Source organism: Rutidosis leptorrhynchoides, chromosome 8 (assembly GCF_046630445.1).
Source record: "Rutidosis leptorrhynchoides isolate AG116_Rl617_1_P2 chromosome 8, CSIRO_AGI_Rlap_v1, whole genome shotgun sequence".
NCBI classification, from domain to species: domain Eukaryota; kingdom Viridiplantae; phylum Streptophyta; class Magnoliopsida; order Asterales; family Asteraceae; genus Rutidosis; species Rutidosis leptorrhynchoides.
The window spans coordinates 293,653,573-293,725,661 of NC_092340.1; positions in this window are offsets into that span (position 1 = coordinate 293,653,573).

A 72,089-nucleotide genomic window follows, 5' to 3' on the forward strand; every position below is an offset into this window, starting at 1 on the left:
CAAGGAACTGAACTTCTCTTAACCAAAAAGCACACTTAGAGAACTTAGCGTACAACTCTTCTTTCCTCAATAAATCAAGTACTAACTTCAAATGCTTTTCATGCTCTTCATCACTCCTAGAATAAATAAGGATGTCATCGATGAATACAATAACGAATTGTCCAGATAGGGTCTACACACACGGTTCATGAGGTCCATGAACACAGCAGGTGCATTTGTAAATCCGAACGGCATAACAAGAAATTCGTAGTGACCATAACTGGTGCGAAAAGCAGTTTTCGGAAAATCGGAATCTTTAACACGCAGTTGATGATAACCGGAATGAAGATCGATCTTAGAATAAACAGACGAACCTTGAAGCTGATCGAACAGATCATCAATTCTAGGAAGAGGGTAACGGTTTTTAACTGTAAGTTTGTTCAACTCACAATGATCAATACACAATCAGATCGAACCATCTTTCTTCTTAACAATCAAAACACGATCTCCCCACGGGGACGAACTGGGACGAATGAAATATAGTTGCAACAATGCAGGAAGAAATATATAGAGTATTCACATCAGTGGCATGGATATTTAAGGCAATTCTCTCAAAGGAGATAACGAGGATCAAGGACTTCAAAGTAAATTTTCATTACATTTCTGAAAGGAAGACGTACGAAAGGTGTGATCTTTCAACGAGAGTGAACTTTCTCGCACAATGAGCGAGTCAATCTAGGCTTCATCCTTATTCTTAAATTTATATGCGGATGAAAAGAACACGAATCATGGGTTATAAAGAATGGTCGACTCCAGGTGAGATGAATCTCCAAAAATAATTTCGCCTACCTCAAGGTATTGAATCATAGGGCTAATGTTTACGAGGGTGTTGTTGTTAGCCGTGAATGTCGAGAGTAGAAACTCCTCAAACGGTCTAGTGTAATATACATCCATGATACCTACTTTAACAACAGTTGGGGTAGAAACCCAACTAGCGCCTTTTCTACAATAGGGTGACCACCGAGTGTTCCCCAGAAAATTGATTTATCGGTCCGCGTTTCAGCCATATCCAACCATAAGAGAGAAAATTTTACGAGCGCAAAGACTTTCCAACAAATTTAATAAAACCGGCATCCAAAGTGGTGTAAGAGTTTCTATCAATGAACTTAATGGTAGGTTTCATCCTTAAGTTGAGTACGAGAAGAACCGTGATCCAAACACTCTGTAGAGTAATGCAAAAATTTGATAAAATCAATCAAAGGAGTTTTGAAAAAGCTTTAATTGTTTGATGTGACAACATAAACGGAACGAAGTTCTTAGTAAATTTAGAAGTATGTACAACGTGTACCATTTTATATAAAACAAATTGACTTAGTCAAACGGCTCAATAAATGAGCGGTTTTAAAATAGTATTGAAGGTATGATTTAGTATATCCTAGCCAAAATAGGTAAGGATAAATTTATTCATTTGAATCCATACATACATATATGATTTTATCAATTGTATACATGACAAAATATTTCATTACTTCTATTCGCCCATAAATCTCATGAGAACCGCCCAATTAAACAAATGTGTAAAATTCCCGATGATAAACAGAGTATCTGTATTTCATAGGTTACAAGTTGAAGTAAGATCGTGGAAGATCGAGTAAAGGACTTGAATTGTCGTGCGACATTTGACCAACAAATGTTACGAGGTCATGAAAACCAATGAGTTAAATGTTGTTTTGACTATTATCAGGACATAAGTCCTTGGGCCAAAACTGTTCCCGAGCGAAGCTGTTGCTAACAAGCGAGTTATGAAGGATAGAGCATGAGATAGATAACCTGGTTAAAACGAGCTTCTCGTATATCAACAAATAAGATAATGAATATTTTCCCTACCCATGTAATACATCGGAATTTCTGAATGAGTAGTGTAAAAATTTTCTTTGACTCACTTTCTATTCCTCATGTCACAATATTGGGACTTCTTTATGAATTAACGTAATATAATCACGTTGGCCCGACGCCATTATATTTCACTAATTCATAGTTCCATTCCAATAGCACCACATGAGATCAGGACACGCGATCAACCTCGGATTTCCACACAATTTTCCTAAAATGATTTCTTAAACAATGTGCTAAGAATAGCACAAGAGACATAAACATCAAAAGTAACGAATAGGAGTAACGATGACATAAAAATTTCTTCGAAGTACCAAGAATCTCTAAAAGTCAAGAATGACATTTTCCGGTTCAAAACCCAAAGCACATAGGCACAACAACACAAAGTCACGTAATATAACAAGAATGTTATATACCTAAACATAATAGCTGACATTGAAATGCCGAGCATTTAGAAGTCAAGAATGGCATCTCACGTAATATAACTCAAACGGTATATACATAATGTGATGCCCCGTACAAAACCATCGTGTACGAATCATCAACAACAGGATCATTACAAGGTTAAGTACTATATGCGTTTTCAAAAAGAGTTTGCATTCATTAATAAAGTGATGTCTAAACCAACATCGAATGTTTTACAATCCAAAAGTATGCTTCACTAAGTAGAAGCAAATAATAAGTGTATGTGACCACAATGGTCATTACAAGTCATAGTTCAAAAGTACTAAAGTTTGAATGTAAGGTAAAGTAGTTCATGCAATGACAACTCTAAGCAGCGGGTGTCTACAGCACGACTAGTACACAGCAGAAGCTAACCTCAAGCACCTGAGAAAAACATGCTTAAAAATGTCAACACAAAGGTTGGTGAGCTATAGTTTAAGTATAACAGTAAGTAAGTTAGGCCACGAGATTTCAGTGCTACAAAGAGCGTTTCAAAACAGTATGATAAAGTATATGTTAACCGTGGGCACTTGGTAACTAACTTAACGTTTATACCCCCTGAAAGTACACTTGGCAAGTGCGTATGTCTACGAAGTATTAAACACCCGTTAAATGCTAGCGCTACTAGCCCGAGTGGGGATGTCAAACCCTATGGATCCATATCTAAGATTCGCGTTCACCGGTTCAAAAACCGATGACTAAACGTTACCGAGCTAAAGGGAATGTTTCAGCCGTTGTATAACCCACACATATATAAAGTTTAAGTACTCGTGCCTAGTATGTAAAACATAAAATCCGCATGTATTCTCAGTTCCCAAAATAAGTTAAAGTAAAAAGGGAATGCTATAACTCACAATGATAATGTAGTCGTAAAGTCGGTTCGGAAAAGGTGTGAAAGTAATCGGTTTGAAAGTCCTCAACCTAAGTCAAATAGTACTAAGTCAGTAAATCATCTTAATAGGTTTAAAAGTATGTAAATAAGGTCTTAAGGGTCATCATCATTCATCATCAAACAAAAGGCGTAAAGTAAGTTTCGTTTATGAAAGTAGTTTAAAACAAAGGCTGACTTCAGTCAGTCACCACGGCCTCTACCCTTACTGAATTAAGGTGAGACCAGTGGCCATGGCTCCGTATATGAGTCCTTTAAGTGTGGTAAAATTTACATAAGTAAACTCGTCTTCGTTTGACCGTGGCGACGGTCTAAGTGCGAGTAGGTCAGAAATTTCTGCACAACGTTAAAGGACATAGGGACGATCGGAGGGCCATAAATCCTAAACCGTAACTCGGATTAAGACGAGTCCTATATGAAAAGTTATCTACTCGAACAGAGATATTTGAAAATCATAACCACAACATCCCAGGTCTACTGGTCTGTTACAGAACACAGAGAACAGTAGGTAGGAGACAGAAAGCAGTAAAATAATGAGTTCCGGTGAGTTTGATGCTTGATGCTTATCACGGTTCTCATCCTTGATGCGTATAGCTTCAAGTGTACAACTCTTTGATGTGTTTACATCATATTTACCAAGTTTTCACCATCATAACACTTGTGTAAGTCCAAGACATGAAGCACAACTCACTTAAGTGTTGCAAGTGTTTTGATGAACCAAAGTTACATCAAAGTCTTAGATCTAACACATACATGAACTTTAAGACTAATAATAAGTTACAAACTTGAAAATGAACTTATAAATCAAGATCTTAAGATGTAGAACATAGTTCTTAGTTAGATCTTGAAGATCCAAGACCCAAAAGTCTAGATCAAGCATAAGTATATAAAGTTATATTTAAAGAAAACTTATTTATATGTTCTTGAACTTTCAAGTTAACTTTTAGTTCAAGATTAATGAGATCAAGACTAACTTGTAGTACTTGACCATTTAAACTAATTACATGAAATTAAAGTGCAAGAATGAAGAAGTAAACTAAGTACACATGTAATTTGTTCATGGTTGTTCATACTTTAAAGGTTCAAACCAAAGTTTGATCTTTAAGAAAGTAAACTTTAAAGTTTACTTCATGAATCACTAGTATGATATTTAATCAACACATGAACTTGCAATCTTTTAAGAAAGTATATGTAGAACATAACTAGTAAGTTAGTTCTTGTTGTTCTTGTTAGTACAAGATAAAAAGAAGAATTCAAACTAGAAAGCTTGATTCTTGTTAACTAGTAAGTAATCATCAACAAGTATGTAAACAACAAGTAATTAACTACAACAACAACAAGTGATGATGATGATTATGGGTTGTTTGGTCACGGTTTTACAAGAGAAAAAGGGAAGAAGAACACAAGCTTGTTACTTACAAAATGAGAGAAAAAAAAGAGAGGAAAGTGTGAAGTGTTTTGTGAGTTGTAAAATGAAATGAAGATTAATGAAGAGTAATAAGGAAATTCAAAAAAAAAACTCCCCACATGGCCCATAGGCCTACGGCCTCAGCAGAAAAAAGAGGGAGGAAGAGGTTGTTTAATGGTTACTTGCATGTAAAGATGATAAGAGGTGGTTAAAAGAGGTATGTGCATGGGGATAAGTTGCTAACTAGATTCCAAGTAACATAACCAACTAGTTACAAATCTAAGTATTACTTACATGTAATATTGGGCTAGTTAGTCCACTTAAAATGTAGGGTGGGCTTGTAAGTCGAAAGTCATAAGTCCATTTACTTTAAACAAGCCCAAGTTCCATTAATTAACAATTAAATCCAATTAAGGCCCAAATAATTAACTAATAATTTTAGTTAATTAAAATGATTAATAAAATCAATCATGAATGCAAATAATATCTAAAAATATTATTCGTGAAAGTTTCGTGTGTCACAAAGACGTTCCGGGCAATTAAAAGTCATGTACGGGCAATCATGACAACATGTAAATGTAATAACATACATTTGTTTAATCACACGCATTAATAATAATAATTATTAATAAATAAATGTTGGAAAATCCAGGGTCGTTACACATAACCATAATAGATGACATAGAAATGTCGAGAATTTCAGAAGTCAAGAATGACATCCCTCGGTTTCACCAACCGAGGTGTTCTTATAAAAGATGAACTCGCATGAGTCGGAGAATACGTTTAAATCGGAATGGGAGTTCCTCCCGGATTCAGAACATAATAGAGATGTATGTATGATAACAATATACATACCAATACGATACAAATAATCACATATAATAAAATATTATTAGCCGGGCTGTAGACATCAATGCAGCCTAATTCCCTACAACCAAGGCTCTGATACCAACTGAAACGACCGGTTAAAGTACACTTGACGACCATCGTTATCTTGGTCCCACAGCTTGATCATAACTATATATGAATTTAATAAATAACCTTGCATTCTTTATTTAAAAATGATTTCCCATAAAGGAAACCTACCAAGATATGTAAGTTTAGAAAAATCATACATTATTACTTAACCCAAAAGTTGACCAAAACAAAGTCAACTACATCCACTATTAAATGTATCAAAATAGAATACAAGTTAATGTTTAACAAAAGCTACCATCATAAATATGCAGACTCTCTAAGCACAGCGGAAGCAATCAATCATGAACCTGAGAATAAAACATGCGAGTAACTGTCAACAAAAATGTTGAGTGAATTATAGGTTTAATATTGCAAACAATATTTAATGTAAACCATAAAAATTTATGTTTGAAAACATAAAAACTCTTTTCTGGACCACAAAATTATATGCTAAAAAACATATAAAAACATTATTCCATTTTCCGTGAGCCACCTGGTAACCACTTAACCATTTATTTACCCTTGCCAAACACAATAAATAATATAAACCGAACAAGTGTATCTTCAACTAAATACGAAGTACTAAACATTCCAATTATAAATTGCTAGCGCGACTAGCTCGAAATGGGGTTGTCAAACCCGATAGATCTATCCGTAGGATTCGCGTTCACCAGTAGAAACCAGTGATTACAGTTACCAGACTAGGGAATATTTTTGTTCAACTCACAATGAATAATTTAAACCAACCTCCACTTGAGTCCAAAATATAAAATAAATTGCATGTATTCTCATCTCAAAAGATTTAAATAGAAAAAGGGGACTATAACTCACCTTAATAGCAAACAAAGTAACCACACAAATAAGCGAACAGCAAATGAAGTAAAGTGATCAGGAATGATCACAACGCCGACTTATAAATAAAGCAGGTCGATATAAATAACTAACTTAGGTCAAGTCTTAGTATGATAGTTATTGTACATGTTGCAAGTAGACATAGAACAATACTCAACATGCATCGGTTTGATCGGAACAGCGTACAGACACACACTTTCTATTTTTAGGAAGTTTCTATTTTTAGCAGGTTTCCATTTTTGGAAAGTTTCTATTTTAGGAAAGTTTCTATTTTAGGAAAGTTTCTATTTTTGGAAAGTTTCTATTTTTGGAAAGTTTCTAAATTTAGAAAGTTTTCATATTTAGAAAGTTTCTATTTTTAGAAAGTTTTTAGGTTAGGAAAGTTTCCTTAATTAGAAAGTCAACAAAAGTCAACTAAAAGTCAAAGTCAACCGAAAGTCAACTTAAAAGTCAACCTTGGTCAAACATAGTCAACATTAATTTTAAAAGTGTAAGTTGTATTAATAATATAAGTTATAATGTTAATTAAAGTTAAATATGTATAATTATGTCATAACATAAGTTTAATTAAATTAAAATGAATTATTAAAGTTAACATAAGTTTAAATGATATAATTAATATAATATAAGTATTTAATTAATTAATTAAATATTAGTCATAATATAAGTATTATTAATTAATAATAAATTTTAAATCATATCATAAGTATTATTAATTAATAATGAATTATTAATCATACCATAAGTTTCTAATTATAATTATTAAATCATAAGTATTTAATAATTAAATTATAATTAAATAATAACTAAGTCTTATAATAATTAAATGATTAATTAATCCTTATTATAAGTCTTTTAAGTAATAATCTCATAATATAAGTTTAATACTTATCATAAGTATTTTTCATTAATAATAAAGGTATTATTAATCATAAGTTTAATTAAAAGTTTGATAAAATCATAATTAATTAATAAATGATATAATAAACATGTATATCATAAGTCTTAAATTAAAATAATTACTTTTTATAACATAAGTAATTTATTAATAATGAAATTCATTATTTATATCATAAGTCATAATTAATAACCATAAGTTTTAATTAAAAGTTCATCGGGTCATAACTTGAGCCCCGGGAATCGGTTTTCGGCGAGTCTTATATATATCTTCACCTAACCAACCCACCCAACACATTAGTATCTCAAGAACACCCCAAGAACAGCAAACAAGTCGTGACTTACAGCCATAAATCAACTTGTAGCTTTAATCCGTTCAAAAACATGTTTTAGTCATACCGGGTTATCCGTGGCTCGGATTTCGATGACCCGAACATGAAATTTCATCCCATCATCAATCCTAACACACTAGTACACCCTAAAGACTCCAAATATGATCACAAAGTCGGACTGATATGGCCAAAATGGACAGTTTTATTTTCGCGGTGTCGTTTGGCCGCGGCACGTCAGAATCAGCTACCACGAGGGCGAGTAGTGGTTGTTTTATTATTTATATTTAGCTGGGGTTCCAAGCTATAACTCATCTACTTGTTTTCCATTTTAACGAGTAAGTGGTAAATATAACTCAGGTACGTATTTTTGTCTGTTTGCTCAGTAATGTGGGACAAAAGTGCCTATATAGTTGACCCTAATGACAAGAGGTGATAGATAAAGTAGTAATTAGAAAAAATAAAAGTAAAGATAGGTGCGAAGAATAGAATTCTGAAGGGGAATTATTGCAAGAGTTTGACTTCCTAGAATAAACACTAAACCTCAATCAACTGGGTTGTGAACCTAACTGATTTGTCACTAAGAGTTTAGGCTTTGAAGATTCTGGCTAAGACAAGTATCCCTACTCCTAACGTTTAACCTGAAAGGTTTGAACGCCCTTATGGATGAAATCCTAGGTACATGAACAAAGTGGTTTAACCAATAAAGGAAAGTCTCAGCTTTTCTTAATCCTAGTTGGTCTAACTAAAGCAATATCCTACCACTAAATCACTATGCTATGCCTCAACATTAACAGATGTGAAATCTTAGATATTCTAAGGTACTGCTAATTGGGAAGAAGTCTCTCATTTGCGATCACTTATTCAACCCCGGATCATCTTACATTATCTCAAGAACATTGCTTCTGACGCGAATCATGCCTCTGAGTAAGCTAGTGTTCACTGAACTATCTATTGCTAACTCTAATCACAATCTAAATGGGCAGCCCATCTATGATGAATAAACGGTTATTCATACGTAGGTACTATATCCTTTTGATGACGTTAAGCACACATAAGTACTTACCTTGTATCCTAGGGTTGATCAGGTCCTAATACTAGGTTGTAGCCACGTGAATAAGCGGAAAGGTTGATCCATAAATTAAAATTCTAGACCATCAAGGTTTCAGCATAACAATATGACAAGTTTCAGATAAAATATTCAACACATAATGAACAATTGTAACAGATAGATAATCATGCAAGATGAAAGCAACTCAAGATAATAACTTTATTAAATTAAGGAAAGCGTTCACCGTTTACAGATGAGATCTGGACCATTACAAGTGCTGACAACCTCTTGCCCGCTCCTATTACAATCTTCGACGTTCGCCTCCTAGTACTTAATTTCCCGCTCGGAGGTGAGAAGGCCTTGAAAGCTCTAGTGGGAGAAAGTGTATTGTAGTGAGAGAGTGAAGAGAGGTGTGTGTTGGAATGAATGACAAAGACCCATTAAATAGACTTGGAAATTTCCAAAATATGTCTGGCAGGCCGTATGGAAGGGCGTATTTGGCAGGCCGTATGGCTGGCAGGCCAGATGGTGGGCCGTTTATTGGCACGTATTTGGCAAGCCGTATCCATAGTGGCAAGCCGTATGGCCAGCCATATGGCAGGGCGTATGGTGTGCTGGTCAGCCTTGATTCCCTGGATCGTAACTCGATTTCTTGTCTTTCACCGTTTTCGCTCTAGAATCTTCGTTTTAGCTCCGTTTCTCTTGATTCTTTTTGCATCGTCTTTGTAATCACTTTACCTACAAGTTTAACCAAAAAGGTGATTATTTTGCTGACAAAGCTTTGAACTTTATGCTTTTGGGACTCAATATCGGGGGTAAAAACGTGACTTTTTACCCGATATCAAATATCCCACACTTATACTTTGCTTGTCCTCAAGCAAACTTCTGAACTTAAAATAGTGAGGACTTTAATCCATAGTGATCAAGTTGTTTTTGTTCCGCAAGACGGAAGAGCGAAAACTTAGCTTTTATTCTTTTTGCTATTCTCGAATCTTTTTCCGCAAGCATGAGAGGAGGTTACATAACTGAGGCTATCTCACTCGGGTCACTCATTTCACTAAAGTGTTTAGGGTGTCCTAAAGTTCTAAGAAATGAAGTCACTCTTAGCCAGTCATGCTTACATTCTTCGTCATAGGCTTGATCAAGACTCAAATCTCCATCACTTATTTGCGAGAATTTTCAGTTATTGACTCAGCTTGAATTGTGAAGAGATGGGGGGTTTGGAAGTTTTCAGAGTACGAAGGGTTTTGATAGATAGGAGTTTCTATTTTGAAAGATTGATTTCGACGATCCTTTCAGTTTTTTGTCAGGAATTTCTTGGTGAGCATCTTTCTTTTTGACTGCCAGGAGTTCTTTTCTCGAATCTTTACTGGTTCTGCTCCCTTTCTCAGAACCTTTATTCGTAGAGACTTTGCTCTCTCTCTTTTTTTTTTTTTTGAAAGCATCTTTTGCTTTTCTCTTTGAGGTCTCCTTTTGGCGATCTTCTTTGATAATTTGCTTGGATGCTTGCATTTTTCTAGTGCGATTTTGAAGGTTTTCCCTAAAAAGAATGATTTAATCGGGATTTATTTATTTGTGAAGCGGATAGAGTAAATGAGCAAAGGTGAAATGGATTTGTGGAGCGAAAATGAAAACGGATGTGTATAGCGGAGATTGTTTTCGTCTTCACGAATAGCTGAGGTTCTAACTTAGTTATCCTCGTCAAAATGTGTGATTCTGAAATGTAGACCAAGAGCAAGTTCTGATTCCGAGATGTTAACATCGGCTAGCTCAACGGAAATATAGTGAAGCACTAAAAATGAGTGCTTATAAAGCCTTATTTGGGGGTGCCTCACAACAATTATAGCAGGTCGGATTGCGACTTTTGTTATGTAATGCTCTATTGGAAAATTGATTTTGATTTTCGCAAAAAGTTTTCAACCTTGTTTTACTTTTTTTTGTCTATTTTGTAGCAAAAACTTTTTGATCTTTTATAGAATTTTATCATCCTTGGTGTTTTATAATTCGGAAAGTTTTAAATTTTGTCAAAAACTTGAGGATTTTACAAGAACCGTTATGTGCAACATTTGCTATCCCACACTTTAAAATAACATTGTTCTCAATGTTAAGGATACGGAGTATCCCACACTTTAGATTTTAAAAGAGGCGTTTTGTTATTAAAAGTTTATGTTGGTGGGGTGCCAATCCCACACTTAGTTTTTAAAGTGGTATAGTAATTTGCATATATTCTATTTGAAAAGGTGATGAAGAAATAGTACTCCCCTATGGTTTTAAGACGTGCAGTTGGATGGCGCGTTAACTATGGATTCTTCAATTCTTGTGCCGGCGTCATCCTCGTTCAAAGCGTCCTTGCTCCAAGTAGTGTCCATCTCGTACGGTCTCGATCGTCGTTTGCTTTATGATGTTTATTCATGCAATTTATTTATTCTAAAAGCAACCATACATACTAAAATATAAAAGTAGTTATGCCCGAAACCGGGCGTACAGAAATATAAGATAATGTAATGTAGCATCAGTACTAATATTACGAATGTTTCAAAAGTAAACATGGTTACGGCTGAGGTGGTGGATATGGAGGAGAATAGATTACGCTGGTGCGGGGCCTGGCTGGGTTCCTCAATCTGGACTGACCCTCGCTGGTCATCTCCTCGTCAGTGGCAAACTGGTCTGCTAACTCCTCTGTGTTCATGCCCGAGGATATCCTAAATTCTATCTCGTCCGATCTTGCGATTAACCCAGTTTGTGATGACGTGCTCGTATAAACCATCGGCCATGTCTGCCAACCCATACCCTCCTGTAAATCTCTACCTCAACCCCACTGCTGGTTAACGTCTATACTATCGATACCCTGTGCAATTCCTGCAGTCGTCTGTCAGTGCAATGCCTGATCCCATACCGACTCCTGAGCCTCAGTAGACGTGTTACCGTGGTCAGTGCTGAACAATTCTTCAACAAAACCTCCTGCCCCTGTGGTCTGTGGTGGTGGTGGTGGTGGCGTAGATGTGATAACTGTACGCTGCGTGTAGTGATGTGTAGGTGGAGGTGGAGGTCCTGAAAACTGGTGGCTCGGCCCTGCTTCCCTAGGATCACGGTAGGCTATCATTACCGAGTACTCATGTGGGTATGGTGGGATGTGGAATTGCCTCCCCGCATAATGCGCAAAGTGATCTAAATTCTCAAGGATCTCGTGCTGGGAAAACCAACTCTCCTGTCCTGGTATATCCCCCCATGTGGTACTGGTATTGGTATGGTGGATATCGTGGACGATCACCCTCTCCAACTGATGAGTGACGGAGAGTGTCAGTGGGCCGTCCATGTGCTGTGGGATCATCATCATCCATAGGTTCCTGAGAACCTCGTCGTCTACTACCGTCCTGTGTACTAGTATCAGGTCTGAATCCCTGAACTCTCACCCCTGGTACCGTCCGATCTTCAGAACCGGGTATCTCTGGGTTCGCCTGAATGATTAACTGCTCACCCTCAACACGAATGTAATCCCAGCTGCTCAGCAGCTTATACCCTATCTCTTCTGACATGGCCCCAGTCCTATAATTAAACAATTCAACACTCCCCAAAACACGCATGTTCCGAAGCAACCTAGTAACAACACCCCCTAAAACTGGCACAACTGTGTTTGCCGAATTCTTCTCACTGGTGAGAGCTTGAGCTAGTAGATGTGCCACCTGCATATTCTGGTTATTCATCATGGCGTGCATCAGGCGCATGTCTCTGATCGTAACAACACCCCCAAATCTGGCTTTAGGATGGAGGGTTTTGGTGATTAAGTGGTGGAGGATTCGGAATACGGGGTTGGCGAATTTGGATGCCTTTTTACCCGATTTCCATGGCCCATTATCTGTGGTGTGCTCTTGCCAGAAAGCTTGATGATCCATGTGATTCAAGGTGGTAAGTCCATTCCTGAATATTGGCCGGGTGAGCTACGATGATTTATACAACTCCAAGTGTCTTGCAAACCGTGCGAGAGTCAGGTGGTACATGTGGTTTTGGTGTCAAAAATGGATGTACTCTTGATTATTATAATCTTCCGGATCAACATCCGAATCAAAACTCCAGGTGGCCATAAACTCTGCATATGGCTCGTTGTATGTCATTTTGTTTAACTCAAACAACTGTTTCCATGCCCGGTGCGTTCTACCTTCGGCTTGGAAGGTCAAGATTCTTCTGCGCTCATCAGCCCAACCACATTGTTCCAATATCGTCCAGTTGATGTATTTGTTACCCGCTTTATTTCGGTTAATCCAAACTCTCATAAACGGCTCATTATCATTCGGATTTTCTTGCCCGCGAAGATAATGGGGTAACTTGTAATCATTTGGTAATCGATTAGCCATCTGTAAAAATCAAGTAAAATAGGTTATGCTCCAAAGATTTAGACTTAGAATCCAAAAATGCCTATATTTTTCGAAAAAAAATTCGAAATGAGGGCTTTAAAAATGGGATTTTTCAAATTCCTGTTATAGTCAAATATAGCCAAAATTACTGTAGCGACCCGACCAAATCATGTTTGACGGCGCCGTCTACTTAGGTCCCGTTACGTGGTCATAAGTCTTTAAAACAACGTTTGACCAAAAGATGTCGCATTCATTTCAAAAGTAAAGATTGTTCCCCAGTTTACAAGAATTGTTCATCCAAAAGTTACGTCACAAAGTTAAGTACAAACGAAATCCTATACGACACAGTTTTAAATAAAGTCAAAAGACGCTCCATGTATGCACATATACTCGACATCCAATGCAAGTATCAAATAATGAGCGGAAGCATGTATCATGTATCGTTCAAGGACCTAAGAAAAACATAGAAATCTGTCAACGAAAACGTTGGTGAAATCATAGGTTTAAGTAAGTAAGTACAAGTGAACCACAAGATTTGCATCAATGAAATAATAGTAATACATTCCAAAAGTTTGTTTCACGAGCACCCAATTATCAATGCTTAACATTCCTTCCATAGAACCCCATCACTTAGTGCTAGAACATACACAGTTTCTCGAAAATATATTTCATTCGTAAACGGTAGCGAACCGTTTGAATGAGGGTTTGTCAAACCCATATGGATCCATACAACATAAGTTCTCGCTTACACCCGGCAAGTGTAACTAATGATAATCGAATTGAGGATTTTGTTCTAAACTCGTATGTAGAATGTTTGTTTTCCTGTACTTGTGTTCACTTAGTAAAGAAATGTTTATGTTTTCTCATCCCAAATGTAAGTTCAAAAAGAGTAAAAGTGGGACTATGATCTCACCTTGAGTGCACGAGTGGTAAAGTACTTCAACAAGTAAACGTGTGCAAAGAACAATGCTAGTCTTGACCTAAACAAATAGGTTGTATCAATAACGATAGTCACGATTGGTCGAAAATGTTCAATTAGTCCTATGGCTCGTTAAGACTCGATCATAATAGCATGTGAATCAAATTGTCATGTTTCATGCAAGGTACAAGTATAAAAGCATGTTAGAACGATTGCACAAACAATTGGTTAAGTTTGATTAAAAGTCAACTTGGTCGGGTCAAAGTCAACGAAAAAGTCAACATGTTCGGGTCGGGTCCCGAACTATTTTTCTGAGGTTTTTAATCATATATGAGCATGTTAGAACAAGTTTCATGTGAATCGGAGGTCCGTAGTATGCCAAACATTTTTCGTATTTTGGACATGGAGGTCAGAACCTGACTCCCTTATATGTCGCGCCGCGACAGGAAATGCCGCGCCGCGGCAAAGGCCGGGTGCTGGTGCCTGGCCAGTCCTAAATGTTCAAGTCCCAATCCCAAACCTTTTTGTGCATAAAACACAAACCGCTAACACTTAGGACTCGCACCTTATATTGTTGGAAAGCTCTTTTGACGTAGAATGCAACTAAACACAATTCATCAATCAAAAACCTCATTTGTAACAACCGAGTTTTCAAACCAAGTGATCATTCAATGCACACATTAATGCTTCAAACTCACCAATGCACATTTAATGATTTAGGCATTCAATGCATACATATGACATGCCATTTTGTAGGTAATTGAGCATACAATACAACTAACAACTTACTAACAACAAATCATGGCAATCAATGCATCAAATAATCATTTCAAGTTCATTAAACCCTAGCTCAATTCCACCAAAAATCACTAATCAAGTTTATGGAGTTTTCTCAAGCAACCTACACATCAAATTGAAGCTAGTGATACTAGGAACACAATTAAAACATGAACTTTTAACATCTAACAACATATGATCATCCAAAATTCAAGAACAACACACCAAAATTCAAGTTCATGCTAGTTATACTAAAACAACGAGATCGAGCATACAAATTACATACACGACATCACAATGAGCCATAGACACTAACTAACACCATTTCAAGTCAAAAACACGAATTTAGAGAAATCTAGAGTTTTAGAAATGTTACCCAAACGAGATGAAGTTGGTACCAAAATGAAGAGGATGAAGAGAGGATCACGAATATGTAATTTATTTTGTTGTAAGCCTCCTAGATCGAATTTAGATGATGATTGAATGAATTTGGTAAATGGGTGTGTGTTCTTGCTAGAGAGAAAGAGAGAGAGATGGAGATGATAATGAATGGGTGAAAGGGGTTTGACCCTTTGACCTAGTCAAGGGTTTGATCCCTTGTCAAGTTTAGTCCCTCAACTTTCGTTCGGGTGCGTGAATTACCTAAACGAGATAATTTAAAACGCGTATCAACGGGAGATGTTATAAACATATAACGGAGTTTAAATTAGTATAACGTAAAAGTAAATGGAAAAAGGCGGGATGTTACATTACCTACTCCTTAAAAGAAATTTCGTCCCGAAATTTAAGTAGGCGTAGTAGTCGTTGTTTCTTCCTCGGAATCCTGCGTTTCCGGAATAGGGAATAAATGAGGGTATTTCTTTTGCATTTGATCTTGCCTTTCCCAAGTAAACTCGGGTCCTCTTTTGGCGTTCCAAAGGACTTTAACAATCGGGATTCGGCTTTGTTTCAATGTCTTGACGGAGGTGTCCACAATTTCAACCGGTTCCTCCACAAAATGAAGCTTGTCATCAATAGTAAGTTCCTCGAGAGGGATGACGATGTCGGGTTCGGCAAGACACTTTTTCAAGTTAGATACATGGAAGGTAGGATGAACGGAGTTCAATTGAGGCGGAAGATCTAAACGATAAGCAACGTTTCCAATACGCTCCAAGATTTCAAAAGGACCAATATACCGCGGATTTAGCTTCCCGCGTTTCCCAAAACGGATTACACCTTTCCAAGGTGCAACTTTTAACATTACTCGGTCACCGACTTGAAATTCGAGGTCGTTGCGTCTTTTGTCGGTGTAGCACTTTTGACGACTCCGGGCCGTCCGGAGCCTATCTCGGATTTGTACGATCTTCTCGGTAGTTTCGTGAATGAGTTCGGGTCCGGTGATTTGCACGTCGCCTACCTCGGCCCAACAAAGAGGAGAACGACATTTTCGGCCATATAATGCTTCGAATGGTGCGGCGTTAATACTCGCGTGATAACTATTGTTGTAGGAGAATTCGGCGAGGGGCAAGTGCTTATCCCAAGCTTTTCCAAAGTCGACAACGCAAGCTCGTAGCATGTCTTCCAAGGTTTGAATTGTGCGTTCGCTTTGTCCATCGGTTTGTGGATGATATGCGGTGCTCATGTCTAAACACGTTCCCAATGCTTCTTGCAAAGTACGCCAAAATCTAGAAACAAAACGGCCATCTCGGTCGGAGATAATCGATAAGGGTACACCGTGTCGGGCTACGATTTCTTTGATGTAGAGTTGGGCGAGTTTCTCCATGTTGTCGGTTTCTTTCATGGCTAGGAAGTGCGCGGATTTGGTGAGTCGGTCAACAATGACCCAAATAGTATCATAACCGCCAACCGTCTTTGGTAGTTTGGTGATAAAATCCATCGTTATCCTTTCCCACTTCCATTGCGGGATCTCGGGTTGTTGAAGTAGTCCGGACGGTCTTTGGTGTTCGGCTTTGACTTTGGAACATGTCAAACACTTGGAAACATATGTAGCTACGTCCCTTTTGATGTTCGGCCACCAATATAGTTGTTTAAGGTCGTGGTACATCTTATTGGCACCGGGGTGAATCGAATATCTTGACTTATGGGCTTCGTCTAAAATAAGGCTTCGCAAGTCCCCATAACTAGGTACCCAAATTCTTCCGGCGAAATATCGGAGTCCGGTCTCCCTAATTTCGAATCGAGAGACGAGAATGTTCAAGAGCTCGTGTGAAAGGTTTTCATCCTTGAGAGCCTCATCTTGGGCTACCCGAATTTGACTATTGAGGTTGCTGTGAATGGTGATGTTTAAAGCTCGGACACGAAGAGGCACCGCTCTTTCTTTTCGACTCAAGGCATCGGCTACTACGTTTGCCTTCCCGGGATGGTAACGAAGCTCGCAATCGTAATCGTTCAAAGTTTCAATCCACCGTCGTTGTCTCATGTTTAGTTGCTTTTGATCGAAAATGTGTTGGAGACTTTTGTGGTCGGTAAAGATAGTACTCTTGGTTCCATAAAGATAGTGTCTCCACATTTTAAGTGCAAAGACAATGGCTCCGAGTTCGAGATCATGCGTCGTGTAGTTTCGTTCATGAATTTTGAGTTGTCGGGAGGCATAAGCAATGACTTTCGTTCGTTGCATCAATACACACCCAAAACCATGTTTTGAGGCGTCGCAATACACAACAAAATCATCGTTGCCTTCGGGAAGTGACAAGATAGGAGCGGTGGTTAGCTTTGTCTTCAAGATTTGGAACGCGGATTCTTGTTCGGTCGTCCAAATGAATTTCTTTCCCTTGTGAGTTAATGCGGTTAGAGGACGTGCAACCAAAGAGAAGTTTTCGATGAATCTACGATAGTACCCGGCGAGACCCAAGAATTGACGAATGTGAGTAGGAGTAGTAGGAGTCTCCCATTTACTAATGGCTTCGATTTTTGATGGATCGACTTTAATACCTTGATCACTTACAACATGACCAAGAAATTGAACTTCCTTTAACCAAAATTCACACTTGGAGAATTTGGCATAAAGTCGTTCTTGTCTCAAGAGTTCAAGCACAAGTCAGAGATGTTGTTCGTGCTCCTCTTCATTTTTAGAATAGATCAATATGTCATCGATGAACACAATAACGAATTTATCGAGATACGGTTTGCACACGCGGTTCATAAGATCCATGAACACCGCCGGTGCGTTAGTAAGACCAAATGGCATGACAAGGAATTCATAACTACCATAACGAGTCCGGAAAGCGGTTTTGGAGACATCTTCCCCCTTAACCCTTAATTGATGATAACCCGAGCGGAGATCGATTTTTGAATATACACAAGACCCTTGTAGTTGATCAAAGAGGTCATCGATGCGAGGAAGAGGATATCGGTTCTTAACCGTCAATTTATTTAGTTCACTATAATCAATGCACATTCGTAGGGATCCGTCTTTCTTTTTAACAAACAAAATCGGAGCGCCCCAAGGTGAATGGCTAGGTTGGATAAAACCACGGTCAAGTAGTTCTTGGATTTGACTTTGCAATTCTTGCATTTCGGATGGAGCAAGTCTATACGGTGCACGTGCTACGGGTGCGGCTCCCGGAATAAGATCGATTTGGAATTCAACCGGTCGATGAGGTGGAAGACCCGGCAATTCGTCGGGAAATACATCGGAAAAGTCACTAACAATTGGCACATCATCAATATGCTTCTCATCGGACTCGACTTTCTTAACGTGGGCAAGGATCGCAAAACAACCCTTATGGAGTAGTTTTCTAACTTTAATACACGAAATGAGGTTGAGTTTGGTGCAACTCTTATCGCCATAAACAATCAAAGGTTCACCATTCTCGATAGGAATTCGGATTGCGTTAAGATCACAAAGGATGTGAGATTTCGTTTTGACTAACCAATTCATACCGATTATTACATCAAAGCTTCCTAGTTCCATAGGTATCAAGTCAATTTCAAATTCCTTACCCAAAATGTTTAACGTACACCCCCGGTAATATGTGTCGGCACTTAATAGTTTCCCGTTAGCCACTTCGATGGTATAAGTGGTATCTAATGGAAGAGGTGGAGTGCTAAAAGAATGAGTCAAAGTCTTGGATACAAAGCATTTATCGGCACCCGAATCGAATAAGCAAGAGACATAAGAATTGTTGAGAAGAAACGTACCCGTAACTAGTTCAGTGTCATCCCGGGCTTCCTCGGTGTTGATGTTGAAAGCTCGGCTGCGCGTATTGGGCTTATCTTTCCTCTTCGGGCATGCATTTCTATAATGACCCATTTGGCCACATTCGTAACAAGTGCCCGTCTTTGGTGCATTGGGCCACTTCCGAGCGACGGGAGTGGCACTTTTACAATCGTTGGCCTTATGACCAATTCCTTGGCACCGATGGAAAATTAGCTTACTACATTCGCCAAAGTGATGTTTGTTGCATTTGTTGCAAAGAGGTAGATTTCCGGCATAACCCTTCTTGCCGTCGGAGGTGAAAGATTTCTTAGCAAAGTTGTTGCTTGATTGGGGAGCTTCCCATTTTCTTTTGTTGTTACCCGACTTGTCCTCGGCTTTAGGTGCCGGTACTACGATTTCGTCCACCGTCTCTATCAATTTGCGGGCCATGTTCAAAGCTTCTTGATGATTAGGGGGTTTGGATGACATTACTCCGTGTTTGATGCTCTTTGGAAGACCATCCATGTAAAGTTCAACCCTTAAAGACTCGGGGTTCACAAGGTTTGGGCACATCAAGGCTAGTTCAGAAAATCGTTGATTATAGGCCTTGAGATCGTTTCCGACCGCTTTTAGAGTTCTTAGCTCTTGTTCGAGCTTTCGGGTCTCCTCGCGCGGAAAGTATTCGGTGATCATCTTTCCTTTCAAATCGGACCAAGAGAGAGCGTGGGCTTCATCGGTACCCACCGATTGTATATAGGTGTTCCACCAAGTGAGAGTGACGCCGGAGAAAGTGTGAGTGGAGTATTTGACCTTGTCTTGGTCCCGACAACCGCTTATGCTAAAGACGGCTTCCGTTTGCTCAAACCATCGGGTGAGCACGACCGGTCCCCCGGTTCCATCGAAAGTGTGAGGTTTGCACCCCATGAAAGCTTTATAGGAGCATCCCTCGTTTGAGTTACCGGCCCCATTGTTGTTGTTGTTGTTGTTGTTGTTGTTATTGTTGTTGTGGTTGTTGTTATTGTTATTGTTGTTGGAAGAGTGACCGACCATGGCCGCATCTACGGCGGTAGCTATCATCCGTTCGAGAGCTTGTTCGGGAGTTTCATTGCGGCGTACACGACGAGGAGCCATTGTTCCTTCAAGATACAAGAATATCATTGATTAGTATTTTCAATAATACTAACCGTGATATAGAATAAAGATAAAGAGAAGTTTTTCCTCGACTCGCCTTAAATTCTTTATGCCATAATGTCGGAACGTTCATATGAGTCACCGTAATATAATCCCGGAAATTATATTACCCTGATTCATATGTGCATTCGACATCATTTCATATAGTCAAGGTGGCGTGTCAATCAAATTAAACAACGTGAGATTAAGATGAACTAAGAGTAGATATGAGTAGAAGCGTTCGAGTATAAATGCACAAGTAGTCAAGTAATTCCTACTTCAAGTCTATATGCCGGTTGTAGTCTAGACTCACCAATGTACCCTATGACTCGAGGTTGACACCAATGAACTCTAAATCCCTACAACCAACGCTCTGATACCATCTGTAGCGACCCGACCAAATCATGTTTGACGGCGCCGTCTACTTAGGTCCCGTTACGTGGTCATAAGTCTTTAAAACAACGTTTGACCAAAAGATGTCGCATTCATTTCAAAAGTAAAGATTGTTCCCCAGTTTACAAGAATTGTTCATCCAAAAGTTACGTCACAAAGTTAAGTACAAACGAAATCCTATACGACACAGTTTTAAATAAAGTCAAAAGACGCTCCATGTATGCACATATACTCGACATCCAATGCAAGTATCAAATAATGAGCGGAAGCATGTATCATGTATCGTTCAAGGACCTGAGAAAAACATAGAAATCTGTTAACGAAAACGTTGGTGAAATCATAGGTTTAAGTAAGTAAGTACAAGTGAACCACAAGATTTGCATCAATGAAATAATAGTAATACATTCCAAAAGTTTGTTTCACGAGCACCCAATTATCAATGCTTAACATTCCTTCCATAGAACCCCATCACTTAGTGCTAGAACATACATTGTTTCTCGAAAATATATTTCATTCGTAAACGGTAGCGAACCGTTTGAATGAGGGTTTGTCAAACCCATATGGATCCATACAACATAAGTTCTCTCTTACACCCGGCAAGTGTAACTAATGATAATCGAATTGAGGATTTTGTTCTAAACTCGTATGTAGAATGTTTGTTTTCCTGTACTTGTGTTCACTTAGTAAAGAAATGTTTATGTTTTCTCATCCCAAATGTAAGTTCAAAAAGAGTAAAAGTGGGACTATGATCTCACCTTGAGTGCACGAGTGGTAAAGTACTTCAACAAGTAAACGTGTGCAAAGAACAATGCTAGTCTTGACCTAAACAAATAGGTTGTATCAATAACGATAGTCACGATTGGTCGAAAATGTTCAATTAGTCCTATGGCTCGTTAAGACTCGATCATAATAGCATGTGAATCAAATTGTCATGTTTCATGCAAGGTACAAGTATAAAAGCATGTTAGAACGATTGCACAAACAATTGGTTAAGTTTGATTAAAAGTCAACTTGGTCGGGTCAAAGTCAACAAAAAAGTCAACATGTTCGGGTCGGGTCCCGAACTATTTTTCTGAGGTTTTTAATCATATATGAGCATGTTAGAACAAGTTTCATGTGAATCGGAGGTCCGTAGTATGCCAAACATTTTTCGTATTTTGGACATGGAGGTCAGAACCTGACCCCCTTATATGTCGCGCCGCGACAGGAAATGCCGCGCCGCGGCAAAGGCCGGGTGCTGGTGCCTGGCCAGTCCTAAATGTTCAAGTCCCAATCCCAAACCTTTTTGTGCATAAAACACAAACCGCTAACACTTAGGACTCGCACCTTATATCGTTGGAAAGCTCTTTTGACGTAGAATGCAACTAAACACAATTCATCAATCAAAAACCTCATTTGTAACAACCGAGTTTTCAAACCAAGTGATCATTCAATGCACACATTAATGCTTCAAACTCACCAATGCACATTTAATGATTTAGGCATTCAATGCATACATATGACATGCCATTTTGTAGGTAATTGAGCATACAATAAAACTAACAACTTACTAACAACAAATCATGGCAATCAATGCATCAAATAATCATTTCAAGTTCATTAAACCCTAGCTCAATTCCACCAAAAATCACTAATCAAGTTTATGGAGTTTTCTCAAGCAACCTACACATCAAATTGAAGCTAGTGATACTAGGAACACAATTAAAACATGAACTTTTAACATCTAACAACATATGATCATCCAAAATTCAAGAACAACACACCAAAATTCAAGTTCATGCTAGTTATACTAAAACAACGAGATCGAGCATACAAATTACATACACGACATCACAATGAGCCATAGACACTAACTAACACCATTTCAAGTCAAAAACACGAATTTAGAGAAATCTAGAGTTTTAGAAATGTTACCCAAACGAGATGAAGTTGGTACCAAAATGAAGAGGATGAAGAGAGGATCACGAATATGTAATTTATTTTGTTGTAAGCCTCCTAGATCGAATTTAGATGATGATTGAATGAATTTGGTAAATGGGTGTGTGTTCTTGCTAGAGAGAAAGAGAGAGAGATGGAGATGATAATGAATGGGTGAAAGGGGTTTGACCCTTTGACCTAGTCAAGGGTTTGATCCCTTGTCAAGTTTAGTCCCTCAACTTTCGTTCGGGTGCGTGAATTACCTAAACGAGATAATTTAAAACGCGTATCAACGGGAGATGTTATAAACATATAACGAAGTTTAAATTAGTATAACGTAAAAGTAAATGGAAAAAGGCGGGATGTTACAATTACCACAAACAACATTTAAATGAACTATAAGCTTACTTTTGAGCAAAATTCAAAGTGTACCCGTGATTACAATAAATAATGCAATAAATATTAATTATGGCCATTTAGTCGTAATACGCTATTGTGAAACTAATGTGATGATTTTTAAGCATACAATGATCCTAACAATCATTTTTAATTACCTTAAATATTTTTAACCATCAAACTTGAGCTATAACATGTTAAAGTCAAAGATTAGGGCCGTTTGACCGAAAAATAATCATTTTGTTCAAAACGTACAAAATAAGAAAAATCAAGGATTAAGCTACATTTTCACGAGCAAATCAATAATTTCGTCATTTGAACTAGTTTTAAGGCAATCCTAAGTTTTAAAAACGTTTTAACTATAGGAAAAACTGAAGTCCTAATTGCGTGTAGTTTGACCAAAATATCAAATTTAAGCAAACAAGCCTATTTTGTTCCAAATTCAGTTTCTAAGTACTCCTAATGAATCACTAAGCCTAACTAAGCTAGCAAAACATCAAATTTCCAAAGATTTCACCAAATTCTACCCTAAAACCTCAACTAACTAGTCGCGAGCCAAAAACTATCTAAAATATCTCAATCAAGCCTAAAAACTAACACAAAATAATCACATTATCTATCTAAGCATAAAGGAATCCAAAATTGAGTCAAAAACAAGTTTTTTCTAAAAAGTCAAAAATTTGACCCTATGAGAAAATTCGAATTTTCATCAAGAAAGAGTACCTTTTGAGCGAAATTGATGATGGAATCGAGTCTAGGAGGCTAGAGAGAACAAGTTTCAAGCTTTGATTCGTCGAATTTGGTTGAAAATCGAGTGTGGTAGGGTGGTGGTGGTGCCGTCGGTGAAGGGGAACATAAATGGAAGAAGAAAATCAAAAAGAAAGGAGAAAGAAGAAAGAAAAGAGAAGGAGAAGGAAAAAGAAGAGGCCTGTGTGGCTCGCGGGCTTATTTCCCCGATCCGACTTGCGCAATTTTTAACTTTTATGATTTTAAAATTTAAAGGGTTTTAAGAAAAGATAAATAAAATAATACCTCGGATTTTAATCCGGTTATTTTATATTATATTGTTCTTTTTATATTTTCTAAGATATATTACTAACTAAAATAAGAAAAGACAACTAAAAATTAAAATATTTTATTTTTATTGAAAACACAAATTACACAGGTTCTCCAACTAAATTCCAGAAATGAAGCGGAGTGTATTGAAAACACAAATTACACAGGTTCTCCATCCAGAGTAAATCAGCGGAGTGTATTGAAAATATTTTGAAATCTCTTAACATCTTGCACTCGCGCTTCTGAAAATCTCCGATATCGTCCATAAGTTTAACCAAAGCCCTCTTAACTTTCTTAGTGTTTGAAATTCCATCCCTTGGCCCAGTATCTCTATAATTAAGTTCAAAAAGAAGTTTTGCCACTGCGTCTTGAAATAGAAGATCTTCCGCACAGTCAGGATCACCGATAGTAAATTTAAAGTTTGAAGATATTTCTCGAATGATCTTCCTTTGCGGAGTTGTAAATAGAAATTTTGAAATAGTGAGGATTTGCAAGAGTTCCGAATATACTTCCTTTATTTTTGCGAAGAAATTCTGATGTATTCTTTCCTTGTTAGAATTCGAAAAAGCTTCAATTAATCTTTTGATGAGAAACGAGGCTGGATCAAAGTAAAAGAAATCTCGGTTTCCATAGGTTGAAATAGGGTTAGGTTTCTTGCTTTCAATCCAAAATTTTAATTCAGAGATCATTGCCGAGATGTAACGGTTTATATGAATTGGAGAAATCTCTTTATTAGTGAAGTGAGGGAGAAAACTAACGAATGATTCTAAATTGAATTTGAAATTAATTTCTGCATCCCGATACTTGACGAAAAGGTCATCCCCACATTCTTTTAATAGTTTGTGAAGAGAACGAGTCTGAGAACGCAGCTCTTTTAACAGATTGATTTGAAATGTTGAAAATGAGAAGTCTGAGGAATAGAGGTGCCTAACGAATTCTCTATAGACGTCTAACCTTCTGCTAGGATTTAACATATTTCCAATAAACGGAGCTTTTGTTTCATCAGGGTTTCGTATCTCTTTAGGATTAAATTCGAACAAGTCTGGATAGTTGAAAATAGTTGGATATTCTTCCCGTATCTCATCTTCCATAATCAGGAGTTCGTTAAGACTGAACCTCCCTTTTGGATCGTGAAGAGGGTCGAATCCTGGTTCTTTTGAGTAAAACTTATCCAAAAGCAATGAAATCTCTAAGTCAGATGAAATTATCCGGCTTCTTGGACTACAAGAATCAAGGATTAAGTCTTGATGAGACTCATCAGGGTTTAGATTTGTTTTAGGTTTATAAAGAAAAACTTCGCCGATTTCTGAAGTTGTGGGAGAGCGACTGCCATTCGCACTTTCTTCGTAGTCGGTTAAGTTTGAACTGGAAACTACAGAAATTAAAACCATAATTAATATTTTGTTTTTATAATTTTGAAAAGAGTTTACTATAATGGCGACTTTAAATCCTATACCGAAAAACTCCCTGCTTGTTAAGCATATGTGATTCTTGTCAATTTATCTTCGAAACAAGTGGCCAGGCAGACAACAGAGAGGCAGGATCCTTTTGGTTCCAATATAATTGGAGACTGTTCGAAAAATCCAATAACCAAGTCCGTGTATAATTGTCTTTCTTAGACACCACTCAAGAATTTCAGATATCTTGATAGAGTCAACGATTACCTTAACAGACAGAAAATAGGTCCCCGGCAGCGGCGCCAAAAACTATACTTACTCTCGTGATATGGCCGAAATGGACGGTTTTATTTTCGCGGTGTCGTTAGGCCGCGGCACGTCAGAATCAGCTACCACGAGGGCGAGTAGTGGTTGTTTTATTATTTATATTTAGCTGGGGTTCCAAGCTATAACTCACCTATGTGTCTTCCTTTTTAACGAGTAAGTGGTAAATATAACTCAGGTACGTATTTTTGTATGTTTGCTCAGTAATGTGGGTCAAAAGTGCCTATATAGTTAACCCTAGTGACAAGAGGTGATAGATAAAGTAGTAATTAGTCAATAAAAGTAAAGATAGGTGCGAAGAATAGAATTCTGAAGGGGAATTATCGCAAGAGTTTGACTTCCTAGAATAAACACTAAACCTCAATCAACTGGGTTGTGAACCTAACTGATTTGTCACTAAGAGTTTAGGCTTTGAAGATTCTGGCTAAGACAGGTATCCCTACTCCCAACGTTTAACCTGAAAGGTTTGAACAACCTTATGGATGAAATCCTAGGTACATGAACAAAGTGGTTTACCCAATAAAGGAAAGTCTCAGCTTTTCTTAATCCTAGTTGGTCTAACTAAAGCAATATCCTACCACTAAATCACTATGCTATGCCTCAACATTAACAGATGTGCAATCTTAGATATTCTAAGGTACTGCTAATTGGGAGAGAAGTCTCTCCTTTGCGATCACTTATTCAACCCCGGATCATCTTACAATATCTCAAGAACATTGCTTCTGACGCGAATCATGCTTCTGAGTAAGCTATTGTTCACTGAACTCTCTATTGCTAACTCTAATCACAATCTAAATGAGCAGCCCATCTATGATGAATAAACGGTTATTCATACGTAGGTACTATATCCCTATGATGACGTTAAGCACACATAACTACTTACCTTGTATCCTAGGGTTGATCAGGTCCGAATACTAGGTTATAGCCACGTGAATAAGCGGAAAGGGTGATCCGTAAATTAAACTTCTAAACCGTCAAGGTTTCAGCATAACAATATGACAAGTTTCAGATAAAATATTCAACACATAATGAACAATTGTAACAGATAGATAATCATGCAAGATGAAAGCAACTCAAGATAATAACTTTATTAAATTAAGGAAAGCGTTCACCGTTTACAGACGAGATCTGGACCATTACAAGTGCTAACAACCTCTAGCCCGCTCCTATTACAATCTTCGACGTTCGCCTCCGGGTACTTAATTTCCCGCTCGGAGGTGAGAAGGCCTTGAAAGCTCTAGTGGGAGAAAGTGTATTGTAGTGAGAGAGTGAAGAGAGGTGTGTGTTGGAATGAACGACAAAGACCCATTAAATAGACTTGGAAATTGCCAAAATTCGCCTGGCAGGGCGTATTTGGCAGGCCATATGGCTGGCAGGCCGGATGGTAGGCCGTTTGTTGGCACGTATCTGGCAAGCCGTATCCATAGTGGCAGGACGTATGGCCGGCCGTATGGCAGGGCGTATGGTGTGCTGGTCAGCCTTGATTCCCTGGATCGTAACTCGATTTCTTGTCTTTCACCGTTTTCGCTCTAGAATCTTCGTTTTAGCTCCGTTTCTCTTGATTCTTTTTGCATCGTCTTTGTAATCACTTTACCTACAAGTTTAACCGAAAAAGCGATTATTTTGCTGACAAAGCTTTGAACTTTGTTCTTTTGGGACTCAATATCGGGGGTAAAAACGTGACTTTTTAGCCGATATCATGGACCATACCTGTACCAATTCGTTTTCACAATTTAATTTCAATAAAACACCATTTTAATCATATCTAGAGCTCCGGGAATCGAAATGACATGAATCCAGAGTCTAAAATTAATGTATTGATGAGAGGAACTCATCTAAATACTTTAATTTCACTTTTATATCCATTATATATATACAGAAAACAACAATCAAACCGCTGTTCCAAAACAATCAAACCGAAAACATGAATTAACGAGCACTTCTACGCATACAATCAATAATACGTTAACATATAATCATCATACTACTAATATAACATATAAAATCAGTAAAATAAATGAAAATTTTGAAAATCTAGGGTTAGGGTTTATACCCTAATCAAGAATCAAATGGTATGAACGTGTAGAGGAGATCGAGAGGAACGCGTTTATGCAATTGATTTGATGATCCAAGCACTTGATTGAAAGAAGATGATGATGATATATGGCTGATGGGGGACGTTCAAAAAGGGAGGAGAAAGAGAGAAAAGAAAAAAAAAATGAAGCTAGGTTAAAAATGAGAAGCATTTTGGTGATTTTGATCAATTTAATCCCAAGTTTGAAAATTTGACAACCTAACCCCCTTCCCTTTGAGATTTTTGGCTGAAATAGGTAGGGTGGGCTCCACTTGTGGGCCAAATTGATGCTAAGAGTCTTTGCTTGTGGCCCGAATGACCGAACGAATCCCGAAACGCGAAAACACCGCTACGTGATTAAATATTCGGAGAGATAACGCGTACGCGACAAATAAAATATATAAACACCATATATATTCATATGACATCAAAATATCATATTTAAACTAATCTGGATTTAAAAATCCCAAAATTCTGACCGTTGGTTTGAAAACCAAAATGATTCGCCGGATAGAGTTCAAAAGAAATGGCATGATAAAAGAATCAGAAGTTCAAAAGAATTTAAGGAAGGAGACAGAGTTCTTCTTTTCAATTCACGATTCAAGCTATTTCTTGGAAAGCTGAAATCAAGATTGTCTGGACCATTCATAGTCAAAAGAGTTTTCCCATATGGAACGATAGAGTTAATAAATTCAAATGGGATTGAATTTAAAGTTAATGGTCAAAGAGTTAAACACTATATTCATGGTCCGAGGGAAGTTGACAATGAAGTTAATCATAATTTCACCACCCAAGAAAACCCTCGGAATGAAAACATAAATATGTTATCAACGACATATGAAAAACCAAAATTGGAAGACGAGGAGGCTTCAAATTAGAGTGATGAAGAAGAATTTCTATATAAACCTCCCATTCCAAGAAACGAAGAAAAATGTGAACAAGAAGTTCAAGCAGAAGTGAAAGAACCAAGAAAAGAATACTCAGAAAAGGTTAACAAACCAACTCTACTTACTAAAGTAGGAGACCCAGGTGAATTTATCATTTCTTGCTTGCTTAATGATGGTGCTATGTATAATGGGCTCACAGATTTAGGAGCAAGTGCAAACGTTATGCCTCTTTCCTTATACAAAAGATTAGGTGTGGGTAAATTAAGACCAACCATAATAGGTGTTCAATTATTTGATCAAACCATTAAACATCCGGTTGGAATAACCAATAATTTACTTGTTAAAGTGGGAAGTTTGACCTTTGCTGCAAATATCATAGTTATTAATATGGAGGAAGACCTTGATATTCCTCTAATTTTAGGTCGCCCATTTTTAGCAACCACTGAAGCATTCTTTGATGCAAGAGAAGGTAGAATGACACTTAGGCATGGTGATAAATCGGTCACCTTTATGAACCAAAAGTTTAGATATCCACCAACCAAAACTGTTGAACCAATACAAACGCCTAAGTATGGGGAAGATGAAGCAACACCCAATGATGACCTGATAACAAAGAACCCTTGTTGATACAAAATTAGATGGAACCGTTTTTAACAGTTCAACGAAGAAACTTTATAAACGGATTCAAGATGCTAGGATTAAGGGGAACTTTAAGTTATGTAACCGATTAGTATCCAATTTGTCGCCTAAATAAAAGGCGATGTTAATCGAATTTGTGAATGTTACAGAGGAAATCAACAAATGGCTTGAAGTAAAAGTCAGAGATATGCAAGTTGTTGATGTTCCAATTGAAGTTAATAATGAAGTTAATCACAATTTCGATACCACAGCTAACTAAGTGTGGGGAGATTCAAATGTTTTAAAGGATAATATAATGTTGTCTAGGGTTAGATTTTCTGTTTTCGTGTAGTTCTCGAAAATGGAATCCGAATGGTCTTTCCCTAGCAGACCCTAAAGAACTAGTCTTCTCCCTTAATTCTGAATTTTTATTTCTTTTAGGTTTTACGAGATGAAGAATTCCTTTGATCTGACTCATGGTCTACTACTACACGCTATGATTACTAAACATAATAATAACACCTTTCCGAGTGAACTGGTATCATTCATAAGAGGAAAAATGGATGAAGTGAGGAAAGAACTCAGGAAAGATCATCATAAGACACATTTTGGTAAAGAAAAATCAAAATTCGCAACAAAAAGAAGAGCACGACACCTTGAAAGATGTCATAAATGCGGAAAATGGTCACACGAAGGGAAATGTTCGAACAATCAAACACATTCCAATTCTGAATTCGTTACTTTATACAGAGAAGGACCGTTCATATGTTTAGAAGAAAAGTTATTGAAAAATCGAGGTTACGCTTATGTAGCTATGGAAAACCAAATCGAACGACTATCTTATGAGTCGGCTAAAGCAGGTCTCTAAGAATTCTATCTCACGGGTAAGTATGTACAGTTTTTATTTATTGCTTTTAACCTTTTGATAATAAACGCTGAATCGTTCGCTATAAAGTATTAAATTGAAAATCAATAAAATTAGGTATGCGAAACCGAAATTATTGATATCATACAAAAATTTATTACATCACTGCGAAATTACCGTTTATTCATAAGGTATAAATATCTTTAATCAATCAATCCAAAATATTTCAGAAATTCGTCAGGAGTAAAACTAGGTAATATAGCCGAAATTACTTTATCCAAAAGAGGGACGTATATTTATGTTAATATTTGATTGATTAAAGTGGGATAAAAGACCAAAAAGATTTTTATTTTTATTTTTACCTTGTTTTTAAAATTAATATATATAACTATATTATTTTAAATATAAAGTTGTAAAACCAATGTATAAATATTATTAATATTTATATGAAATTTTAATATGCATTTTAAATTTAAGTTTGGTGTGAATTTAAAAACAAAAATGTACTTTATTTCATCAAGTTAAAAATATGATTTTTGAAATTCGTCGTGAGTTGAAGACTAGGTCATTGAATCGAAATTACTTTACCCGAGGAAGGGACGAGAAATTTTATTATCATTATTTTTAATTTTATTGATCTAAAGTATGCCAAAAACATTTAAAAAAACCCAAAAATCTTGGCTTTTAAAACAACACTTTAAAATGACAAATTTTAAAATTTTGTCGAGGGACGAACTAGGTCAACGTACCGAAATGACCTCAATATAAAAAGAAACAAAATTTTAAAAATTTTATTAATTCTTATTTTACAAGTTAAAGATTTAAAAAAAAAAAGAAAATACACCCCATGCGATCGCATGGGGTTAAGCCTTGTAGACCATGCGATCGCATGGGACCAAAAAGCTGGAAGGGATCAAAAGGCAGTCGACTTCTCTGCCTTCTCACTTTTACACACACAAATACACGAACACTCTCAAAAACACTCTCAAATTTCACCATTTTTTCACTAAAATTCACGAAATTCGTTGCTATAATCCGCTATAAACATGCCTTTCTTCAGATGGGGAAGCAAAAAGGTAGAAATTTCACCCCCAAACTCTTAAATTTCCTAATTTTAGAGATAATTACAACTATTTTACCTAATTTAATTTTGATGATTTATAGCTTAACTAGAGTTAAATTGTTAGTATATTATGCTTTTATAACCTAGATTGATGCTATTTGTCATGATTTGAAGCCTTAAACTTCAAAAATTTTAGAAATCTAGGGTTTGTGTTCTTGAGCAATTTGGGGCTTTTTGATATAAACAGGTTATGGCCGATTTTTGTTATGAATTATTGCTAAATTAAGTAGTGTAACATGTTTACGTAACTAAATAATCCAAACTTTGATCCTAAACATGATTTTTGAAAATCAAAGTGGACTTTTTAAGTCTAAAATTCATGAACTTGATTAAATTGATGTAATTGCCATTTGAAACTTGTTTAATTGCTAGTAATGGTTATCTTAACATGTTATTTGAGTAAAATGCTTATGAACTGTGTATACCTTTTCATATATGCTTATTTGAAAAATTGTAGAAAATATGAAAATGAGTATAAGTTTAATATGGATTAAACATGTTATTGTAACTGTTTTAATTTGTTATTTTGCTAACACTAATGCATATTTGGATGCACAAATTTTGTGTTTAATGTGTTTTGCAGAGAAATACAGATACGGACGGTGCATCATCATCTAGACAACATGAACAAGAACATGAATAAGAACCTGATTAAGAACCACAACCGGAACCACAACCTGAACAACAACAACATTATGATCAACACATGCTATATTATGAGCCGGAACCAATGTTTTACACTCATTATCGTTAATTTCAGCCTCACCCGAGGATTATGCACCCACTTATCGATGACCAACAGTTACATCCCAACCTAAGATTCGATCGTTGTTGGACTGAATACCCAAAATTTCAAAAGAACATGCACATTCTTTACCACAAAAATATTGAAATGCCTCGGGTAATCGATTGAGAGCCTTTGGAAGCGGTTCACCTAGCCGAACCAGTTAGGGATTTACTAGTTCAGAGGTATGGTAGCTCTACATTTAACGATTGGATCCGCTCATTTACTACACGTAGAACTATATATAGAGAATGGTGTGTTGAATTGCTTAGCACTATAGAGTTAAATAATGAACTTACTATGATAGGAGATAAAAGTTTTATTAGATTTCTTTTATGAGGTACAATGTACCATGTGTCCATGTTGGACATGGCTAGAGCTTTATTAATCTACACCCCCACTGAGATTATTACACCTGATTGTAACAGTTTAATTACTGAAGGTGAAAGAGTAGATAGGAATTTTGACGCTAACGCCATATGGAGGCGTATGTCACAATTTAGGGATTTACGCAGGGTGGAAGACACTCGTACTTAGATATTGATAGAGCAGAGCTTCGGATAATACATAGATTCTTAGCGAACTCGATTACACAACGGGGTAGAAACAAAGAAAAAATGACCCTAAACGATTTATTCTATCTTAAGTGTATTCGAGACCCAAGGAGCTTTGTTAACATTCCTTATTACGTAGGCCACTATTTGTCTAAAGTTGTTGAGGGTATGCAAGAAGGAAGTATTATAGGGGGAGGTATTTTTGTTACTCTCATTGGAGAGTACTTAGGTGTAGATAAAGAGCATGGGGGTCTGATGGTAGAGATTGAGGAACAAGCTGAGAGCATAGGCTTGCAGGTTTATCAAGGTGCAAAGGTACTAAAACGGAGGCATAATATGCCAATACCATATCAGGGCACCCATCCACAGGTAGAAAGGGGTTTGGATGAGGAGATGGAGGAAGCAGATGACATTAGAGATGTCATTAGGGATAGTTATACTGATGTCTTCGAGCATGTAGATGAGGTGAAAATGAATAATCAGGCTAGGCATCATCAGTATGAGCAGTGGAGAGCCGCGAATGAGTATGAGAACTCCAGGCGACACCAACACGATAGCTGGCAAGTTCATCACCACCAAATCATGAGCCAGCTATCATATCAGGTACCAAATAACTATATCCTAACTCGGCCTGCTTTTTATACACCACATCAGCCCGACATGCGACCACCCTTTGTCCTGTACGACCCCAATCAAGCCTACCAGGACACCTATCACCAACCATGGAACCCGGGCGATGATATGAACTGGAATCCCTATCTAAATCAATAGTGTTCCATTGGTGATTTCTTATCTTTTATTATTTTTATCTATTTATGTTAAACATTTAACATTTTGATACTTTTATGTATTGTTTAACATTTTTATTATTTTGTACTAATATTTCATTTTTGTAATTTGAAAGTGGGATATTAAGTCCCATTTCAAAATATCATGCATATTTATATTTGTATTGTATGTATTTTATCTCATGTACACAACAGGGTAAAACAGCGCATTTTCAAAGACTGGCATTAAGTTCAGCAAAAGCAACTAATTTTGACGATAAGATGCAAAATATATGTGAAATAACAACTACAGGAATGAACAAATGATGTGCACCATTTATCATTCAAATAAACAACAATATGTTTGGAAACTTTGGTAAAATTTAATCATTTTTCTACGCTAATCACCCTCAATAATTTAAATTGTTACTGATTTCTTGCAAATGAGGGCATTGCAAGATCTTAAGTGTGGGAAAAGATTAAATTCTTTCGATTTTAAAAATTTAACTTATACACTTGGTTTAATAGCTACCGTTAAACTTTACTAATAACGCAGTAGTTGTATCAGAATCTAGTGCTCTCTGATAATAAAGAACAGCCCTAGTCTTATATACTGACTACCCACTTCTAGTAAAATTTTTAAAATTTTTTTAACTAAATGAACTCAAAATCATGTTTATACATATTTATGAACGATAAAACTAGGTGTTAACACCAAAATTATTGTTACCTCGGAATGGACATAAATTGAGAAACAACCCAAAACGCTCGAATTCATTTAAAATGGAATAGAAGAGAATAAACAGGTAAAGAAAGAAAAATAAAAGCCAAGTGTGGTAAAAATTTACCAATTTATTTAGAACATATATCACATATTTTTGTACAAATAATTGAAGATACTTTTGTTTTGGACGATATTAATCAGTTTTACCTAGTTTATTGTAATATAAATAGAATTTAAAAGGAAGTAAAGTCTTCCGAGAAAAAGACACGCGCTTCTTGATTTAGGTTAGGAAGTTGTCGTCCAGACCAGGTGTAGAGTCTACGAAAAACTTTGAAAAGTTTTCTCGAAAATCAGCTGGAAATCCACGGACCTCAGCATCAAACAGGGTCGCCAAGTGGTCAGACTTATCCTAACCATGAGAGGATCTGTCTCGTACAATGGGGGCACCGTGCAAATTAGCTTATAAGACTAATGAATCAGATCCCTAGAAAGGATAATCTCCTTAAAGATCAAAAATCAGCTTTTAAGCCTGGTATTACTCAATCCTTGAGATTGACTTTAAAGATTGAGAATTACAAACTCATAGAATTCGATGATATCTAAACTCGAGCTTGAACGAGAAAATATTTTGATCAAATTACAAATCGATTTGTTTTCTGAAAACCCATTTTCAATGCGTTCATTACCATTGAACGTAAAATCCTAGGAATTCACCTGGAATTCATTAGGTCACCTGAACCAAATCGGGTGTCAACCGTAAGAACGATGGTTGCATAGCAAGGTCGAAGACAGAACCTTGTGCCAGACTGAAAAACTATAGGGTGATCTTTACTATTGCTACTACAAAGGATAGTAATTGCATCTGACATGATATAAACCATAATCAAAAGCATGTCATTAGACATTGCCTTAACAGTTGCTTGTTCAACACTTTCCTTTACAACCGGACGGTAGTTTACCTGAAGGTAATATACGGAGCAAGTATACTTGACGTGTTGCTTTCCTAATACAAGGTTAGCAAGTGGGTGACACAAAACCGCAAGTTTTGAGCTAAAATTTTCAAATCTGAAACCCACAAAACCCACAAAAACATTTTACAAACACCGGTGAAGGGTTATTCCGGAAAACTTATCTAGGGTAAAAGCTAGATTGAATTTTCAAAAGATCAAATGTTTTCATAAAGATCCAATTTCCTGAAGGATCTAAATTTTCATAGTCATGTGGGACTGTAAACCACATCGTTACTATCATTGTTCATACCGCCGTATTAAAATCACTGATGTACAAAGTATGAAGAATAAAGAAGTGATTCTAGTAAAGTTATATTCAAGTTCCATATTGCTTGAGGACAAGCAACGCTCAAGTGTGGGAATATTTTATAATTCTAAAAACGATTATATATTTCATAACATTATCCTTCAAAAAAGACACGCTTTTAGTTGCAATTGTTCTATTTACAAGTGATATTCGTTTAAATAATAAAAGGTGAAGACAAAAGACAGATTCGACAATTTGAAGACGCAAACGACCAAAAAGCTAAAAACTACAAAGTACAATCCAAGTGGTTCAAATTATTGGTGAGAAACGTCTAAAAAATTACAAGAGTACAAGCCGCAAAACGCAAAGTACAAGATATTAAATCGTATGAAAGGACGTACGAAAATTCGGAACCGGGACATGAACCAACTATCAACGTGCGACTCAACGGAACTGAAAGTAAAAGTTAACTATGCACATGAATATAATATAATATATATATAATTATATAAAATTATATATATTATATTATATTATTAAAAACAGTCGGCAAACTAGAAAACAAATCATTGTGAGCTGTCCCAGAGGGCCATGCGATCGCATGGCCATCATGAGTTAATCTCATGCGATCGTATGAGCCAAAAAGTGTGGTCAGGTGTGACGATCGCTCCAAATCCATATGGACAATACATCGTTCATTGATTTCATTGCGAGGTATTTGACCTCTATATGATACGTTTTGTAAACATTGCATTCTTTTGAAAAGGCACACCATAAATGAATATTTAAATCAAAGGTTTTCGACATCTGATGATTTCTACATATAGACAATCACCGTAAATAATAGTTTACAATAGTACTTCCGTTGACAATGCAGTCAAAATAAGATACATGGTGATAATTTGGTGAATGCAACGTTTCCTTGAAAAGTATGTCATGTAAGACTCCATGCACATAGCTTGTCTAACATATAAGCAACAGTGGAAGACTTCTAGGAAACCTGAGAATAAACATGCTAACAAGTGTCAACACAAAGGTTGGTGAGTTCATAGTTTTAATGTTTCGCATAATCTGTGTATAAAGGTGGATCGCAAGATTTCAGTTGTTTCATCCAGAAATGTTTATCAAAATATTCTACAAGATTGAGCACCCTGGTAACTAAACTTAACGTATATATAATTTGTACCCTTTGTATAATCATCTTAATAGTACACGCAAACCAACGTGTACGCTTCTCAAATAGCATACGTCCGTTAAAAGGCTAGCGCTCTAGCTCGGACGGGGATATCAAGCCCTATGGATCCATATACAACTATTCGCGCCCACCAGTTCTTATAACTGGCAGCTACTAGTTACCAAAGCTAAGGGATTTTCGGTTCAAACTCAGTGTAGATTTAAGTATGTAAATACTTGTGTCCATTGCGTATAAAATAAAGTTCATGTATTCTCAGCCCAAAAATATAGTTTGCAAAAGTAATTAAAAAGGGAGCAAATGAAACTCACCTTAGCAGCACATAAAGTTGTTCACCAAAACGTGACCGAAACTCGGAATATCAAATAACCGTAGATCTCAACGTATCAATATTGAGATTCAATATTGTAGAAAAGTACGTAGACGCAACAGAGATGATAAACACTAGATTTGATTCACAAATATACCCTCGAACATTACCCATAACCTCCTTGACAATAACCCATAATTTCCTTAGCTCTATCCCGCTCAAAAACCCATTTTGAAGGTGACACGCTCATAACCTCGTCGTAGTATTTTAGGTATATATACTACTAATAATAATATTATAATAAGATTAATAATAATAATATTAATCTTAATAATAATAATAATAATAATAATAATAATAATAATAATAATAATAATATAAAAAAATAATAATACAGAGGAATGAATCGAGCTTTTATAGTATGTGGCCTGCTACAGTAACTCATGCGATCGCATGAGTTTTCAGTGTTTTTGCCATGCGATCGCATGGCCGCCTTATCCTGTTTTTGTTTGCTAGTTCGTCGACATCAAATAGTGTACTGTAGCAAATAGTGTTTACTGTAGCAAATAGTGTTTACTGTAGCAAATAGTGTTTACTGTAGCACTGTAGCAAAATACGGTTTCACTGTAGCAATAGTGTTTTACTGTAGCAAATAGTGGTTTACGGTAGGAAAGTCATTTTACTGTAGCAAATAGTGTTTTACGGTAGGAAAGTCGTTTTTACTTGTACATATATATATATACATACATATAATTGTTCATGAATCGTCGAGAGCAGTCAAATGTAATTTAATACATGAAACAGTTCTAAAATTTTAAGATTCAACTTCATAGACTTTGCTTATCGTGTCGAAAACATTAAATCATTTAAAGATAAAGTTTAAATTTGGTCAGAAATTTCCGGGTCATCACAGTACCTACCCGTTAAAGAAATTTCGTCCCGAAATTTAAGTGAGGTCGTCATGGCTAACAATAGAAATGTTTTCATGACGAATATGAGTTGATAAATAGAATTTTATCACCGTTGAATTATATGGATAAAACAATCCGATTTCTCGAAGCGTATGAGAGAAGTTATCGTAAAAGAGTGAAATGAAAGAATAGAGATTCGTCTTAGCTTTTGACGTAGTTACGATTGATTTCCGGAATTTAAGGAATAGAAAATCTTCATAATCTAAATAAGATTTGATTCTTCGGAATTTGTGAAAATTAAGATTTTCTTTGATTAAATGCGTAATCTGTCTCGATTGCTATAAATTGACCACTTCCGTTTCATTTATTTTCACCACTCCTATAATCTTCTTTCTTATTTCATACATCCCAATAGATTGTGAAAATGCTTAATCCAGTTCTGATTCTTGATATTTTCCTGGCTATCGTATCCTTCATTCTTCTTTTTCATCTGCCACCAGAGGAAGTTATTTTCTTCTACTATTACCTTGAGGTTATAGTGTTTTTCATTCTCCCGTGTCTTTATATTGCTATACGCATTGATATACACGGTTTGTAATTTCGGGGTTGTTATCGGGCTTTATGTTCTCCATTATATTTCGGAGCTTCATGCTTTCGTTTTCTCTTCCCGACCTTAAGTCAAGCGAATAATGGTCCAGAATTCGTAGGTATGAATTTCAGAATAAATATAATTAATGTTCTAAGAAAGAAACGGTAATGGCACAATCCGACTTGTCAAATTACCAGAATATCCGGAAAAGACCGAATCATCAAGAAATATATTTTCTTGATATATTTAGAGATTATATAGAATGAAAGAGTTATGTAACATGGTTTATGATGAGGGTGTGATCTGTGAACCTTTGTCACGTTCCATTAGAAACTCAACATGACTTACTGTAATATAATCACGTTGATCAAGTGTCATTATATTATACTAACTCATGCTTCAGTTTCCAACATTACTTCAAAACATCCATTTTTTTTTCGAATTTTTCAGATTTTAGAAACTAAAATAGTTTCTTTTATGATGTAACACAGATAACGCGAAGAGGTAATGATTTCAGATAAGAATGGTTTCGAAAAATATCTTCAGAAATATGGAGGATATTTATAATGGGAGATACGATGATATCTTAGAATATTTAAGATAAGATAATGATGAAGAATATTGTCCGCAAAGGTTTTAGAGTAAGAAGCAAGGTATTCGCTAATGATTTCAGCAGACTCTGAATCATTTGGATTCTTTGAAGGTAGATTTAGTCTTTGTGATTTGTCCACAGCCTCCTTCATGGTCTGCTCAATCCGTTTTTCAATTCCAAACCTTCTCTTTTTCTATGCTTTACCACCATACTATTCTTTATCATCAAAATTTTGACTATTAAGGTCGTTTACAGTTTTTGCTGCTTCATCAACATTTTTCCAAAATTCGGAGAACTAGTTTCGTAGTTTGGGGTGTTTTTCGGAAACTTCACATTCGAAGTATGTAAGTCCAGGAGGTAGACGTTATATGAACACATATAACTGTTGGCGTAGACGTGCTACAAGATTTCAAGATACTGATTGCTAATTCCCGATAGTTGGTATGGAAATTGCTGTTACAAGATGTGGATGAGTACATGATACAGTTTCAATGAGTATAATGATTTTTCGGAAGGTCAAAGATCAATGAAGTTGTTGGTAAATTTACTGCTAATGTGGTGGAACATGAAAGGTTCCCCAGTAACGAAAACGTATATGCCAAAATTACAAGTCTAAAAGGTCATCGTTGACTGGTTGAATGGTTGATAATACTGGATACTTTAAAAAGAAATTGCAAGGTTATTTTTGGTAAAAACAATACCAAAGGATCTTTCACAGTTTTGAAGTCAAAGTATAGCTTTGAAAGATGTAGAGATCTAAGAATGATTTCACCGGTTCAGAGTTATGACTTGGATTCTGATCCGTCAATATCAGAATATGTAATTGAATTTGTATGAAAACGATTGTATATCGCTGTGAGCATAGTTAATAATTTTTGAATCAAAGTTGAAGAATGTACAATATAACATATTAATTGTGAACTTATATATTTCCCGAGTATTACCTACCCGTTAAAGATTTCACAATTAATACTTTGTTCAAAAGAATTTTTATTACCGTTTTTATGAAAATATATGTATGTATATTTTATTCAGATGTAATACAGATTTAATGAGTTAATATCATATTAAGCTCATTTGATTTTCGGCTTGAATTGGAAATGAATAATCTCTAAAATATTAAAGATTACATAATCTTTGCGGAGTATTTCGCTAATGAAATCAATACTTTATTATTTATTCTTATTGATGTTCCTTGGTGAAGGGTGTTGATATTCGTGGAATTCTTGCAAACTTCGCAAGGTGCAAATGATGTTTTCTAGAAAGTTTCGAGTGCATCGAAGATGAAAGTGTAAAATCAACCATATTATTGAATAATACACTTGGTTTATTATGAAACGGAATTCTTTGGATTGAAACAGAGATTGTAGTTAACGAAGGTTAAGTTGTTAACGAAGGATGTACATCATAGAATATTAGTAATATGAATTTAACCGAGTAGTATTTACCCTTTTTCAATTCATACTTAATAGCTTAGTACGAAAAGATTTATGATGGTTTTAAAAATATATATAAGATATACATATAAATTCTTCAGAGGGAATGAGTTAATATTTCATAACTCGTTGATACAAATATACGCGTTGTTGACTTGTAATAATATCCACGGTGCTTTCTTGAACTGGCGGAGCTTGTGATGTTACAGGTGCTGATGATTCTAATGATGTTGACAGCACTAACTGTGCTGGTGAGGCTAAGGGTACTATTGATGATGTTGGTAAAATAAGTCTAGCTTGTACCTTACGCATCATTCTTGTCAGGGTTTCTATTCTTCCTTCTATTTATCTAATTTACGGTTAGAACTGGGATAAATAATCTCTAAGATTTTAGAGATTACATAATCACCGTAGAATATTTCTTCGATGAAGTTATGAATCAGTACTTCATCATTTATTGTTGTTGGCACTCCTTGGTATCTACGGTGCGTATGATGTTGATATCTGAAGTACAGTTTTTAGATGTGATATTGAGGTGTGGGATGCGGATGTGGTTGTTGGTGGTGGTAATGGTACTGTTGTTGTTGATGATGGTGGTACTGGTTATGCTGCTGGTGCTGCTGGTGTTTGGACGAATAAGATTTAGAATGTGAGATAGTATATAATCATGACTAGATACTCTGGAAATGAGAGAGAAAATAGTATTACGAACAGGTTCGCCGGTAAGTGCTTCAGGTTCTTCGCCAAGAGGGCAATGTGGTGGATGGAAGGGATCGCCTTCTTCTTGTCTCCAATGACTAAGTAAGCTACGAACCCATCCCTAATTCATCCAGAATAGATGATGGCTAATTGGTTGATCCATTCCGGTTACACTGTCTTCGGAGTTCATGTGAATATCCATATCGGAATAGCTGTCGGAATTTAAGGAATTTGAACTAGATACGTGATCCATCTCGTATAATCAGGGAATTGATTTTTGATATAAGATAGATTATAGAATTTAGATTGGTACTCCTCAATACATAATTTACATATGTATATATAATACCAAAATCCCGTAAATTAAGGAGAAATTTTTGGAAGATGTCAGGAAAAGTTTACAGTAACAGATATGCTAAGATATGAATTTTGTCGGTACACTATCTATGCAGTAAATGCAGTAAGACGTGTCTAGACTTGGGAATGATAAGCAAGTAATTTTCGACGATAAATGGTAAGCAAAACTTGGTAAAAACATATACGGTCATAGTCCAGACTCACTAATGCATCCTAACAATAACCAGTTAGACACACTCATGCAAGACCTGGTTCACTAGGACCAACGCTCTGATACCAACTGTGTCGATCGCTCCAAATCCATATGGACAATACATCGTTCATTGATTTCATTGCGAGGTATTTGACCTCTATATGATACGTTTTGTAAACATTGCATTCTTTTGAAAAGGCACACCATAAATGAATATTTAAATCAAAGATTTTCGACATCTGATGATTTCTACATATAGACAATCACCGTAAATAATAGTTTACAATAGTACTTCCGTTGACAATACAGTCAAAATAAGATACATGGTGATAATTTGGTGAATGCAACGTTTCCTTGAAAAGTATGTCATGTAAGACTCCATGCACATAGCTTGTCTAACATATAAGCAACAGTGGAAGACTTCTAGGAAACCTGAGAATAAACATGCTAACAAGTGTCAACACAAAGGTTTTTGAGTTCATAGTTTTAATGTTTCGCATAATCTGTGTATAAAGGTGGATCGCAAGATTTCAGTTGTTTCATCCATAAACGTTTATCAAAATATTCTACAAGATTGAGCACCCTGGTAACTAAACTTAACGTATATATAATTTGTACCCTTTGTATAATCATCTTAATAGTACACGCAAACCAACGTGTACGCTTCTCAAATAGCATACGTCCGTTAAAAGGCTAGCACTCTAGCTTGGACGGGGATATCAAGCCCTATGGATCCATATACAACTATTCACGCCCACCAGTTCTTATAACTGGCAGCTACTAGTTACCAAAGCTAAGGGATTTTCGGTTCAAACTCAGTGTAGATTTAAGTATGTAAATACTTGTGTCCATTGCGTATAAAATAAAGTGCATGTATTCTCAGCCCAAAAATATAGTTTGCAAAAGTAATTAAAAAGGGAGCAAATGAAACTCACCTTAGCAGCACATAAAGTTGTTCACCAAAACGTGACCGAAACTCGGAATATCAAATAACCGTAGATCTCAACGTATCAATATTGAGATTCAATATTGTAGGAAAGTATGTAGACGCAACAGAGATGATAAACACTAGATTTGATTCACAAATATACCCTCGAACATTACCCATAACCTCCTTGACAATAACCCATAATTTCCTTAGCTCTATCCCGCTCAAAAACCCATTTTGAAGGTGACACGCTCATAACCTCGTCGTAGTATTTTAGGTATATATACTACTAATAATAATATTATAATAAGATTAATAATAATAATATTAATCTTAATAATAATAATAATAATAATAATAATAATAATAATAATAATAATAATAATAATAATAATAATAATAATATAAAAAAATAATAATACAGAGGAATGAATCGAGCTTTTATAGTATGTGGCCTGCTACAGTAACTCATGCGAACGCATGAGTTTTCAGTGTTTTTGCCATGCGATCGCATGGCCGCCTTATCCTGTTTTTGTTTGCTAGCTCGTCGACATCAAATAGCGTACTGTAGCAAATAGTGTTTTACTGTAGAAAATAGTGTTTACTGTAGCAAATAGTGTTTACTGTAGCACTGTAGCAAATACGGTTTTACTGTAGCAAATAGTGTTTTACTGTAGCAAATAGTGGTTTACGGTAGGAAAGTCATTTTACTGTAGCAAATAGTGTTTTACGGTAGGAAAGTCGTTTTTTCTTGTACATATATATATATATATATATATATATATATATATATATATATATATATATATATATATATATATACATACATATAATTGTTCATGAATCGTCGAGAGCAGTCAAATGTAATTTAATACATGAAACAGTTCTAAAATTTTAAGATTCAACTTCATAGACTTTGCTTATCGTGTCGGAAACATTAAATCATTTAAAGATAAAGTTTAAATTTGGTCAGAAATTTCCGGGTCATCACATCAGGTCCTATAAATACCACGATTTCAGACGAGTAAATGTACACCTTCATCAACTGATATTCACTCTCTCAATATATTTATATTTATTTTATAATTATAATTTTAATATTAAGTAAATAATAATAAGGTTATAGTGGCGAATGTTTTAAGTTTGTAAGTCGAAATTCTGTCCGTGTAACACTACGCGATTAATACTCATTGTAAGTTATGTTCATCCTTTTTAAATTAATGTCTCGTAGCTAAATTATTATTATGTTTATTTAAGCCGAAGTAATCGTGATGTTGGACTAAATATTAATATTGGGTTATTGGGCTTTGAACCATAATTGGGGTTTGGACAAAAGACTGACACTTGTGGAAATTAGACTATGTGCTATTAATGGGCTTTATATTAACTAAATGATATCTCGCTGATTTAATATAGAGACTTATAATTTGACGTATTTATATATAACCACATACGCTTGATTGGGTACGGTGGGCGAGATATCTATAAATACTAATAATTATTCATTTGACCAGACACGGGGATGGATTAATAGTCAATGAACTCATTAAAAAAGGAGTAGATTACATTCAAGGGTAATTGGTGTAATTGTTAACAAAGTATTAAAATCTTGGATTACACGCAGTCGATAACCTGGTGTACTCATTAAACAATGTATTAAGACCTTGTTACAGTTTGAATCCCCAATTAGTTGGAATATTTGACTGCGGGTATAAGGTTATTTTGGCGAAGACTCTCGCATTTTATAATTATGACCGATGGACTATTATGGATAAAACCAGATGGACATATCGAATAATCCAGGACAAAGAAAAATTAACCCATGGTAATAAATTAAAATCAACACGTCAAACATCATGATTACGGAAGTTTAAATAAGCATAATCTTTTTAATTTATATCTCATCGTACTTTTATTTACCGTCATTTTATTTATCATCATTTTATTTATCATACTTTAAATTATTGCACTTTTAATTATCGTACTTTTATTTTATCGCATTTTTATTACGTTTTAAATTAAATTGTATTTATATTTAATATTTTACATTAAGTTTCAATTGTGATTTAAGACATAAAATCGACAAACCGGTCATTAAAAGGTAAAACCCCCTTTTTCTAATAATAATAATATTACTTATATATATATATATATATATATTGATACAAATATAGTTTAAAACATATATAGCGTTAAATTCAGCTAGCTCCCTATGGAACGAACCGGACTTACTAAAAACTAACTACTCTACGATTAGGTACACTACCTATAAGTGTTGTAGCAAGGTTTAGGTATATCCATTCAATAAATAAATAAATAACTTGTGTAAAATTGTATCGTATTTAATAGTATTTCGTAGTAACGTATAATCTATTTCGTACTACACCTCGCACACATCAAAGTGTGGTGTGTGTTTATCCATCAAATGTGATTATATATATGTATATATCATATAGATTGATGGGTGTTTGGTGGAATGAATTGGAAAAGAAAATAGAATTAGGATTTGGTTGTTTGATATTATCACTTTATCTATATTTATTATATATAATGCTAATGCTAATGATAATGGATGGAATCATCCAAAAACAGTGTTACATATCTTCACTTTATCACAGTATCCAAATTAAATCACGGATGAAACAATCGAATGTGGATGTTTGATTGAAAAGATAGAAAACAGAAAGTGTATTCATGTGGTGGTGGTGATATCTACTTATTTATGAAAATATAGACTAGATAGAATGGATAGACAAAGACATTGATATAATTTAATAATATAATTATAATAAATAATCAATTGAAATATAAACGTGTAGATTCTTTAGACGCCATCTATCACGGACTAAATATTATGCTCCGTTGTAAATCATTGGCTATTAAAAGCGTTCAGAAAAATCTCATATTTTTAAATTAACTGTATTTATTTATTTTGGTCATTATGGTATCAAATTCAATCATTAACTATTAAATAAAAATTACATTAATTATTCACTCACAACCCCAAGTAAAATATAAAAAGTTTTAAAATTCAGCATATAGTTCCTAAATATATTTTTAATAAGCCTATAATTCATATAACTCATTTTCGGATCACCTTTTATTTTAAAATCACATAAGTTCGTTTTTAATTTGATTAATAACTATCAAGATGACAAACGAGTGCTACGAGCATTTATTAAATTAATTCTAAATCATATATGTGTCTATATATATATGTATATGTATATATGTATATATATATGTATATATATATATATATAGGGGCAGGATCAATGGGGAAGTAACCAATCGGGGGGAAGCGGGGGGAAGCAAAAAAAAAAAAATTTCATTTTTTTTGGAATTTTTTTTTCGGCATCAAGATCACTCGAAAATATGAACATTTATAAGAGAAACTTCGTGATGAATGTTATTATTTAGGCGGGAAAATGATCGACAAAAATAACATTCAAGATAATATTGTTCGTGAAGAATATGAACGTTTTTTTCATGTTTTGTGAAGTAAAATTTAGCCCGATTTAGAGTTTAGGGTTTAGGGTTTAGGGTTTGGTGTTTTGGGTTTATTCCATAAACCCAAAACACCAAACCCTAAACCCTAAACCCTAAACCCTAAACTCTAAACCGTTCGTGTTAAAAACTCAATCTAAATCCTAAATCTAAACCCTAAATCTAAACCCTAAACCCTAAATTTCGAAACCCTAATATCTAAATCCTATAAACCCTAATATCTAAACCCTAATATTTAAACCCCAATAGCTAAAACCTCAACATACGCTCGAAAAACACGATAATTGTTATATATTACTTCTTCGAGCGTTTTCCCACCAAAATAAAAACATTTATCACAAAGAGTCTCTACTAAATGTTCATATTTTCATCCCATCTATAATGTTCGTGAACAAAGTTTTTTCAAAAAACGAAAAAAAAGTTTATGCTTCCCCCCGCTTCCCCCCGATTGGTTACTTCCCTCTTGATCCTACCACTATATATATATATATATATATATATATATATATATATATATATATATATATATATATATATATATATATATATATATATATATATATATATATATATATATATATATATATATATATATATATATTCAATATACTTTTCAAATATATATAGATTTAAAGTAGTATCATATATTATTTTATTTACACAAATGAATTGGATCATATAAGTTTCTATTTCAAATTTATATATATATATATATATATATATATATATATATATATATATATATATATATATATATATATATATATATATATGTATTTATTTACAGATAGTGGTTCGTGAATCGCCGGGAATAGTCGAAGGTCAAATGAATTCATAACATAGTTTAAAATTTTTGAGACTCAACCTTACAGACTTTGCTTATCGTTTCGAAATCATATAAAGATTAAGTTTAAATTTGGTCGGAAATTTCCGGGTCGTCACAGTACCTACCCGTTAAAGAAATTTCGTCTCGAAATTTGATTGGAATCGTCATGGCTGACAATAAGTATGTTTTCATGACGCATACGACTGAAAATTATAGTTTTGTCATCATTGAGTAATATGGATAAAACAATTCGCTTAAGTGAAGAGTACGAGTGAAGCTATCACAAAAGAATGAAATGTGAAAAGTAAATTTTCGTCATATCTCTTGACGTAGATAGGGTTGATTTTCGGAGTTCAAGGGATTTAAAAGAAAATCTTCATAATAAGATTTGGTTCTTAAGGAAATTAGAATCCTTCTTGGTTAAATGCGATGAACTGTTTCGATTGCTCTGTCGGGTATTTCACTATAAATCTACTCCCTTCGTTTCCTTTATATTTTGTAGTTCCATCCTTTTGTTTTCTCTTTCCGACTTTAAGTTAAGCGAATAATGGTCTAGATTTCATAGATATGAAATTCAAAATGAACATGGCTAACGTTCCAAGAGAGAAATTGTAATAGTACGATCTTGATTGGTTAAATTACCAGAATTCAAGAGAAAAGGCAGAACTATCAAAAAAATATGTTCTTGATATGTTTATAGATTAGATAGAATGCAAAAGTCATGTAACATGAACATGATGACGTTATGGTCTGTGAATCATCACGTTTCATTAGAAACTCAGCATGACTTACTGTAATATAATCACGTTGATCAAGTGTCATTATATTATACTAACTCATGCTTCAGTTCCTAACACTACTTTAAAAACATTCATATTTTGGATTCTAATTTTTCAGAATTTAGAAACTAAAACAGTTTTCTTTCTGATGTAACACTGATATTGCAAAGAGATAACTGATTTCATATAAGAATAGTTATGAAAATATCTTCAGAAATATCGAGGATATTTATAATGAAAGATACGATGATGTCTTAGAATTTCTAATATCAAAGGATGATGAAGAAGATTTATCCGTAAAGGTGTAGAGTCAGAAGCAAGATATTCGTTAACGACTTCAGCAGATACTGAATCATTTGGATTCTTTGAAGGCAGATTTAGCTTTTGTGATTTGTCTACGGCCTCCTTCATGGTTTGCTCAATCCGTTTTCCAGTTTCAACTTTTCTGAGCTTTACAAACATACTATTCTTTATCATCAACTTCCGACGGTTAAGGTCGTTTACGGTTGTCTACAGTTTCTGCTGCTTCATTCAGCTTTTTCAAAATTGGGAGTATTGATTCGTAGACTGGGTGCCTTTTTAGAATTTCAGAATTGAAGATCATAATTCTAAGAGATAAATGTTATATGTATACATATAACTGTTGATGTAGACATCCTGCGAGATTTCAAAATACTGATTGCTGATTCTCGGTAATTGGTATGGCAATTATTGTTACAGGATATAGATGAATACATGATGGGGTTTCAATGAATATAATGATTTGTCAGAAAGTCAAAGATTAATGGAGTTGCTGGTAAGTTTACTGCTAATGTGGTGGAATATAAACGATTCCCCGATAACAATGAAGAAAGGAAACTTATATATCACGGTTATAATAAGGATAATCCGAATGAAAAGTCAAAATTGATTTTGCTGGAGGTGTGACAGAATTGGCTAATTCGAAAAAGAATTGCAATGTTAATTTCGGTAATAACAATGCCAAAGGAGCTAGCACAGATACGTGTTAAACGTTTACTCAGGTTCCGAGTGTTTTCAGGTGCATAACTATATGCATCAATCTTATCTTCCGTAGATGAAATGCTGTTGGTTCATCCTCTCGATTAAGGTGTTTTCAAGATTCGTGAAAGGTTTGAAAGCAGATTGGAATTGTCTAGATACAAATGAGGTTTAAGATGAAATCAAGTGGCAAACTTGAAGAAATGTTTAGTTTCATATGTTATAATCAATATTTTAATTCATTTTAATTGTCCAATGTAGTAGTCCACAGTTAGTAATTCAACAATTCATATGTAGTTTAATATATAATATTTGAATTAATTAATACGTATCGTGACCCACTGTATACATGTCTCAGACTCGATAACAACTCAAAGTATATATATTATTTTAGAATCAACCTCAACCCTGTATAGCTAACTCGAGCATTACTGCATATAGAGTGTCTATGGTTATTCCAAATAATATATATAGATGACGTCGATATGATATGTCAAAACATTGTATACGTGTCCCGATATTTAAAATGCGTAAATAACAGTATTTAAATGACAATAAATAAAGTGCGTAAAATAAATAACAGAAATTAAATGACGATAAATAAAATTGCGAGAATTAAATTGCGATAAAATAAATTGCAATAATTAAAATGTAATAAGGAATTAACAGTTAGCTAGGAACAGTTATCTAGGATTTTGTTAGCGTGGATTCTTAACAAAATTTCTCATAGTTAATTTGTTTGTTTCTAACAAATTTTATTTTGTCAAATGTTTTCTTCATTATGCCACTTGTTGGATTCTGATAGGTCAAAATCCGAATGTGAAATTGAATGAAAATGGTTATTCTACGGTGAACGGATTCGTATACCTGTGAATGTAAGTATGTAACAACCCAACATTGATTTACCAAAAACATGACACACAAAAAAAAATTTCTGTGACTGCCCATCTGGACGGCGTCCAGAAATCGGGACGGCGTCCAGCCTTTACAACTGGGACGGCGTCCAAGGATTTGGGACGGCGTCCCAACGAACTAAAAAGTACTGATCAGTTTTTGTTTACACGCGAGCGAAAAACTCGCTCCCCGGCACTTTTCAACGAAACCATTTTCACAATATGACATATTAAGTAAAACTAAGATATTGCCACCATAAAAACAAGTTTTACAACCCCGGGCTCACAATGACCCGTTTTACAAATAAAGTAGCAGTTTCGACCCATTTATCTCTTTAGACGGATTAGAACTCTACAACCCAACCCGATACCAAGAGCATAATCCCGGGGACTACCAAAACCCCCATCCGCGTCCAATTATCCGAAAGCTACCCCATCAAGCCCAACCGCTCCTGCACGTCTAGTCTAACAATTAGTAGCATCAATAACACAATACCTGTAAAAAGGTAAACAACGAGAGGGGTAAGCCGAGGCTTAGTGAATGCAATAATTATACACATACATATATAATATACCTACTTGCAAACACTTACTCACATACCGCATACATGCTAGCAACACAATTAGCTTATCATCACAATTACAAGCTATAACCTCCAATAATCAAGCTAGCATAACAAAAGCATATATAATATGAACAAATATAATATGCTTACGCTACAACACAAATAACCATGGTTAACTAATAGTACAAGGGAACGGCGCTCGCGAAAACGCCATCGGTGTTCATAACATCCGTTAGGGCACTTAACACCTCGCACCACTAACCCCTAGGGTGGCACCTTAACTCCTCGGCACATCACCCCGAGTGGCATCTTAACACCTCGATGCAACACTCATTATTTTACGGAGTGGTGTCTTAACACCTCGACACTACACTCCTAGGTGGCATCTTAACACCTCGATGCTACACCCGAGTGGCATCTTAACACCTCAATGCTACACTCTTCACATGAAACATGGTGTCTTAGCACCTCGACACTACACATTTCACGCTACAACAAATAGATACATTATATACCTACACATATAATTATTCCACTCACCTCGAATTACCCGCACAAGTCATAAACGTAAATCGCCTCCAAAAGCAACCGAGCAAACCTTTTACCTATAATACGCATATAGATATACAAACAATCAACATACATTCTCTACGAGAGAACTCGACTTCAACACCCTTAACCAAGGGTTTACACCTATCACCACAAACCGCCCATTTAGACACATAAAGTGGACTTCACCAATTACCACTACAGGTGCTAATTCTGACCCATCCAACAAGTACAATTTAACCAAAATTGCTTATCATCCAATTAATCCAAAATTAAAGTCATTACCAAATTTGACCCATCTAAGTCAACCCATTTTGACATAAGTCCCAAAAACATCTTTAATCACTAACGGCTAGTGACTAACTTTCCAAAATACCATTTAACACTTGAATCAAACATTTATATACTTGGTTCATCAAATCTTGACCCATAACTTAGTTTGACACCGAATCAAGCTCACTTGACCCAAAATACCCATTCGACCCATTTTGACCTAGATTAGGGTCTACACCCAAAAATCAAGTCAATACAAGTGTTCTAAGGTTAAACTAACACATGCAAGGTCCAAACTAACAATTCCATCAATTGAATCCCTAAGTCCAATTCGGGTTTACATACATGAATCTTCCCCAAAAACCCCCAAACTTCACAATAAATGGGTTATAACTCTAACTAGCACAAACTTTAACTCAAACAATAATCTTAACAAAGAAATTCGGATTTAAAGGTTACCAACACTACCACCACGTAGCCGTGAACGAGGTGAACAACTTTAACTCTTGAGACCCGGCCCGAATCACACTTCTTCTTCTCCAAATCCCCAACTCTCTCTCGCTAGAACCTCTCTCTCTCACTAGGGTTTGATAAGAGTGTTTGAGAAGGTGAAATGGGGATAAGAATGAGAGTGGATCAGTTTTAATGGCTCAAAACCGACCCCCAAGTGAAAAGACTCAAATACCCTCTTTTAAACCCTTTAAAATACAGCTGCTGGCCTGTCAGGCCTTCTGGACGGCGTCCAAAAAGCTTGGACGGCGTCCTAACCTTCATTGTTGGACGGCGTCCTAAAGTCTGGACGGAGTCCCAATGAACTGAGTCTGAAACTGAACTTGTTTTGGTCGTAACTTTCAAACCGTAACTCCGTTTTCGACGAATCAAATATCGTTGGAAACATAATGAGATTTACTATCCAATGGTAAGGTTTTAGAACATCAACTCCAACTTTATTTGGGATCCAAATATACACTTACATGCCTCGTATTTCGAATGACGCTCGAAATAACGTGTAACTGAAAAACGGGTGTTACAACTCTCCCCCACTTAAATTGGATCACGTCCTCGTGATCCGCACAAACACTAGAAGTTAAGCACTTCTCCCACGAACATTTCCGCTTCCAACGCGGAGTCACACAAGTAGTAAACTCATCCGAATCCTCGCTTCGTGCACTAACGCATCATAATACCACAATATTGGGTAATCAACCCACGAGTCGAAACCACCGTAACCGTTGCTCCTACGCCGAGTATCCAAACTCATACCATACACTTCACAATCGTCCTAAGAGTAGAACAATTTTCCGACAAACATCGTCGTCACGCCTCACGATCTTACGAAACACAACCAAGCCCGACATCCATAACATCTTCTACAAATCCGAAGATCTAACCACACGATAATAATCACTAGCGTGCACTACCGCAATAAACGATATCTCATACACTCAACGTCCAGAGTTTCCATATAGGAAAATACGAAAATCACTACATATACCTTCAAGTTCTCTCGGCTACAACTCGCCACAAGCTACGTCCGTAACCATATCACTCAATCAGTCCATCCGCACACGACCAATCCGTCAATGGATTAATCCAGGACAACAATAATACACCATGTGATGAGCAAAACATCAACACTCGACGAGGGTTCCTCCTCTAAACCCTACGACACAACCACACCAGACGGATTCCTAGTACTAGCATGGAGACAAATCATATACTAGAATCCCGTCAAGGCGAATTATCATCACAAAATTCCGCAATTCGCCACACGATCTACAAAAATATTCACCACGCCGGGTTGACCTTCCTACCTAGACCGTCCGTTAAAGATGGTCTCGACATTTTAATGCAACCAACAGTCGCATTACTAGGGAACACACTCTCGCAAACAAACAACATCCGCGTGTCTCGATGTGAGACAATCAGAATCGACACTCTCCGCCTCACATTCGTCCATAAAGTGGAATAATCCACTGACAATCTCCACGATTGCATTTCCCGACAGGGAAAATACGATATTCGTCACGATATCGAACTTTTTCTCATTCAATTATACTGTCCGGGTTTCACGACAACCCAGATTTTTCACTACGGAAGCACCCGCAATGACAACTTCATTCTCTCACTCCGGAATCTCAAACTTCACATTTGGTCTCATACCGCACATTGGTACTACACGACCACCTTACATAGGAAGTCTTACACTTCCTTCGATCCCATCATCACAATCTTCACGCATAACATTCTCGAGTTGTAACTCACAATCGTAAAGCACGATCTCGAATCGACATTAGCAACCCGTCACTCTTCTTCGTTAGGAGCTCCGAATACCCATTGAGGCTTAGCACGGTACGCTCCAACATTTCACTATACATAACACCACTGGAGTTTTCCTCGGGCGGCAGTAAAAACTCCCCCACTTAGGATTTATCTCCCTATTCTCACCGCCAAGATGATAACATCCCGCGAAATTGTAATTCCACGTCACACCTGACCATTCTCACCGTTGGTCATAAACATCAATTCACCGCAAATTCGCTTTAGGCTCTCAGAGCCGACATGCACAATCACTTGAGACGTCGTACACGCGATGAAATCGCACCTTCATCCCACAATTCACAACTAACTACCTTAATCGTTCGAAAAGCAAACTCGACCAAAGTCTTACATATGCCTCTAGGCCTAGGCATATGTCACGCCGCTTACTTAGCTGTGATTCTCAGTCGAGATCACCCGACCTTCCACTTGACGAATCGTTATCAACAATTGCTCACTCTCATGGAGAAGAGTGACCAATTCTGACACCATAATTGCGTCCACCACAATATCAACACTTCATCAAAACCCTTCGGACTAACCGACCATTAAGTCCGTCACCGGCTCACCGGTCATCTTTACCCGTCTATCACTTAAGAGCAACAAGATTTGCTCACCCGTCACTTCATAAGAAGTATTCATCACAATGCTTTTAAACTTCGACTTTTGCAACCGTCGTATTACTATCACCCGTCGATCACTATTATAATCTCCGCTGCTTCCAAGGGTATCTCACCGGCACCCTAAGCACAAAGTGATCACACCATCATCGGAGTTGAACATCACACTAGCAGGTATAAGAAGGCACCTGACGCAGTGTCATACAGACTCCCGCCACAACCTACTAAATTTTAGAACTCGATCTTTAGGTTCCATACACCCGATGTCACCCGTCTCTCTATAATAATGACCCGAAGTCATACATACCCGACAAACCTTACGGTTTATTGTCTTATCGAAGGTTCCTAGCGATCACACGCTACCCGCAATTTTCACAAGGCCAAAACGATATAGCCTAACGAAACCCTTCATCTAACACTAAGGAGATGCTTAAGAACACCAAGTCTTACACCCTTCCACTTATCGGCACAGTCACAACGACAGGGGTATTCCGTTTGGAATGTTACCCTATAATCCACAACACACCAACACACTATCGTAAACATCGTCATATGGGTCCCACTCCCATGAGTTTAATGACCCGAAGACTCCTCGATTCGCCAATTCCAAGGCAACTCACAATTAGAATCCTAACACGATTCTCTACCCACACACTCTACCGAGTGTAACTCAAAACTACAATCATTAGACTTGTCGCATTCCATTACGGAATTCAAGTCCTCGTCGCATACACGCAAGCGTAAATCGGTCATCCTAGTTACGATGGGTAACTAAAACCAATTACAATCTTAATAGTGCGCCCACTACATAGGGTGACTAAGTACGCACCAAACTCGTGAGTTTGCTCACTCACTTAACTAAGCGAATCTACCATAACACTTCTCGACTCGCAACGAACCCGATGTGACTACAAGCACATCACCCGAGACAACTATCACCTAGGAACCAATAAAGATTCCTCATTTATCTCGAATCTACCCCAACCATGCCACGTTTCCTCCGTTCGGTACTCGTCATGTCATGCTTGATGTCAAGATACACTTTCGTAATAATGGTGATCGGTCACTATTACAAATGCGTACCTTACCATTTTCACATGGTCACGCAAAGTACTTTACCCGGACTGACGCGACATTCACACAAAATAACACGCGATATTTTCTAGTACCCGAATGACCAAAGTTCTTACCGCGAACTTGATCACTCAAACCGCCAAGTATTCGAATCTCTCCAATAGATTCGTCCCTAGGACACCGCACGAAATAGATACTTGTATATATATATACCTATATACAATATAAATACTAAATGTACACAAGTACACCGCAACAACAAGTCAACCTACAACCTAGGTGACTATCACTAAAACAACGTCCAAGTTCCCCTACATACATTAGGCACTAGCAATCTAAGGCACTAATTTACTCACGAAATAAGGCCCCACATAATCCCACATTGGACAAGCACTAGTCCTAGTTAGTCACCTACTCTAAGGTACTGACAAATCTCAATCCGACCCGTATTCCTACAAGTCCCGCAAATAACGCACAACCGCCAATAAGTCTAAGTCTAGGCACCTACTCCAAGGTCACCTAATTCCCTTAGACTATGCTCTGATACCACTTGTAACAACCCAACATTGATTTACCAAAAACATGACACAAAAAAAAAAAAAAATTGTGACTGCCCATCTGGACGGCGTCCAGAAATCGGGATGGCGTCCAGCCTTTACAACTGGGACGGCGTCCAAGGATTTGGGACGGCGTCCCAACGAACTAAAAAGTACTGATCAGTTTTTGTTTACACGCTAGCGAAAAACTCGCTCCCCGACACTTTTCAACGAAACCATTTTCACAATATGACATATTAAGTAAAACTAAGATATTGCCACCATAAAAACAAGTTTTACAACCCCGGGCTCACAATGACCCGTTTTACAAATAAAGTAGCAGTTTCGACCCATTTATCTCTTTAGACGGATTAGAACTCTACAACCCAACCCGATACCAAGAGCATAATCCCGGGGACTACCAAAACCCCCATCCGCGTCCAATTATCCGAAAGCTACCCCATCATGCCCAACCGCTCCTGCACGTCTAGTCTAACAATTACCTAGCATCAATAACACAATACCTGTAAAAAGGTAAACAACGAGAGGGGTAAGCCGAGGCTTAGTGAATGCAATAATTATACACATACATATATAATATACCTACTTGCAAACACTTACTCACATACCGCATACATGCTAGCAACACAATTAGCTTATCATCACAATTACAAGCTATAACCTCCAATAATCAAGCTAGCATAACAAAAGCATATATAATATGAACAAATATAATATGCTTACGCTACAACACAAATAACCATGGTTAACCAATAGTACAAGGGAACGGCGCTCGCGAAAACGCCATCGGTGTTCATAACATCCGTTAGGGCACTTAACACCTCGCACCACTAACCCCTAGGGTGGCACCTTAACACCTCGGCACATCACCCCGAGTGGCATCTTAACACCTCGATGCAACACTCATTATTTTACGGAGTGGTGTCTTAACACCTCGACACTACACTCCTAGGTGGCATCTTAACACCTCGATGCTACACCCGAGTGGCATCTTAACACCTCGATGCTACACTCTTCACGTGAAACATGGTGTCTTAGCACCTCGACACTACACATTTCACGCTACAACAAATATATACATTATATACCTACACATATAATTATTCCACTCACCTCGAATTGCCCGCACAAGTCATAAACGTAAATCGCCTCCAAAAGCAACCGAGCAAACCTTTTACCTATAATACGCATATAGATATACAAACAATCAACATACATTCTCTACGAGAGAATTCGACTTCAACACCCTTAACCAAGGGTTTACACCTATCACCACAAACCGCCCATTTAGACACATAAAGTGGACTTCACCAATTACCACTACGGGTGGTAATTCCGACCCATCCAACAAGTACAATTTAACCAAAATTGCTTATCATCCAATTAATCCAAAATTAAAGTCATTACCAAATTTGACCCATCTAAGTCAACCCATTTTGACATAAGTCCCAAAAACATCTTTAATCACTAACGGCTAGTGACTAACTTTCCAAAATACCATTTAACACTTGAATCAAACATTTATATACTTGGTTCATCAAATCTTGACCCATAACTTAGTTTGACACCGAATCAAGCTCACTTGACCCAAAATACCCATTCGACCCATTTTGACCTAGATTAGGGTTTACACGCAAAAATCAAGTCAATACAAGTGTTCTAAGGTTTAACTAACACATGCAAGGTCCAAACTAACAATTCCATCAATTGAAACCCTAAGTCCAATTCGGGTTTACATACATGAATCTTCCCCAAAAACCCCCAAACTTCACAATAAATGGGTTATAACTCTAACTAGCACAAACTTTAACTAAAACGATAATCTTAACAAAGAAATTCAGATTTAGAGCTTACCAAAACTACCACCACGTAGCCGTGAACGAGGTGAACAACTTTAACTCTTGAGACCCGACCCGAATCACACTTCTTCTTCTCCAAATCCCCAACTCTCTCTCGCTAGAACCTCTCTCTCTCACTAGGGTTTGATGAGAGTGTTTGAGAAGGTGAAATGGGGATAAGAATGAGAGTGGATCAGTTTTAATGGCTCAAAACCGACCCCCAAGTGAAAAGACTCAAATACCCTCTTTTAAAACCTTTAAAATACAGCTGCTGGCCTGTCAGGCCTTCTGGACGGCGTCCAAAAAGCTTGGACGGCGTCCTAACCTTCATTGTTGGACGGCGTCCTAAAGTCTGGACGGAGTCCCAATGAACTGAGTCTGAAACTGAACTTGTTTTGGTCGTAACTTTCAAACCGTAACTCCGTTTTCGACGAATCAAATATCGTTGGAAACGTAATGAGATTTACTATCCAATGGTAAGGTTTTAGAACATCAACTCCAACTTTATTTGGGATCCAAATATACACTTACATGCCTCGTATTTCGAATGACGCTCGAAATAACGTGTAACTGAAAAACGGGTGTTACAAAGTAGGATAGTAAGTGACTGTTGAATCAAATTGGAAGAATGTACAGTGTAACTTATTAATGTGAAATCTAAATATTTCTAGGGTATTACCTACCCGTTAAAATATTTTCACCATTAACAGTCTGTACAAAAGAATTTTTAATTACAATCTTTATGAAAACATATAAACATATATATTTTCTTCAGATGTAACCATGGATTTAATGAGTCAATATGATATTAAACTCATTTGATTTACCATTAGAACAAGAATATATAATCTCTAAAACATTAGAGATTACATAATCGCCATGTCGAATGAAGATAAATGATGTAGAACGATGCGTAGAACGATGATTATACTCGAGGTACAGAATGAGATGTTGATGCATGGATTGTTGATGGTATTGGTGCTGTTATTGATGGTACTGTTGGTGCCGGTGATGTTACTGAAGCTGGTAAATTTTGCACCATATTCTCCAAATTGATTACTTGAGCGCGAAGTTTGTTGACTTCTTCTATTATTCCGGGATGATTGTCGGTCAGAACGAGCGGATGAATAAGGTTTAGAATTGTGGATAGAATATAATCGTGTTGAGCTACTATGGAAATGAGGCTGAAAATGGTGTTTCGGATAGGTTAGCCGGTAAGTGCTTCAGGTTCTTCGCCAAGAGGGAAAATTGGTTGGTGGAAAGGATCGCCTTCTTCACGTCTCCATTAATTAAGTCGACTACGAACCCATCCCCAATTCATCCAGAATAGATGATGGTTGATTGGTTGATCCATTCCCGTCACACTGCTTTCGGAGCTCGAGTGGAACTTTATATCGAAATCCGAGGTACTTGAACTAGTGGCGAGTTCCATTTCGTACGATTGAATAAAGGATTTTTCGATATGAAATGATTTCCGGCTATCGGATGGTATTCTAATTATATAGACTATATATATATATATATATATATATATATATATAGAATAAAAGATTTCGTAAATTACGAAGGAATTTGCGGAATATGTCGGGCAAAGTTTACAGTAACAGATACGCTAAGATATGAATTTTTGTCTGTACACTATTCATGCAATCCAGGCAGTAAGACATGTCTAGATTAAGAATGATAAGCAAGTGATTCCCTAAGATTGATAAGCAGGTAAATTTCGACACGAAATGATAAGCAAACCTTTTGACATGCAGACACGGTCGAAGTCCAGACTCACTAATGCATCTAAACAACTATTAGTTAGACACACTAATGCAAGACCTGGTGCGCTAAGACCACCGCTCTGATACCAACTGAAATGACCCGTCCTAATCCATTTGGACGAATACATTACATTTGGTTACATCGCGAGGTACTTGACCTCTATATGATACATTTTACAAACATTGCATTCGTTTTTAAAAGACAAACTTTCATTTCATCGAAAGTTGATGGCATGCATACCATTTCATAATATATCAATCTATAATTGACTTAATAATAATCTTGATGAACTCAATGACTCGAATGCAACGTCTTTTGAAATATGTCATGAATGACTCCAAGTAATATCTCTAAAATGAGCAAATGCACAGCGGAAGATTTCTTTCATACCTGAGAATAAACATGCTTTAAAGTGTCAACCAAAAGGTTGGTGAGTTCATAGGTTGATCATAATCAATTATTTCCATAATTTTAATAGACCACAAGATTTTCATTTCCATTTCTCATAAATATACATCTCATATCAGGCATTTCGCAAACTGCATAGAGATAGAAATCATTTATATGGATTGAACACCTGGTAATCGACATTCACGAGATGCATATAGAATATCCCCATCATTCCAGGACATCATTCGAACATGATAAATTTCGAAGTACTAAAGCATCCACAACATGGATGGGGCTTGTTGAGACCAATAGATCTATCTTTAGGATTCGCGTCAATTAGGGTGTCTATTCCCTAATTCTTAGATTACCAGACTAAAAGGGGCATATTCGATTTCGATCATTCAACCATAGAATGTAGTTTCGTTTACTTGTGTCTATTTTGTCAAACATTTATAAAAGCGCATGTATTCTCAGTCCCAAAAATATATATTGCAAAAAGCATTTAAAAAGAGAGTAATGAAACTCACTATACGATATTTTGTAGTAAAAATATGCATACGACGGAACTGAACAATGCAAGGATTGGCCTCGAATTCACGAACCTATATCAGTTATATATATATATATATATATATATATATATATATATATATATATATATATATATATATATATATATATATATATATATATATATATATATAATCATGATAGAACAATTAAATTTTAGGTTACATTAATTATATTACTATTTATTACATAATTATCATGATGTGTACTAATATTAACATATTATATACTTATCAAATGTTTTAATAAATAATTGTTTATAATTATTATAATAAGTATAATATATATATAATATTCATTAAAATTTAATAGTATTATAAATCTACTTATTAATGTTTTATCTTTATCTATTATGTATTAAAATTAATACTTTCATCCATAATAATATTGATATCCATAATATAAGTAAAAATGTTTATTTGCCATAATACTAGTTAATATTAATTAATAATAATAATAATAATAATAATAATAATAATAATAATAATAATAATAATAATAATAGTAATAAAAATAATGATAATGATAATAATAATAATAATAATAATAATAATAATAATAATAATAATAATAATAATAATAATAATAATAATAATGTAAAAAAATAAATAATAAGAATTATACCATCTCCATGTTATCATTTTATCATCATCATCTTTAGTAATCTATCATAATCATCCTAAACTCATGATTTCCATCATCATCATCGATCAACATACATCATCATTCGTATGATTTTCGTCATAATAATAATACCCACGATCATCATCCCAACAAGCTTCATAATCATAATACAAAAATCATGATCATCATGATCATTACTCGCGTATCATACTCCTCCTTATCTAAATCACCCATCATCTTTAATCATCGATATCATTATCATCATAATATCACAATATCTATCATCACCACCATCATCATACTCGTTAATATTATCATCATCATATCATTTTTCTTATTATCATACGGGTATCATAAATATAACATATTCATCATTATGTTAATCTTCACCTATTATTATTTTCAACATCGACGATATCATTATCAAATATCATCTCAAAACCCATCCTATACCATTACTAACACAATCAACTCGTCATCATAATCAATATCATTATCATAATCGCTTAACTTCATCATCATTCACTTAGAATATACTTTTCATAATCATCACCTTATCCACTGATCACCATCATTCATAATAAAAAAAATGGGTTTGGTTTATGCTCGTGAATCGATAGAAACGAATGAAGACTGAATCCTCAAGTAGCAGCCCAATCGAATTACTTGGTTTATGGCCCATCAGAAATATTTGGATCTTCTTAGCCCAACAAACAGGTGGATCCTCTCGGCCCCATTTGAATTTATGTGGTAATTCGTTTATTTGACAGAAGGAGAATATATAGCATGCGATTAAAAAAAATGTGGGGTTTTCTTTATGTTAAGGTTTTTCGACCAACAAGGGGGAGAGAAAGGAACGTGCAGGCAATCATCAACATTATTACTTTCTTATCTTCATCACTCAATAATAAAACGAATGTTCTAGTTTTCGATTCCCACAGAAATAGAAACAACATAGCAATAAGTGAATGTGGTTGTGTCTAGATGAACCGAAAACAGAAGAAACATAACAGTATTCACAGTGATTTTTGAACGAAGAGGTAACAGGAGGGTTGTTGTTAATGGTGGTTTCGTGGTGTCATGATCATGGTGGTTTACAACAGCAAAAAGGTGGAGCTTTTGGGACGGTTTAAAAACAGAAACATAAATGGGTTTCATGGTTATCGTTGGTTGAAGAAAATGGAAAATGATGGTGGATGGATGGTGATTTATAAACGTGAAACAGAATAAAAATTTGTTAATCGGTTATTTATGGTAGTTTATGATGGTGGTGTTTTAATGAAAAAAATAAAAGACAGAAACAGTGGGCATGCTACATCACTTAATTAATATGGGTTCAAGGGGGTCATTGATGGGTGATGGTGGTCGAGTTACAGGAAGAATCAAGGTGGTGTGTGCGTAGGTTTTTGATGAAGAGAGGGAGAGAGAAAGATGGAGAGGTGACGGGTCATGATGGTTGATGGAGTAGAAGATGGTGGCAGTTTGATTAAAAAGAGTGACATGAACAAGAATCATGTGTGTGAAGGTGGTTCTTGGTGTGGTTTCTTCATCGACAGTAGCGAAAACAGTCTCGTATTAGTAATAGCAAAACAAATGGGTCTGTGTTGGTGTATGCTGAACTACAAACATAAACATAAGCATTCAGTGGTAATGGTTGTTGTAGTTCTCGGTTACAAATGTGACGACCCGAAAATTTTCGACCAAATTTAAACTTGATCTTAATATGATCTCGACAAGATAAGTAAAGTCTGTTAAACCGAGTCTCAAGATTTTTGAACTGTGTTCATGAATACACTTGACCTTTGACTGCTCTCGACGATTCACGAACAATTAATTGTAAATAGATATGTGTGTATGTTTATATAAATAATAATTCGAAATATAAATTTAACATTTGAATTAAATATTTAAAATAGGATACAAGATAAGTAAGTGTAATTAAAAATGAATCTCTATATATATAATATAAGTTATAGGTATAATTATTACTATATGTATATCGTGATATATGAGATTTATAAATAATAAATATTCAATAAAAGTTATTATATAATATATTGAATGATTATTAAATATTACATAGTTAATAATATATAACTACAAATTTAGATATAGTATTATATGAATGTTATTATTATTATTACTCTCACTATTATTTATATTAATATTAATATTAATATTATTTGTACTAATATAATATATATAATATAGATATGAAATTTGAAATATATAAATTGCTATAGCATTATTATTACTATCAATAATAACATTAGTATTATTATAATCAGTATTATTATTATTATTATTAATATAACTAATATTATTTGGTAACAACACAAATATTGTTATTATCATTTTCATTTTTTTTAAATAAAACATAATTATTATTGTTATTACTATTATTAATATTAATATTATTATTAGTATTATGGTTATTATTATTATTAATGTTATTATTATGATATTAGTATTATTATTATTATTATCATTATTATTTACTATTAAATAAATTATCATTACTACTTATATTATTATTATTATTATATAATATATAATATAAATATAAATATATATAGACATGGATATCTCATTCCGATTCTGATTTCTTTATTTATGTATATATCGTACCAGCAAATTCCAAATTCGGTTGTCTATCCCTTTCAATCTTTTACAAACTTTGTTTCTTATTAGTATATTGATATCAAATTCGTACGCGCCTGTTAACATCCAGTTTCAGATTTTTATTTTTTTTTCTTTCTGCTGTCCTGGTGTCTGAGGGAAAATTTAATATATGAAATCTTTATATAAACGACTAGTTCAGCTGTAAAACAAATCATTCTTCACATTCAATATCAATTGCAACCACTTTCAAATTTTTATCTATTAACGAAAACAGATATACCTCTGTTCGTTCTCATTATATGCAATTCTTCTAAATATTAACAATTTTAAAAATCTTTAAATGCAGTAATGTCATAAATCCATCGTTCAAACTATCTGGAAAGTTTCACTTTCCAATTTCTAAAAACGAACGCAAATTTTCGAAGTCAAAGTTTTATTTTAAAAGTCAACAGATTCGTTCATCAAGAAATTCGAACTTTGTATGATGTTTTAGGATCAATTAAGGATTTAGGAAGTTTCTAGGGGTGATTTACAATGAATTTCATGTTGAGAGTTTGGTCTAAAAACATCTGGAATTTCGAAATTGAATTATGTGTTCATATTTTTTTTTCTCGTCGAATAACAGATTCAGTTTTTTTTAATTCAATTCAATTAGATTCTGGGTCGGCTATAATAAAATTACAAGTTTTAAATTAAAAATTTAAATCTCTGTTACAATGGATTGGTCCCTGAACGAATTAATTGATATAATGGTTGTTTGATTCTGGTTTGTTTTACATGAAGGAGGTGAAACAGAAACTTCGGGTTAAGTATAATCGGGGTATAATTATAAACAAAAAGACAGTCTTGGAGTATTGGTGTAGAGTGTGGTTTGGTGAGCGAGAGGTCTCGGGTTCGAGTCCCTGGAGGGGCATTTTTCTTTTTAGACCGAATTTCATTGAAGGTAGCTTCAATTTTATTAATTTTATTATTATTATCATCATTATTATTAGTTTTATTATTATTATGATTGCAATTATTATTATAACTATTATACAAGTATTAAGTATCACATAATATTATGATTATAGTTACAATTATTATTATTATTATTATTATTATTATTATTATTATTATTATTATTATTATTATTATTATTATTATTATTATTATTATTATTATTATTATTATTATTATTATTATTATTATTATTAATATTAATATTAAGTATTATACCTATTATTATTTTTATTATGAATATTAGTTATGATATTATCACTAAGTACTATTAGTATTATTAATACTGTTATCATTAATTCTATCATTTTTACTATTAATATATGTATTATGATTATTATTAGGATTATGACTATTATTATTATCATTATTATTAGTATTTGTATCATTTGGTAATTATCTGTATTATTATTGTTATCATTAACATAAGTACTATTATTAAAGTTATCATTATTATTATTATTACTATGATTATCTTTATTAGTAAAAACATCATTTTTAGTAAATTATCATTAGTAGTAAAGTTATTATCCTTATTACAATTATCGTTTTCAAAAGTTAACATTATCATTATTATTACTATTATTACTATCAATATTATTAATATCATTTTTATCATTATCAGAACTACTACTAATAGATTTTTATAAAAATATATAACACTATATTTTTATTATTAAAAAGATATAAATTAAGCTATATATAAAAGATATCCATTAAAATATAAATATATATAATTATCATATATAAACCTTAATATACAATTTTATTATTATTAATGATGAATAATAGTTATATAAAATTATATAAATAATAATCATTTTCAAATATATTTACAAACTAAATAAATAATATATAAAGTTATAATATATGAAATTGTTCGATTACAAATATGTATACTAATAAAAATACAAATGATATAGGTTCGTGAACCCGAGGCCAACCCTGCATTGTTCAGTATCGTCATATGTATTTTTACTACAAAATACTGTATCGTGAGTTTCATTTGCTCCCATTTTAAATACTTTTGCAATATATATTTTTGGGACTGAGAATACATGCGCTTTTATAAATGTTTTACGAAATAGACACAAGTAATCGAAACTACATTATATGGGTGAATGATCGAAGCTGAATATGCCCCTTTTGCTTGGTAACCTAAGAATTAGTAAACCAGTCTACTAATTGATGCGAATCCTAAAGATAGATCTATTGGGCCTAACAAACCCCATCCGTTGTAGCAGATGCTTTAGTACTTCGATGTTGTTTTATCATGTCCGAAGGATTTCTCGGAATGATAGGGGATATTCTTATATGCATCTTGTTAATGTCGGTTATCAGGTGTTCAATCCATATGAATGATATTTTTATATCTATGCATGGGACGTATATTTATGAGAAATGAAAATCTTGTGGTCTATTAAAATGATGAAAATGAATATTTATGATAAACTAATGAACTCGCTAACCTTTTGGTTGACACTTTAAAGCATGTTTATTCTCAGGTATGAAAGAAATTTTCCGCTGTGTATTTGCTCATCTTAGAGATATTACTTGGAGTCATTCATGACATATTTGTAACAACCCGACATCTTAAATCCCAAAAACGCATACCAAAAAAAAATTATATGTCAGTGCATCTGGACGGCATCCAGAATCCTGGACGGCGTCCAGCTCAGAAAAGTGGGACGTCGTCCAAAGTTTGGGACGGCGTCCAGCTCAAAACAACTGGGATGGCGTCCAAGCAATTGGGACGGCGTCCCAATGGTCTTCCAGCTACAGATCACGGGTCCAACTTACACGAGCGGAAAACCCGCTTCCCGACACATTTAAACGAAAACCTTTTTACCACAAGTCAATATAAGTGAAACTAAGAGATTTTCATCATCAAATCAAGTTTTACTTCAACGGGCCCACATCGCCCATTTTACGAGTTTCGTTCAAAATAAAAGTTTCGACCAAATATAAGTTTAAGTTCCAAACGACAATAGAGCATGGTGTTTGGGGTTAAACTACCCAATCTCGGTCGAACTCTAAAAGCTAACACCCAAAAGCATCCCCTAACAAAACAAGCGGGAGATCACTAATCCAATTGAACGCTCTTACCCTTGTCAACGCCCGAGCCTATAAAAAAGTAAACAACGAGAGGGTAAGCAAAGTTTAGTGAATGTAATAATTATACATATACATATATAATATACCTACTTGCATTCACTTACACACACCGCATAATCGCTAGTAATAACAATTAGCATACAACTCCAAGTAAACTAAAATACCTCCAAATAACGCAACTAGCAACATCAATATCATAAGCTCCACAAAATATAATATGATACATCACGACATACACATAAACAACTATGTGGTTAACCATAAACGCGTCATGGTGCTACCGGCTCCGTGGTTCACACCATACGCAATGCTATGACGTTACCTACTCCGTGGTTCACGTCACTACGCATTTGAGTCATACTCTTTTAAAGTGCTACCGGCTCCGTGGTTCACACTTTGATGCTACCGGATCCATGGTTCACATCTCAAAACATGCACTATGATGCTACCGGCTCCATGGTTCACATCTCAAAACATGTACTATGATGCTACCGGCTCCGTGGTTCACATCTCAAAACATGCACTATGATGCTACCGGCTCCGTGGTTCACATCATAGTACATTCACACACACACTATGGCATTCCCGGCTCCATGGGTCATACCATAACATACAAATAAATATACCATATACATACACGTATAATTACTCCACTCACCTTAGAGTCTTTTTGCGAACGCTAACCGAGCTTGCGACTTCAATGTAACGTACCTATTACATTTTAGAACATAATCAAATCACAACATAAGTCGGTCAACCAACTCACTCAACATTCTAGAGTCCTTTGACCCAAGTGCAATTCCGACCCATTTTGCACCCTTAACCCTAATAGTGGGTTAACTTCACCCAAAACCCTAACTCTAGTCAATTAAGGTCTTAACACACTTTTAACCACAAAGTTAACTCATTTTCATACATGCAAGACAACCTAGGTCATCAAAGACCCATTTGACCCATTTCTAGGTCAACACACCCATTTGGGTCACCCACAACCCAAATCACACCCACTAACATTAACTATAAGTGTACTAGTATTTACTTAGGTCTTTAAGACCCATTTACACCATTTACCCTTTCAAAACCGTAGGTTAGTCACCATTTGGGTCTTCATGACCCAAACTTACCCAAAACCCCCAAATCACTCATACATGGGTTTTATGTACAACCTTAACCCAACCCTAACCCTTAAACATATTAACTAGAGAAATCAAGTTTAGGGCTTACCACCACAATCAAAACGAAGCTAACGAGGAGATGAACAACTTTAATGCTCGAGCTAAAACCCGAAACAAGCTTCTTCTTCTCCGATTTGAGCTTTCTCACACTTGAATCACACTCTCTTACTAGGATTTAAGTGGATGAAGTTTGGTGGTTAGAAATGGAGTAATAAGGCTCAACCAAACTGATCTAGGGCCTTTAATTCATCCACCAAGTGAAATTACCAATTTACCCATCTAAAATATTTAAAAACCCAATTCTGGCTCGACAGATCATCTGGACGGCGTCCAGGTTTCTGGACGGCATCCAGGTCTTCAGAATGGGACGGCGTCCCAGATGTTTGGACGGCATCCAAACCAAAAAGAAAACAGGATCTTACAATATTTCAAAAGACGTTGCATCCGAGTCGTTGCGTTCATCAAGATTATTATTAAGTCAATTATAGGTAGATATATTATGAAATGGTATGCCTGCCGTCAACTTTCGATGTAATGAAAGATTGTCTTTTCAAAAATGAATGCAATGTTTGTAAAATGTATCATATAGAGGTCAAGTACCTCGCGATGTAATCAACTGTTGTGAATCGTTTATAATCGATATGGACTTCATCCGGATGGATTAGGACGGGTCCCTTCAGTTGGTATCAGAGCGGTGGTCTTAGCGAACTAGGTCTTGCATTAGTGTGTCTAACTAATAGTTGTTAGGATGCGTTAACGAGTCTGGACTTTGACCGTGTCTGCATGTCAAAAGTTTTGCTTATCATTTCGTGTCAGAAATTACCTGCTTATCATTCTTAGTCTAGACACATCTTACTGCATTGATTGCATGAATAGTGTATAGATAAAACTCATATCTTAGGAAGATAAACCAAAACAAACTCTTCGGGCTCCCAAGTAAACTCGGAGCCTATACTTCGACGCCATTGGACTTTAAAAGTCCTCACCTCCTTATTTCTCAATTTCTTAACCTTTTCATCAAGTATAGCAACCGGCTCCTCAACATACTCTAACTTATTATTTAGCTCAATCTCGTCTAACGACACCCACGAAGAATCATCCGCAAGACACTTACGGAGATGGGAAACATGAAATGTATTATGGATCCCCGCAAGTTCTTCGGGTAATTCCAAACGATATGCAACTTCGCCAACACGAGCTAAAACTTTGAATGGCCCAATAAACCTAGGAGCTAACTTTCCCTGTTTTCGAAATCGAATAATACCCTTCCAAGGCGAAACCTTAAGCATCACCATATCACCTTCTTGAAATTCGATCATTCGTCTACGTTTATCGGCATACGACTTTTGTCTATCTTGAGCCTTCTTCAAATGTTCCCTAATAATATCAATCTTGTTATTTGTCTCCAAAACCAAATCGGTACTCCCGATTTCCCTTTGACCCACTTCACCCCAACAAATTGGAGTTCGACACCTTCGCCCGTAAAGCATCTCATAAGGTGGCATCTCGATACTAGTATGATAACTATTATTGTACGAGAATTCCACCAAAGGCAAATGCTCATCCCAACTACCACCGAAATCAATAATGCACGCCCGTAACTCCAAAAGAGGGACATATATTTATGTTAATATTTGATTGATTAAAGTGGGATAAAAGACCAAAAAGATTTTTATTTTTATTTTTACCTTGTTTTTAAAATTAATATATATAACTATATTATTTTAAATATAAAGTTGTAAAACCAATGTATAAATATTATTAATATTTATATGAAATTTTAATATGCATTTTAAATTTAAGTTTGGCGTGAATTTAAAAACAAAAATGTACTTTATTTCATCAAGTTAAAAATATGATTTTTGAAATTCGTCGTGAGTTGAAGACTAGGTCATTGAACCGAAATTACTTTACCCGAGGAAGGGACGAGAAATTTTATTATCATTATTTTTAATTTTATTGATCTAAATTATGCAAAAACATTTAAAAAAACCCAAAAATCTTCGCTTTTAAAACAACACTTTAAAATGACAAATTTTAAAATTTTGTCGAGGGACGAACTAGGTCAACGTACCGAAATGACCTCAATATAAAAAGAAACAAAATTTTAAAAATTTTATTAATTCTTATTTTACAAGTTAAAGATTTAAAAAAAAAGAAAATACACCCCATGCGATCGCATGGGGTTAAGCCTTGTAGACCATGCGATCGCATGGGACCAAAAAGCTGGAAGGGATCAAAAGGCAGTCGACTTCTCTGCCTTCTCACTTTTACACACACAAATACACGAACACTCTCAAAAACACTCTCAAATTTCACCATTTTTTCACTAAAATTCACGAAATTCGTTGCTATAATCCGCTATAAACATGCCTTTCTTCAGATGGGGAAGCAAAAAGGTAGAAATTTCACCCCCAAACTCTTAAATTTCCTAATTTTAGAGATAATTACAACTATTTTACCTAATTTAATTTTGATGATTTATAGCTTAACTAGAGTTAAATTGTTAGTATATTATGCTTGTGTAACCTAGATTGATGCTATTTGTCATGATTTGAAGCCTTAAACTTCAAAAATTTTAGAAATCTAGGGTTTGTGTTCTTGAGCAATTTGGGGCTTTTTGATATAAACAGGTTATGGCCGATTTTTGTTATGAATTATTGCTAAATTAAGTAGTGTAACATGTTTAGGTAACTAAATAATCCAAACTTTGATCCTAAACATGATTTTTGAAAATCAAAGTGGACTTTTTAAGTCTAAAATTCATGAACTTGATTAAATTGATGTAATTGCCATTTGAAACTTGTTTAATTGCTAGTAATGGTTATCTTAACATGTTATTTGAGTAAAATGCTTATGAACTGTGTATACCTTTTCATATATGCTTATTTGAAAAATTGTAGAAAATATGAAAATGAGTATAAGTTTAATATGGATTAAACATGTTATTGTAACTGTTTTAATTTGTTATTTTGCTAACACTAATGCATATTTGGATGCACAAATTTTGTGTTTAATGTGTTTTGCAGAGAAATCAGATACGAACGGTGCATCATCATCTAGACAACATGAACAAGAACATGAATAAGAACCTGATTAAGAACCACAACCGGAACCACAACCTGAACAACAACAACATTATGATCAACACATGCTATATTATGAGCCGGAACCAATGTTTTACACTCATTATCGTTAATTTCAGCCTCACCCGAGGATTATGCACCCACTTATCAATGACCAACAGTTATATCCCAACCTAAGATTCGATCGTTGTTGGACTGAATACCCAAAATTTCAAAAGAACATGCACATTCTTTACCACAAAAATATTGAAATGCCTCGGGTAATCGATTGAGAGCCTTTGGAAGCGGTTCACCTAGCCGAACCAGTTAGGGATTTACTAGTTCAGAGGTATGGTAGCTCTACATTTAACGATTGGATCCGCTTATTTACTACACGTAGAACTATATATAGAGAATGGTGTGTTGAATTGCTTAGCACTATAGAGTTAAATAATGAACTTACTATGATAGGAGATAAAAGTTTTATTAGATTTCTTTTATGAGGTACAATGTACCATGTGTCCATGTTGGACATGGCTAGAGCTTTATTAATCTACACCCCCACTGAGATTATTACACCTGATTGTAACAGTTTAATTACTGAAGGTGAAAGAGTAGATAGGAATTTTGACGCTAACGTCATATGGAGGCGTATGTCACAATTTAGGGATTTACGCAGGGTGGAAGACACTCGTACTTAGATATTGATAGAGCAGAGCTTCGGATAATACATAGATTCTTAGCGAACTCGATTACACAACGGGGTAGAAACAAAGAAAAAATGACCCTAAACGATTTATTCTATCTTAAGTGTATTCGAGACCCAAGGAGCTTTGTTAACATTCCTTATTACGTAGGCCACTATTTGTCTAAAGTTGTTGAGGGTATGCAAGAAGGAAGTATTATAGGGGGAGGTATTTTTGTTACTCTCATTGGAGAGTACTTAGGTGTAGATAAAGAGCATGGGGGTCTGATGGTAGAGATTGAGGAACAAGCTGAGAGCATAGGCTTGCAGGTTTATCAAGGTGCAAAGGTACTAAAACGGAGGCATAATATGCCAATACCATATCAGGGCACCCATCCACAGGTAGAAAGGGGTTCGGATGAGGAGATGGAGGAAGCAGATGACATTAGAGATGTCATTAGGGATAGTTATACTGATGTCTTCGAGCATGTAGATGAGGTGGAAATGAATAATCAGGCTAGGCATCATCAGTATGAGCAGTGGAGAGCCGCGAATGAGTATGAGAACTCCAGGCGACGCCAACACGATAGCTGGCAAGTTCATCACCACCAAATCATGAGCCAGCTATCATATCAGGTACCAAATAACTATATCCTGACTCGGCCTGCTTTTTATCCACCACATCAGCCCGACATGCGGCCACCCTTTGACCTGTACGACCCCAATCAAGCCTACCAGGACACCTATCACCAACCATGGAACCCGAGCGATGATATGAACTGGAATCCCTATCTAAATCAATAGTGTTCCATTGGTGATTTCTTATCTTTTATTATTTTTATCTATTTATGTTAAACATTTAACATTTTGATACTTTTA